The sequence below is a fragment of the Cricetulus griseus genome, chromosome 5 (genome assembly GCF_003668045.3).
Source record: "Cricetulus griseus strain 17A/GY chromosome 5, alternate assembly CriGri-PICRH-1.0, whole genome shotgun sequence".
NCBI classification, from domain to species: domain Eukaryota; kingdom Metazoa; phylum Chordata; class Mammalia; order Rodentia; family Cricetidae; genus Cricetulus; species Cricetulus griseus.
This window is the reverse complement of record NC_048598.1, coordinates 172,968,107-173,040,195: the sequence shown is the minus strand read 5'-3', so window position 1 is coordinate 173,040,195 and position 72,089 is coordinate 172,968,107. Positions and strand designations below refer to the sequence as shown.

At 47.6% G+C, this 72,089-nt stretch overlaps 1 protein-coding gene across 1 annotated transcript; it reads right to left on the bottom strand.

The window, feature by feature from the left end:
* Positions 1–31,429: 31,429 nt before the first annotated feature.
* On the bottom strand, positions 31,430–33,705 carry LOC100751046 (MLV-related proviral Env polyprotein-like). Its single transcript, XM_035445885.1, is given in 4 exon segments — positions 31,430–31,641; positions 32,696–33,397; positions 33,400–33,448; positions 33,451–33,705. Coding segments are annotated over 4 exon segments (1,218 nt in total).
* Between the last annotated feature and the right edge of the window lie 38,384 nt (positions 33,706–72,089).

The window sequence follows — 72,089 nt, the reverse complement described above, 5'->3', positions numbered from 1 at the left end:
TCTTTGATGTCACCTGAAGTGTCTTTCCTGTGGCTCTGTGAATTCTCCAATAGTGTATTACTTGTGGCTCTGTGATGTCACCTAAAGGGTCTCTCTGTGGCTTTGTGATGTCACATTAAGTGTCTCTTCTGGCTTTGTGATGTCACTTGAAGTGTCTACCCTTTCTTCCTTGAGATCACCAGAAGGGTCTCTTTGTGGCTCTGTCATGACGCCTGAAGGGTCTCTCTATGGATCGGTGATGTCACTTGACGGGTCTCTCTGTGGTTCTGTGATGTCACCTAAATAGAATCTCTGTGTCTCTGTGATGTCACCAGAAGCTCTCTCTGTGGTTCTGTGATGTCAGATGAAGGGTCTCTCTGTGTCTCTGTGATGTCCCCTGAAGGATGTCTCTGTGCCTCTGTGATGTCAACTGAAGGGTCTTTCCAGTGGCTGTGTGATGTCCCCTGAAATGTCTTTCCTGTGGCTTTGTGATGTCACATATAATTTCTTTCCTGGTGCTATGTGACATCACTTCAAGGGTCTATTATGCGCCTCTGTGATATTAAAAGAAGTGTCATTCCTGTGGCTCTGTGATGTCAGCAATATTGTCTTCTCTGTTGCTCTGTGATGACACCATAAGGGTCTCTCTGAGGCTCGGTGATGTCACCTGAAGGGTCTCTTTGTGATTCTGTGATATCACCTGAAGTGTCTCTCTGTGGCTCTCTGATGTCACCAGAATGGTCTCTCTGTGGATCGGTGATGTCACCTGAAGGGTCTCTCTGTTTTTCTGTGATGTCATCTGAAGGGCTTCTCTGTGGCTCTTTATGTCATCTGAAGTGTCTCTCTGTGGCGCTGTGATGTCAACTGAAGTGTCTCTCTATGGATCTGTGATGACACCTGAAATAACACTCTGTGGCTCAGTAATGTCACCTGAAAGGTCTCTCTGGTATTGTGATGTCACCTGAAGTGTATCTCTGTTGCTCTGTGAGGTCACCTGAAGTGTTTCATGTGGCTCTGTGATGTCAACTGGAGAGTCTCGCTGTGGTTCTGTGATGTCACCTGAAGATTTCTATGTGGATATGTGATGTCATTTCAAGGGTGACTCTGTGGTTCTGTGATGTAAATTGCAGGATCTCTCTGTGGCTCTGTGATGTCAACTGAAGGGTCTCTCTGTGGCTCTGTGATGTATCCTGAAGGGTCTCTCTGTGGCTCTTTGATGACAACTGAAATGTTACTCTATGGATCGGTGATGTAAACTGAAGTGTCTCCCTGTGGCTCTGTGATGTCACCTGAAGGGTCTCTCTGTGGTTCTGTGATGTCACCTGAAGGGTCTCTGTGGCTGTGTGATGTAAACTGAAGGGTCTCTCTGTGACACTGTGACTTCAACTGAAGGATCTCTCTGTGGCTCTGTGATATCAACTGATGGGTCATTCCTGTGCCTCTGTGATGTCACCAATAGTGTCTTTCCTGTGGCTCTGTGATGTCAGCTGAAGGGTCTCTCTGAGGCTCTGTGATGTCAACTGAACCTCTCTCTGTGGCTCTGTGATGTCAACTCAAGGGTCTCTCTGTGGCTCCGTGATGTCTCCAATAGTGTCTTTCTTGTGGCTTTGTGATGTCACATGAAGGGTATCTCTGTTGCTGTGTGATGTCACCTGAAGGGTCTCTCTCTGGCTTTGCGATGTCACCTTAAGGGATTCTCTCTTGCTCTGTGATGAAACATGAAGTGTTTCTCTGTGTCTCTGTGATGTCACATGAAATGTCTCATGTGGCTCTGAGATGTCACCTGAAGAGTCTTTCTTTGTCTCTGTGATGACAACTGAATGGTCTCTCCTTGGCTCTGTGATGTCACCGGAGTCTCATGTGGCTCTGTGATGTCACCTGAAGATTTCTATGTGGATTTGTGATGTCATCTCAAGGGTTACTCTTTGATTCTGTGATGTCAACTACAGGATCTCTGTGGCTCTGTGATGTCAACTGAAGGGTCTCGCTGTGGCTCTGTGATGTCACCAAGTTTTTTTCCTGTGTCTCTGTGATGTCAACTGAAGGATCTCTCTCTGCCTATGTGATTTCATCAGTAGTGTCTTTCCAGTGGCTCTGTGATATTACCAGAAATGTCATTCCAGTTGCTCTGTGATGTCACAAATTATGTCTTTTCTTTGGCTCTGTAGCATCACCTGAACGGTCTATCATGTGCCTCTGTGATATCACCAGAAGAGTCATTCTTGTAGCTCTGTGATGTCTCCTGAAGATTCTCTCCTGTGTCTCTGTGATGTCAACAGAAGTCACTTTCTATGGTTCTGTTATGTCACCTGAAGAGTCTTTTAGTGGCTTTGTGAAGTTACCTGAATGGTCTCTCTGTGTCTCTGTGATGACAAATGAATGGTCTCTCTGTGGCTCTGTGATGTCAGATGAAGGGTCTTTAGAGTGGCTCTTTGATGTAAACTGAAGTGTTTTCCAGTTGCTCTGTGATGTCACCAATATTTTCTTTCCTGTGGCTCTGTGACATCACATTAAGGGTCTATCATGCGCCTGTGTGATATCACCAGAAGTGTCATTCGGTGGCTCTGTGATGTCTCCTGAAGATACTTTCCTGTGGATCTGTGATGTCAACAGTAGGGTCTCTCTCTGGTTCTGTGATGTCACCTGAATAGACTCTTTCTGGCTTTGTGATGTCACCTTAATTGTCTCTCTGTGGCTCTATGATGTCGCCTGAAGGGTGTCTCTGTGGCTCTGTGATGTCACCTGAATGGTCACTCTGTGGCTCTGTGATGTCACCTGAATGGTCTCTCTGTGGCTCTGTGATGTCACATGATGTGTCTTTCCTGTGGCTCTGTGATGTCACCAATAGTGTCATTCCTGTGGCTCTATAATATCTCTTGAAGATTCTCTCCTGTGGCTCTGTGATGTCACCTGAGGGTCTCTCTCTGGTACTGTTATGTCACCTGAAGGTTCCACTTGGCTCTGAGATATCAACTGAAGTGTCTCTCTGTGGCTTGTGATGTCACCTGAAGGTTCTATATTTGTGTCTCTGATGTCACCAGAAGGGTCTGTTTGGTTCTGTGATGTCATCATAAACGGTCTCTCTGTGATTCTGTCACATAAAGGGTCTCTCTATGACTCTGTGATGTCACCTGAAGGATCTCTTGTGCCTCTGTGATGTCGACTGAATGGTCTTTTCAGTGGCTCTGTGATGTCACCTGAAGTGTCTTTCCTGTGGCTCTGTGATGTCACCAATAGTGTCTTCCTGTGGCTCTGTGATGTCACCAATAGAGTCTTCCTGTGGTTATTTGATATCAGCTGAAAGGTCTCTTTGGGGCTCTGTGATGTCACCTGAAGTGTCTTTCCTGTGGCTCTGTGATGTCACCAATAGTGTCTTCCTGTGGCTCTGTGATGTCACCAATAGAGTCTTCCTGGGGTTATTTGATATCAGCTGAAGGGTCTCTCTGTGGCTCTGTGATGTCACCTGAAGGGTCTCTTTGTTATTCTGTGATGTCACCTGAAGAGCCTCTCTGTGACTCTTGATGTCACCTGTAGGATCTCTCTGTGGCTCTGTAATGTCAACTGAAGTGTCTCTCTATGGATCGGTGATGTCACCTGAAATGTCTCTCTGTGGCTCTGTAATGTCACCTGAATAGTCTCTCTCTGGCATTGAGATGTCACCTGAATTGTGTCTCTGTTTCTCTGTGATGTCACCTGAAGTGTTTCATGTGGCTCTGTGATGTCACCTGGAGAGTTTCTCTGTGGTTCTGTGATGTCACCTGACGATTTCTATGTGGATATGTTATGTCATCTCAAGAGTGACTCTGTGGTTCTGTGATGTCAATTGCAGGATCTCTCTGTGGCTCTGTGTTGTCAACTGAAGGGTCTCTCTGTTTCTCTGTGATGTCAACTGAAGGGTCTCTCTATGGATCGGTGATGTCAAATGAAGGGTCTCCCGGTGGCTCTGTGATGTCACCTGAATGGTCTCTCTGTGGTTCTGTGATGCCCCATGAAGAGTCTCTGTGGCTGTGTGATGTCAACTCAAGGGTCTCTCTGTGACACTGTGACGTCAGCTGAAGGATCCCTCTGTGGCTCTGTGATATCAACTGATGAGTCTTTCCTGTGGCTTTGGTATGCCACCTGAAGTGTCTTTCCTGTGGCTCGGTGATGTCACCAATAGTGTCTTTCCTGTGGCTCTGTGATGTCAGCTGAAGGGTCTCTCTGGGGCTCTGTGATGTCAACTGAATCTCTCTCTGTGGCTCTGTGATGTCAGCTGAAGGTTCTCTCTGTGGCTCTCTGATGTCAGCTGAAGGATCTCAGTGTGCCTCTATGATGTCAACAGAAGGGTCTTTCCAGTGGCTCTGTGATGTCACCTGAAGTTCTTTCCTGTGGCTCTGTGATGTCACAAATATTGACTTTCATGTTGCTCTGTGACATCACCTTAGGGTCTATCATGTGCCTATGTGATATCAACAGAAGTGTCATTCCTGTGGCTCTGTGATGTCCCCAATTGTGTCATTCCTGTGGCTCTGTGATGTCACCGGAAGTGGCTCTCTGTGGCTCTGTGATATCACCAATAGTGTCTTTCCTGTGGCTCTGTGATGTCACATGAAGTGTGTCTCTGTGGTTCTGTGATGTCACCTGAAGCTCTCTCTGTGGCTCTGTGATGTCAACTCACGGGTCTCTCTTGGCTCTGTGATATGACCTGTAGGATCTCTCTGTGCCTCTGTGATGTCAACTGAAAGGTCTTTCCTGTGGCTCTGTGTTGTCACCTGAAGCGTCTTTCTTGGGACTCTGTGATGTCTCCAATAGTGTCTTTCTTGTGGCTTTGTGATCTCACAGGAAGGGGTTCTCTGTTGCTGTGTGATGTCACCTGAAGGGTCTCTCTCTGGCTATGTGATGTCACCTGAAGTGATTCTCTCTTGCTCTGTGATGTCACATGAAGTGTGTCTCTGTGTCTCTGTGATGTCACCTGAAATGTCTCATGCGGCTCTGTGATGTCACCTGAAGTGTCTTTCTGTGGCTCTCTGATGACACCAGAATGGTCTCTCTGTGGCTCTCTGATGTCAACTGGAGTGTCTCTCTGTGGCTCTGTGATGTCACCTGAAGATTTCTATGTGGATTTTTGATGTCACCTCAAGGGTTACTCCTTGGTTCTGTGATGTCAATTACAGGATCTCTCTGTGGCTCTGTGATGTCAACTGTAGGGTCTTGCTGTGGCTCTTTGATGTCACCAAGTTTTTTTCCTGTGACTCTGTGATGTCAACTGAAGGATCTCTCAATGTCAATGTGATGTCAACAGAAGTGTCTCTCCAGTGGCTCTGTGATATTACCTAAAATGTCATTCCTGTTGCTCTGTGATGTCACAAATTGTGTCTTTTCTTTGGCTCTGTGACATCACCTGAACGGTCTATCATGTGCCTCTGTGATATCACCAGAAGAGTCATTCCTGTAGCTCTGTGATGTCTCCTGAAGATTCTCTCCTGTGTCTCTTTGATGTCAATGGAAGTGTCTTTCTATGGTTCTGTTATGTCACCTGAAGTGTCTTTTAGTGGCTTTGTGAAGTTACCTGAATGGTCTCTCTGTGACTCTGTGATGACAAATGAATGGTCTCTCTGTGGCTCTGTGATGTCAGATGAAGGGTCTTTACAGTGGCTCTGTGATGTCAACTGAAGTGTCTTTCCTGTTGCTCTGTGATGTCACCAATATTTTCTTTCCTGTGGCTCTGTGACATCACATTAAGGGTCTATCATGCGCCTGTGTGATATCACCAGAAGTGTCATTCCTGTGGCTCTGTGATGTCTCTTGATGATACTCTCCTGTGGATCTGTGATGTCAAGAGAAGGGCCTCTCTCTGGTTCTGTGATGTCACATGAATTGTCTCTTACTGGCTTTGTTATGTCACCTTAATTGTCTCTCTGTGGCTCTGTGATGTTGCCTGAAGGGTGTCTCTGTGGCTCTGTGATGTCACCTGACGGGTCTCTCTGTGGCTCTGTGATGTCACCTCTAGGGACTCTATGTGGCTCTGTGATGTCACCTGATGTGTCTTTCCTGTGGCTCTGTGATGTCACCAATAGTGTCATTCCTGTGGCTCTATGATGTCTCCTGAAGATTCTCTCCTGTGGCTCTGTGATGTCACCTGAGGGTCTCTCTCTGGTACTGTTATGTCACCTGAAGGTTCCTCTTGGCTCTGAGATATTAACTGAAGTGTCTCTCTGTGGCTTGTGGTGTCACCTTAAGGGTCTTTCTCTGTGTCTCTGATGTCACCAGAAGGGTCTGTTTTGGTTCTGTGATATCAACATAAATGGTCTCTCTGTGACTCTGTATGTCACATGAAGGGTCTCTCTATGACTCTGTGATGTCACCTGAAGGGTCTCTCTGTGGCTCTCTGATGAAACCTGAAGTGTCTCTCTGTGGCTCTGTGATGTCAAGTGAAGAGTCTTTCCTGTGGCTCTGTGATGTCACCAATAGTGTCTTCCTGTTTCTCTGTGATGTCACCAATAGAGTCTTCCTGTGGTTATTTGATATCAGTTGAAGGGTCTCTTTGTGGCTCTCTGATGTCACCTGAAGCTCTCTCTGTGGCTCTGTGATGTCAACTCAAGTGTCTCTCTGTGGCTCTGTGATATCACCTGTAGGATCTCTCTGTGGCTCTGTGATGTCAACAGAAAGGTCTTTCCTGTGGCTCTTTGATGTCACCTGAAGTGTCTTTCCTGTGGCTCTGTGATGTCACAAATAATGTCTTTCATGTTGCTCTGTAACATCACCTGAGGGGTCTATCATGTGCCTTCGTGATATAAACAGAAGTGTCATTCCTGTGGCTCTGTGATGTCCCCAATAGTGTCATTCCTGTGGCTCTGTGATGTCACTGGAAGTGGCTCTCTGTGACTCTTTGATGTCACCTGAAGTGTCTCTCCGTTGCTCTGTGATGTCACATAAGTGTTTCTCTGTGGTTCTGTGATGTCACCTGAAGCTCTCTCTGTGGCTCTGTGATGTCAACTGAAGTGTCTCTCTGTTGCTCTGTGATATGACCTGTAGGATCTCTCTGTGCCTCTGTGATGTCAACTGAAGGGTCATTCCTGTGGCTCATTGATGTCACCTGAAGTGTCTTTCCTGTGGCTCTGTGATGTCTCCAATTGTGTCTTTCTTGTGGCTTTGTGATGTCACCTGAAGGGTCTCTCTGTTGCTGTGTGAGGTCACCTGAAGGGTCTATCTCTGGCTTTGTGATGTCACCTGAATGGATTCTCTCTTGCTCTGTGATGTCACATGAAGGGTGTCTCTGTGTCTCTGTGATGTCACCTGAAGTGTCTCATGTGGCTCTGTGATGTCACCTGAAGAGTCTTTCTGTGGCTCTGTTGTGACACCTGAATGGTCTCTCTGTGGCTCTCTGATGTCACCTGGAGTGTCTCTCTGTGGCTCTGTGATGTCACCTGAAGATTTCTATGTGGATTTGTGATGTCATCTCAAGGGTTACTCCTTGGTTCTGTGATGTCAACTACAGGATCTCTGTGGCTCTGTGATGTCAACTGAAGGGTCTCGCTGTGGCTCTGTGATGTCACCAAGTTTTTTTCCTGTGTCTCTGTGATGTCAACTGAAGGATCTCTCTCTGCCTATGTGATGTCAACAGAAGTGTCTTTCCAGTGGCTCTGTGATATTACCTCAAATATCATTCCTGTTGCTCTGTGATGTCACAAATTGTGTCTTTTCTTTGGCTCTGTGACATCACCTGAACGGTCTATCATGTGCCTCTGTGATATCACCAGAAGAGTCATTCCTGTAGCTCTGTGATGTCACCTGAAGATTCTCTCCTGTGTCTCTTTGATGTCAATGGAAGTGTCTTTCTATGGTTCTGTTATGTCACCTGAAGAGTCTCTTAGTGGCTTTGTGAAGTTACCTGAATGGTCTCTCTATGGCTCTGTGATGACAAATGAATGGTCTCTCTGTGGCTCTGTGATGTCAGATGAAGGGTCTTTACAGTGGCTCTGTGATGTCAACTGAAGTGTCTTTCCTGTTGCTCTGTGATGTCACCAATATTTTCTTTCCTGTGGCTCTGTGACATCACATTAAAGGTCTATCATGTGCCTGTGTGATATCACCAGAAGTATCATTCCTGTGGCTCATGATGACTCCTGAAAATACTCTCCTGTGGATCTGTGATGTCAACAGAAGGGTCTCTCTCTTGTTATGTGATGTCACCTGAAAAGTCTCTTACTGGCTTTGTGATATCACCTTAATTGTCTCTCTGTGGCTCTGTGATGTCGCCTGAGGGTGTCTCGGTGGCTCTGTGATGTCACCTGAATGGTCACTCTGTGGCTCTGTGATGTCAACTGAATGGTCTCTCTGTGGCTCTGTGATGTCACCTGATGTGTCTTTCCTGTGGTTCTGTGATGTCACCAATAGTGTCATTCCTGTGGCTCTATGATGTCTCCTGAAGATTCTCTCCTGTGGCTCTATGATGTCACCTGAGGGTCTCTCTCTGGTACTGTTATGTCACCTGAAGTTTCCTCTTGGCTCTGAGATATCAACTGAAGTGTCTCTTTGTGGCTTGTGGTGTCACCTGAAGGGTCTATCTCTGTGTCTCTGATGTCACCAGAAGGGTCTGTTTGGTTCTGTGATATCAACATAAAGGGTCTCTCTGTGACTCTGTATGTCACATGAAGGGTCTCTCTATGACTCTGTGATGTCACCTGAAGGATCTCTCTGTGCCTCTGTGATTTTGACTGGATGGTCTTTTCAGTGGCTCTGTGATGTCACCTGAAGTGTCTTTCCTGTGGCTATGTGATGTCACCAATAGTGTCTTCCTGTTTCTCTGTGATGGCACCAATAGAGTCTTCCTGTGGTTATTTGATATCAGCTGAAGGGTCTCTTTGTGGCTCTGTGCTGTCACCTGAAGCTCTCTCTTTGGCTCTGTGATGTCAACTCAAGTTTCTCTCTGTGGCTCTGTGATATCACCTGTAGGATCTCTCTGTGGCTCTGTGGTGTCAACAGAAAGTTCTTAACTGTGGCTCTTTGATTTCACCTGAAGTGTCTTTCCTGTAGCTCTGTGATGTCACCAATAGTGTCTTACTTGTGGCTCTATGATGTCAACTAAAGGGTCTCTCTGTGGCTTTGTGATGTCACATTACACATCTCTCTCTGGCTTTGTGATGTCACTTGAAGTGTCTATCCTTTCTTCTGTGAGATCACCAGAAGTGTCTCTTTGTGCCTCTCTCATGTCACCTGAAGTGTCTCTCTATGGAGCGGCGTTGTCACCTGAAGGGTCTCTATGTGGCTCTGTGATGTCACCTGAAGGGTCTCTAAGAATCTGTGAGGTCACATGAAGGGTCTCTCAGTGGTTCTGTGATGTCACATGAAGGGTCTCTGTGTGGCTCTGTGATGTCCCCTGAAGGATGTCTCTGTGCCTCTGTGATGTCAACTGAAGGGTCTTTCCAGTGGCTCTGTGATGTCACCTGAAGTGTCTTTCCTGTGGCTTTGTGATGTCACATATAGTTTCTTTCCTGGTGCTCTGTGACATCACCTCAAGGGTCTATTATGCGCCTCTGTGATATTAAAAGAAGTGTCATTCTTGTGGCTCTGTGATGTCACCAATACTGACTTTCCTGTTGCTCTGTGACAGCTGAAGTGTCTATCATGCACCTCTGTGATATCGACCGAAGTTTCATTCCTGTGGCTCTGTGATGTCAACAATAGTTTCTTTCCTGTGGCTGTGTGATGTCAACGGAAGGTCTCTCTATGGTTTGTGATGTCACCTAAATGGCCTCTCTGTGACTCTGTGATGTCACCTGAAGGATCTGTCTGTGCCTCTGTGATGTCAAATGAAGGATCTTTCCAGTGGCTCTGTGATGTAACCGGAAGTGTCTTTCCTATTGCTCTATGAAGTCACCAATAGTGTCTATCTTTGGGATCTGTGACATCACCTGAAGGGTCTATCATGCTCCCCTGTGATATCAAGAGATGTGTTATTCCTGAGGCTCAGTGAAGTTAACAGTAGTGACTTTTGCTTGTTCAGTGACGTCACCTGAAGGGTCTCTTAGTGGCTTTGTGATGTCTCCTGAATGGTCTCTCTGTGGCTCTGTGATGTCACCTGAAGGGTGTCTCTGTGGCTCTGTGATGTAACCTGAAGGGTCTCTCTGTGGCTCTGTTATGTCACCTGAAGGGTCTCTATGTGGCTCTGTGCTGTCATGTGAATAGTCTGTCCGTGTCTCTGTGATGTCACCTGAAGGGTCTCCCTGTGGCTCTGTGATGTCACCTGAAGGGTCTCTATGTGGCTCTGTGATGACACCTGCAACTCTACCTCTGGTTCTGTCATGTCAACTCAAGTATCTCTCTGTGGATCTGTGATGTCACCTGTAGGATCTCTCTGTTGCTCGTTGATGTCAACTGAAAGGTCTTTCCTGTGGTTCTGTGATGTCACCATTTTCTTTCCTGTGGCTTGTGATGTCATCTGAAGGCACTCTCTCTGATTCTATGATGTCACCTGAAGCATCTCTCTGTGGTTCTGTGATGTTACCTGAAGGGTCTCTCTGTTACTCTGTGATGTCACCTGAATGGTCTCTCTGTGGCTCTGTGATGTCACCTGAATGGTCTCTCTTTGAATCTGTGAAGTCAGCTGATGTGTCTCTGTGGCTCTGTGATGTCACCTGAAATGTCTCTCTGTGGCTCTGTGATGACACCTGAAGATTTCTCTGTTTGGTTCTGTGATATCAACATAAAGGGTCTCTCTGTGACTCTGTATGTCACTTGAAGGGTCGCTCTGTGGCTCAGTGATGTCAACTAAAGTATCTCTCTGTCCCTCTGTGATGTCAACTGAAGGGTCTTTCTAGTGGCTCTGTGAAGTCACCTGAAGTGTTGTTCCAGTTGCTTTGGATGTCACCAATATTGTCTTTCCTGTGGCTCTGTGACATCACCTGAATGGTCTATCATGCGGTTTTGTAATATCACCAGAAGGGTCGTTCCTGTGGCTCTATGATGTCTCCTGAAGATCCTCTCCTGTGGCTCTATGATGACACCAAAAGGATCTCTCTCTGGTTCTGTGATGTCACCTGAAGAGTCTCTTACAGGCTTTGTGATGTCAACTTAATGGACTCTCTGTGGCTCTGTGATGTCACCTGTAACATATGGCTGTGGCTCTGTGATGTCACCTGATTGGTCGCTCTGTGGCTCTGTTTTGTCACATGAAGTGTCTCTCTGTGGCTCTGTTATGTCACCTGAAGGGTCTCTATGTGGCTCTGTGCTGTCACCTGAATAGTCTGTCCGTGTATCTGTGATGTCACATGAAGGGACTCTCTGTGGTTCTGTGATGTCCCCTGAAGGGTCTCTTTGTGGCTCTGTGATGTCACCAGAAGGGTCTCTATGTGGCTCTGTGATGTCACCTGCAACTCTACCTGTGGTTCTGTCATGTCAACTCAAGTATCTCTCTGTGGATCTGTGATGTCACCTGTAGGATCTCTCTGTTGCTCGTTGATGTCACCTGAAATGTCTTTCCTGTGGCTCTGTGATTTCACCTGTAAGGTCTATCTTGTGGCTCTGTGATGTCAAAAAGTGTCATTCCTGTGGCTTTGTGTTGTCTCCTGAATATTATCGCCTGTGGCTCTGTAATGTCACTTGAGGGTCTCTCCCTGGTATTGTGATGTCACCAAAAGTGTCTACCTGTGGCTCTGAGATATCACCTGAATTGTCTCTCTATGGCTAGTGATGTCAACTGAATGGTCTCTCTGTGGAATTGTGATGTCACTAGAAGGGTCTCTTTGGCTCTGTGATGTCACCTGTTGGGTCTCTGTGGCTCTGTGATGTCAGCTGAAGGGTCTCTCTGTGTCTCTGTGATTTTACATGAAGGGTGTCTCTGTGGCTCTGTGATGTCACCTGAAGTGTCTCTTTTTGCTTCTGTGATGTCAACTCAAGGGTCTCTCTGTGGCTCTGTGATGTAAACTGAAGGATCTCACTGTGGCTATGTGATGCCAACTGAAGGGGCTTTCCAGTGGCTCTGTGATGTCACCTGAGTTGTCTTTCCTGTGGCTCTGTGATATCAACAATTTTGTCTTTCCTGTGGAACTGTGATATCATCTGAAGGGTCCATCTCTGGTTCTATGATGTCACCTGAAGGATGTGTCTGTGGCTCTGTGATGTCAACTGAAGGGTCTCTTTGTGGCTCTGTGGTGTCACTTGAAGGGCTGTTGTGGCTCTGTGATGGCACCAAGTGTCATTCCTGTGTCTCTGTGATGTCAACTGAAGGATCTCTCTGTGCCTATGTGATGTCAACTGAAGTGTCTTTCCAGTGTCTCTGTGATATTACCTGAAGTGTCTTTCCGGTTGCTCTGTGATGTCACCAATAGTGTCTTTCTTTTGGCTCTGTGACATCAACTGAAGGGTCTATCATGCGCCTTTCTGATATCTCCAGAAGTGTCATTCCTGTAGCTCTGTGATGTCTCCTGAAGATTCTCTCCTGTGGCTCTGTGATGTCAGCTGAATGGTGTCTCTCTTGCTTTGTGATGTAACCTGAAGGTGTCTCTGTGGCTCTGTGATGTCACCTGAAGAGTCTCTCTGTGGCAATGTGGCAATGTGATGACACCTGAAGGGTCTCTCTGTGGCTCTGTGATGTCAACTGAAGTGTCTCTCTATGGATCAGTGATGTCACCTGAAGGGTCTCTCTGTGGCTCTGTGATGTCACCTGAAGATCTATATGTGTATTTGTGATGTCATCTAAAGGGTGACTCTGTGGTTCTTTGATGTCAACTGAAGGGTCTCTGTGTGGCTCTGTGATGTGTCCAGAAGCGTCTCTCTATGGCTCTGTGATGTCAAGTGAGTGGTCTCTCTATGGATCCAGTATGTCACCTGTAGGGTCCTTGTGGCTCTGTGATATCAAATGAAGGGTCTCACTGCTGTTCCGTGATGTCACCTGAAGGGTCTCTGTGTGGCTCGGTGATGTCACCTGGAGAGTCTTTCTGTGACTCTGTGATGTCACCTGAAGATTTCTATATGGATTTGTAATGTCACCTCAAGGGCGACTCTGTGGTTCTGTGATGTCACCTAAAGGATGTCTCTGTGGCTCTGTGATGTCAACTGAAGGGTCTCTCTGTGGCTCTATGATATCAACTGTAGGATCTCTCCGTGGCTCTTGATGTCAACTGAAAGGTCTTTCTGTGGCTCTATGTTGTCACCTGATGTGTCTTTCCTGTCTCTGTGATGTCAACAATAGTGTCTTTCTTGGGGCTCTGTGATGTCACCAAAAGGATCTCTCTGTGGCTCTGTGATGTCAACTGAAGGGTCTCTATATGATTCGGTGATGTCAAATGTAGAGTCTCCCTGTGACTCTGTGATGTCACCTGAAGGGTCTCTCTGTGGATCTGTGATGTTAAATGAAGTGTCTCACTGCGGTTCTGATATGTCACCTGAAGGATCTCTCTGTGGCTCTGTGACATCAACTGAAGGGTCTCTTTGTGGCTCTGTGATGTAAACTAGAGGGTCTCTCTGTCGTACTGTGATGTCACCTGAAGGGTCTCTCTGTGGCTCTGTGATGTCAACTGAAGGGTCTCTCTGTGGCTCTGTGATGTCACCTTAAGAGTCTCTCTGTGGCTCTGTGATATCAACTATAGGATCACTCTGTGGATCTGTGATGTCAACTGAAAGGTCTTTCCTCTGGCTCTGCGATTTCACCTGAATTGTCCTTCCGGTGACTCTGTGATGTCACCAATAGTGTCTTTTTTGTGGCTCTGTGATGTCACCTAAAGGGTCTCTCAGTGGCTCTGTGATGTCACATTAAGCGTCTCTCTATGGCATTGTGATGTCACTTGAATTGTCTATCCTTGGTTCTGTGAGATCACCTGAAGGGTCTCTTTGTGGCTCTGTGATGTCACCTGAAGTGTCTCACTGTTGTTCTATGATGTCACATGAAGGGTGTCTCTGTGGCTCTGTGATGTCACCTGAAATATATCATGTGGCTCTTTGATGTCACCTGAAGTGTCTCTCTTTGGCTCTGTGATGTCACCTGGAGTCTCTCTGTGGCTTTGTGCTGTCACCTGAAGATTTCTATGTGGATTTGTGATGTCATCTCAAGGTTGACTCTGTGGTTCTGTGATGTCACCTGAAGGATCTCACTGTGGCTCTGTGATGTCAACTGACGGGTCTCTCTGTGGCTCTGTGATGTAACATGAAGTGTTTCTCTGTGGCACTGTGATGTAACTTGAAGGGGCTCTCTGTGGTTCTGTGATGTCACCGATAGTGTCTCTCTGTGGCTCTGTGATGTCACATGAAGTGCCTTTCCTGTGGCTCTGTGATGTCACCGGTAGGGTCTCTCTGTGGCTCTGTGATGTAACCTGAAGGGTCTCTCTGTGGCTCTGTGACATCACCTGAAGTGTCTATCTTGCGCCTCTGTGATATCAAGAGAAATGTCACTCCTGTGGCTCTGTGATGTCTCCTGAAGATTCTCTCCTGTGGCTCTGTGATGTCAACAAAAGGGTCTTTCGCTGGTTCTGTGATGTCATCGGAAGAGTCTCGTAGTGGCTTTGTGATGTCACCTAAAGGGTCTCTCTGTGGCTCTGTGATGTCAGCAGAAGCTCTCGCTGTGGTTCTGTGATGTCAACTCAAGGGTCTCTTTGTGGATCTGTGATATCACCTGTTGGATCTCTCTGTGGCTCTGTGATGTCAACTGAAAGGTCTTACCTGTGGCTCTGTGATGTCACCTGAAGTGTCTTTCCTGTGGCTCTGTGATGTCAACAATAGCGTATTTCTTGTGGCTCTGTGATGTCACCTGAACGGTCTCTCTGTGGCTCTGTGATGTCACCTGAAGGGTCTCACTCTTGCTTTGTGATGTCAACTAAAGGGTCTCTCTGTTGCTCTGTGATGTCATATGAAGGGTTTCACTGTGGCTCTGTGATTTCACCTAAATTGTCTCATGTGGCTCTGTGATGTCAAGTGAGAAGTCTCTCTGTGGCTCTGTGATGACACCTGAAGTGTATCTCTGTGGCTCTTTGATGTCAACTGAAGGGTCTCTCTATGGATCGGTGATGTCATCTGAAGGGTCTCTGTGTGGCTCTGTGATGTCACCTGAAGGTTCTCTCTCTGGCTTTGTGATGTCACCTAAAGGGTGTCTCTGTTGCCCTGTGATGTCACCTGAATTGTTTCATGTGGCTCTGTGATGTCAATGGAGATGCTCTCTGTATCTCTATGTGGATTTGTCATGTCATCTCAAGGGTGACTCTGTAATTCTGTGTTTTCAACAGCAGGATCTCTCTGTGGCTCTGTGATGTCACCTGAAGATTTCTATGTTGATTTGAGATGTAATCTCAAGATTGATTCTGTGGTTCTGTGATGTCACCTGAAGGATCTCACTGTGGCTCTGTGATGTCAACTGACGGGTCTCTCTGTGGCTCTGTGATGTAACATGAAGGGTCTTTCTGTGGCTCTGTGATGTCACCTGAATTGTCTCTCTGTGGTTCTCTGATTTCACCTAAAGTGTCTTTCTGTGGCTCTGTGATGTCATGTGAAGAGTCTTTCCTGTGGCTCTGTGATGTCACCAATAGTGTCTTTCTTGTGGCAATGTGATGTCACATGAAGGGACTCTCTGTGGCTCTGTGATGTCACCTGAAGGGTCTCTCTGTGGCTCTGTGACATCACCTGAAGGGTATATCATGTGCCTCTGTGATATCACCAGCAGTTTCATTCCTGTAGCTCTGTGATGTCTCCTGAAGGTTCTCTCCTGTGGCTCTGTGCTGTCAACAGAAGGGTCTTTCTCTGGTTCTGTGATGTCACCTGAAGAGTCTCTTAGTGGCTTTGTGATGTCTCCTGAAGTGTCTCTCTCTTAGCTCTGTGATGTCACCTGATGGATCTCTGTGCCTCTGTGATGTCAACTGCAGGTCTTTCCATTGGCTCTGTGATGTCACCTACAGTGTCTATCCTTTGGTTCTGTGACATCACTTGAAAGGTCTACCATGCGCCTCTGTGATATCCTGAGAAGTGTCATTCCTGTGGCTCTGTGATGTCTCCTGTAGATTCTCTCATGTGGCTCTGTGCATGCTAAACCCTTCAGGTGACTTCACAGAGATAAAGGAAAGACACTATTGGTGACATTACAGAGCCACAGGAAAGACACTTCACATGACTCACAGAGCCACAGGAAAGACCATTCAGGTGACATCACAGAGCCACAGAGAGACACTTCAGCTGACATCACAGAGCCACAGAGAGACCATTCAGGTGACATCATATAGCCACATAGAGACCATTCAGGTGACATCACAAAGCCACTAATAGATACTTCAGCTGACATCACAGAGCCACAGAGAGACGCATAAGGTTACATCACAGAGCAACAGAGAGACCCTACAAGTGACTTCACAGAGCCAAAAGAAAGACACTATTGGTGACATAACAGAGCCACAGGAAAGCCACTTCAGGTGTCATCACAAAGCAACAGAAAACCGTTTCAGGTGACATCACAGAGCCACAGAGAGACCCTTGAGTTGACATCACAGAGACACAGAGAGAGCTTTAGGTGACATAGAAGAACCACATATAGACCTTCAGATAACATCACAGAGCCACAGGAAAGACACTATTGGAGATATCACAGAGCCACAGTAATGACACTTCTGTTGATATCACAGAGGCACATGCTAGACCCTTCTTGTGATGTCAGGAAGCAACAGGAAAGACACTATTGGTGAATCACAGAGCCACAGGAAAGACATGTCAGTTGACATAACAGAGCCACTGGAAAGACCCTCCAGTTGACATCACAGAGCTATAGATTAACTCTTCAGGTGACATCACAGAACCACAGAGAGTCCCTTCATGTGACATCACAGAGCCACAGAGAGACCATTCATGTGACATCACAGAGCCACAGAGAGACCCTTCATGTGACATCACAGAGCCACAGAGAGACTCTTCAGGTGACATCACAGAGCCACAGAGAGACCAATCAGGTGACATACAAAGCCACTAAGAGACTATTCAGGAGACATCACAGAACCAGAGATAGACCCTTCTGTTTACATCACAGAGCCACAGGAGAGAATTTCAGGAGACATCACTGAGCCACAGGAATGACACTTCTCTTGATATCACAGAGGCACATGACATTCCCTTCATGTGATGTCACAGAGCCAAAGGATAGACACTATAAGTGACATCACAGAGCCACTGGAAAGACATGCTGTTGACATCAAGAGGCACAGAGAGATCCATCAGGTGATATCACAGACCTAAGAGAGAGACACATAAGGTGACATCACAGAGCCACAGAGAGACCACAAATGACATCACAGAGACACAGAGAGACACTTCAGGTGACATGACAGAGCCACAGAGAGACCTTTCAGTTGACATCACCGATCCACCAAGAGACCCTTCAGGTGACATCACAGAGCCACAGAGAGACCCTTCAGGTGACATCACAGAGGCACATGCTAGACCCTTCAGGTGACGTCACAGAGATAAAGGAAAGACACCATTGGTGACATTACAGAGCCACAGGAAAGACACTTCAGGTGACATCACAGAGCCACTGGAAAGACCCTTCAGTTGACATCACAGAGCCACAGAGAGACCCTCAGTTGACATCACAGATCCACAGAGAGACCCTTCAGGTGACATCACAGAGCCACAGGGAGACCCTTAAGGTGACATCATATAGCCACAGAGAGACCATTCAGTTGACATCACCGATCCACAGAGAGACCCTTTATGTGACATCACAGAGGAACAAAGACCCTTCAGGTGACATCACAGAGCCACAGAGAGACCCTTCAGATGACATCACAGACACACAGATAGACCCTTCAGTTGACATCACTAGCCACAGAGAGACACTTCATGTGATATCTCAGAGCCACAGAGAGAGCCTTTTGGTGACCTCACAGTACCAGAGAGTGACCATCAGGTGACATCACAGAGATACAGGGGAGAATCTTCAGGAGAAATTACAGAGCCACAGGAATGACACATGTTGACATCACAAAGCCACAAATAGACCTTTTATGTGATATCACAGAGCCACAACAAAGACACTATTGGTCACGTCACACAGACACAGGAAAGACATTACAAGTGACATCACAGAATCACAGGAAAGACATTTCAGTTGACATCACAGAGCCAAAGATGGATCCTACAGGTGACATTACAGAGCCACAGAGAGACCCTTGAGCTGACAAAACAGAGCCACAGAGAGACCCTTCAGGTGACATCACAGAGCCACAGAGAGACAATTGAGTTGACATCACAGAGACACAGAGAGAGCTTCAGGTGACCTTCACAGTGCCACAGAGAGACCCTTCAGGTGACATCACAGAGCCAAAGAGAGACCTTTAAGGTGACATCACAGAGCCTCCAGAAAGACACTATTCGTGACATAACAGAGCCACAGGAATGACACTTCTGATGATATCGTAGAGGCGCATGCTAGACACTTCATGTGATGTCACAGAACAACAGCTAAGACACTATTGGTGACATCACAGAGCCACAGGAAAGACACTTCAGGTGACATCACAGAGCCACTAGAAAGACCCTTTAGTTGCCATCACAGAGGCACAGAGAGATCCTTCAGGTGACATCAAGAGACACAGAGAGACCATTCAGGTGACATCACAGAGCAACAGGAACGACATTATTTGTGACATCACAGAGCAACAGAGAGACCCTTCAGGTGACATCACAGAGCCACAAGAAAGACACTATTGGTAACATCACAGAGCCACAGGAAAAACACTTCAGGTGACATCACAGAGCAACAGGAAAGACGTTTCAGGTGACAATACAGAGCCACAGAGAGGCCCCTCAGTTGACATCACAGAGCCACTGAGAGACAATACAGGAGACATCACAAAGCCACTAAGAGACACTTTAGATGACATTACAGAACCAGAGAAAGAACCTTCTTTTCACATCACAGAGCTAAAACAGAGAATCTCCATGAGACATCACAGAGCCACAGGAATGACAGTTCTGGTGGTATCATTGAGGTGCATTATAGACCCTTCAGGAGATGTCACAGAGCCAAAGGATAAACACTATTGGTGACATCACAGAGCAACAGGAAAGACACTTCAGGTTACATCACAGAGCCACTGGAAAGACCCTTCAGTTGACATCAAAGAGCACAGAGATATCTTTCAGGTGACATCACAGAGACATAGAGAGACACTTCTGGTGACATCACAGAGCCACAGAGAGACATTTCAGGTGACATCACAGAGCCACAGAGAGACTCTTCAGTTGACATCTCAGAACCACAGAGAGTCGCTTCAGGTGACATCATAGAACAAGAGAGAGACCCTACAGATGACATCACAGATGCCCAGGAAAGACACAATTGGTGACATCACAGAGCCACAAGAAAGACATTTCAGGTGACATCAAAGAGCCCCTGTCAAGATCCTTCATTTGACATCACAGAGCCACAGTGAGATCCTTCAGTTGACATCACAGAGCCACAGAGAGAACCTTGAGTTGACATCACAGAGCCACAGTATAGTAAGAAATTACCAATACGGAATCAGGTAGAAATATAAGGGTATTTAATAGGGAAAAGCCTTACTTACAGAGCAAACCAGCCAGCCGGTGGTAGTCTGTACAGCAAGAAGCAAAGAGAAAACGAAACCGAAAACGCAGTCCGCCTACTCACTCTGACCACGCCCTCAAAAGCCCTCAGGTACTCTTGTAGCCAGCCCCTAAGAAGGCGTGGCTATAGCTTCCCCTACACCACAGAGAGACACTTCAGGTGACATCACAGAGCCACAGAGGCACCCTTCATGTGACATCACAGAGCCGAAGAGAGACCCTTCAGATGATATCATAGAGCCACAGAGAGACCCTTCAGGTTACATCACAGAGCCACTGAGAGACCCTTCAGGTGATATCACAGAGCCACAGAGAGACCCTTAATTTGACATCACCAAGACACAAAGAGAGCTTCAGGTGACATCACAGAGCCACAGAGAGAGCTTCAGGTGACATCACTGATTCACAGAGAGACCCTTCAGGTGACATCACAGAGCCACAGAGAGAACCTTCAGGTGACATCACAGAGCCACAGGATTGACACTTCTGGTGATATCACAAAGGCGCATCATAGACCCTTCAGATGATGTCCCAGAGCAACAGGAAAGACACTTAAATTGATATCACAAGCCAATGGAAAGACCCTTTGTTGACATGATAGAACCACGTTGAGATCATTCAGTTGACATTACAGATCCAAAGAGCGATACTTCAGTTTACATCACACAGCCACAGAGAGACTCTTCAGCTGACATCACAGAGCCACAGAGAGACGCTTCAGGTGACATCACAGAGACACAGAGGCACTCTTCAGGTGACATCACAGAGCCATAGAAAGAGGCTTCAGTTGACATCATAGAACCAGAGAGAGACCCTTAAGATGACATCACAGAGCCACAGGAAAGACAACAATTGGTGACATCACAAAGCCACAGGAAAGACATTTAAGTGACATCACAGAGCCAATGGAATGACCCTTCAGTTGACATCACAGAGCCACAGTGAGATCATTCAGTTGACATCACAGAGCCACAGAGAGACACTTCAGGTCCCATCACAGAGCCACAGAGACACGATTGATGTGACATCACAGAGCCACAGAGAGTCCCATCAGGTGACATCAAGAACCACAGGAATGACACTATTGGTGACATCACAGAACCACAGGTAAGACACTTCAGGTGACATCACAGTGCCACGGGAAAGACACTATTGGTGACATCACAAAACCACAGGTAAGACACTTCAGGTGACATCACAGTGCCACGGGAAAGACACTATTGGTGACATCACAGAACCACAGGTAAGACACTTCAGGTGACATCACAGAGCCACAAGGAGACACTTCAGGTGACATCACAGAGCCACAGAAGACCTTCAGATGACATCACAGAGCTACAGAGAGACCATTCATTTGACATCACAGAGCCACAGAGAGACCATCAGGTGACATCAGAGAGCCACAGAGAGACCCTTCAGGTGATATCACAGACACACATATAGACCCTTCAGGTGATATCACAGAGCCACAGAGAGACACTTCAGGTGACATCACAGAGCAACTTATAGACGCTTCAGTTGATCACACAGAGCCACAGAGAGACAAATCAGTTGACATCTGTAACTTCACAAAGCCACTAAGAGACTCTTCAGGTGACATAACAGAACCATAGAAAGACACTTCCGTTGACATCACAGAGACACAGGAGAGAATCTTCAGGAGACATCACAGAGCTACAGGAATGACTCTTCTGGTGATATCACAGAGGCACATGATAGACCGTTCAGGTGATGTCACAGAGCCAAAGAAAAGACACAATTTGTGACATCACAGAGCAACAGGAATGACATTTGAGGTAATATCACAGAGCCACTGGAAAGACACTTCTGTTGACATCACATAGGCAGAGAGAGATCCTTCAGTTGACATCACAGAGACACAGGAAAAAAACTTGGTGACATCACAGAGCCACAGCGAGACCATTCAGTTGACATCACAGAACCAATGAGTAACCCTTGAGATGACATCACAAATCCACATAGAAATCTTCAGGTGACATCACAGAGCCACAGAGAGACTCCCCATTGACATGACAGAGCCACCTAGAGACAATTCAGGTGTCATCACAGAGCCACAGAAAGACTCTTCAGGTAACATCACAGAGCCACAGAGACACCCTTCATGTGACATCACGGAGCAAGAGAGAATCCCTTCATTTGACATCACAAAGCCAGAGAGAGACCCTTCAGGTGACATCACAGAACCACAGAGAGCCACTTCCGGTGACATCACAGAGCCACAGGAATGACACTATTGGGGACATCACAGAGCCACAAGAATGAAACTTCTGTTGTTATCACAGAGGCACATGATAGACCCTTCAGGCGATGTCACAGAGCAACTTGAAAGACAGTATTTGTGACATCACAGAGCAACAGGAATGACATTTGAGGTAATATCACAGAGCCACTGGAAAGACACTTCTGTTGACATCACATAGGCAGAGAGAGATCCTTCAGTTGACATCACAGAGACACAGGAAAAAAACTTGGTGACATCACAGAGCCACAGCGAGACCATTCAGTTGACATCACAGAACCAAAGAGTAACCCTTGAGATGACATCACAAATCTACATAGAAATCTTCAGGTGACATCACAGAGCCACAGAGAGACTCCCCATTGACATGACAGAGCCACATAGAGACAATTCAGGTGTCATCACAGAGCCACAGAAAGACTCTTCAGGTGACATCACAGAGCCACAGATACACCCTTCATGTGACATCACGGAGCAAGAGAGAATCCCTTCATGTGACATCACAAAGCCAGAGAGAGACCCTTCAGGTGACATCACAGAACCACAGAGAGCCACTTCCGGTGACATCACAGAGCCACAGGAATGACACTATTGGGGACATCACAGAGCCACAAGAATGAAACTTCTGTTGTTATCACAGAGGCACATGATAGACCCTTCAGGCGATGTCACAGAGCAACATGAAAGACAGTATTTGTGACATCACAGAGCCACAGGAAAGAACTTCAGGTGACATCACAGTTCCACTGGAAATACCCTTTTGTTGACATCATAGAGGCATAGAGAGATCCTTCAGCTGACATCACAGTGTCACAGAGAGACCCTTCATGTGACATCACAGAGCCACATAGATCCTTCAGACACAACACAGAGCCTGAGAGAGACCATTCAGGGGATATCACAGAGTCACATAGAGACCATTCAGGTGACATCACAAAGCAGCTAAGAGACCCTTCTGCTGAAATCACAGAGCCACAAGAGATGCTTAAGGTGACATCACAGAGCAACAGAGAGACCCTTCAGGTGACATTACAGAGCCACAAGAAAGACACTATTGGTGACATCACAGAGCCACAGGAAAGACAATTCAGGTGACATCACAGAGCAACAGGAACGACGTGTCAGGTGACATCATAAAGCCACAGAGAGATCCTACAGTTGATATCACAGAGCCACAGAGAGACCCTTGAGTTGACATCACAGAGCCACAGAGAGAGATTCAGTTGATATCACAGAGCCCCAGAGAGACCCTTCAGCTGACATCACAGAGCCACAGGAAAGACACTATTGGTGACATCACAGAGCCACAGGAAAGACAATTCAGGTGACATCACAGAGCAACAGGAAAGACATTTCAGGTGATATCACAAAGCCTAGAGAGATCCTACAGGGGATATCACAGAGCCACAGAGAGACACTTGAGTTGACATCACAGAGCCACAGAGAGAGATTGAGTTCCCATCACAAAGCCACAGAGAGACTCTTCAGCTGACATCACAGAGCCACAGGAAAGACACTATTGGTGATATCACAGAGCCACAGGAAAGTCCCATCCGTTGATATCACAGAGCCACAGAGAGATCCTTCAGCTGAAGTCAGTGTCACAGAGATCCTTCAGTTGACATCACACAGCCACAGAGATCCTTCAGGTGACATCAATGAGCCACAAGAGTGAATCTGTATGAGACATCACAGAGCCACAGGAATGACAATTTTGGTGATATCACAGAGGCACATGATAGACCCTTCTTTTGGTGTCACAGAGCCACAGGAAATACATTAATGTTGACATCACAGAGCAACAGGAAAGACTTTTCTGGTGACATCTCAGAGCCAGTGGAATGACCCTAGAGTTGACATCACAGAGGTACAGAGAGATGCTTAAGTTGACATCACAGATCCACAGAGATACCCTTCAGGAGACATCACAGAGACACAAAGAGACCATTCAGATAACTTCACAAAGCCACTAAGAGAGTCTTCAGGTGACATAACAGAACCATAGAAAGACACTTCGTTTGACATCACAGAGACACAGAACAGAATCTTCAAGAGACATCACAGAGCTACAGGAATGACTCTTCTGGTGATATCAGAGAGGCACATGATAGACCGTTCAGGTGATGTCACAGAGCCAAAGAAAAGACACAATTTGTGACATCACAGAGCAACAGGAATGACATTTGAGGTAATATCACAGAGCCACTGGAAAGACACTTCTGTTGACATCACATAGGCAGAGAGAGATCCTTCAGTTGACATCACAGAGACACAGGAAAGAAACTTGGTGACATCACAGAGCCACAGCGAGACCCTTCAGTTGACATCACAGAGCCACAGAGAGATCCTGCAGTTGACATCACAGAACCTAAGAATAACATTTGAGATGACATCAAAAATCCACATAGAAATCTTCAGGTGACATCATAGAGCCACAGAGAGAATCTCCAGGTAACATCACAGAGCCACAGAGAGACCATTCAGGTGTCATCACAGAGCCACAGAAAGACTCTTCAGGTGAGAACACAGAGCCACATGAGACACTTCAGTGATATCACAGAGACGCATAGACACATTCATATGACATCACAGAGCAACAGAGTTACCCTTCAGGTGACTACACAAAGCCATAGAGAGACCCTTCAGCTGACATCAGGGAGCCACAAGAAAGACACTATTGGAGACATCACAGAGCAACTGGAAAGACACTTCAGGTGACATCACAGAGCGACAGGAAAGACCTTTCAGTTGACATCACAGAGACACAGAGAGATCCTAAAGGTGATATCACAGAGCCACAGAGAGACCCTTCAGGTGACATCACAGAGCCACAGGAATGACACTATTGGGGACATCACAGAACCACAGGAATGACACTACTGTTGATATCACAGAGGCACATGATAGACCCTTCAGGTGATGTCACATAGCAACTTGAAAGACAGTATTTGTGACATCACAGAGCAACAGAGAGACCCTTCAGGTGACATGACAGAGCCACAGAGAGACCCTTCATGCGACATCACAGCGCCACAGAGAGACAATTCAGGTGACATCACAGAGCCACAGAGAGACCATTCATGTGAAATCACAGAGCCACAGAGAGTCCCTAAGGTGACATCACAGAGCCACAGAGAGATCCTACAGGTGATATCACAGAGCCACAGAGAGACACTTGAGTTGACATCACAGAGCCACAGAGAGAGCTTCAGGTGACATCACAGAGCCACAGAGAGACATTTCAGCTGATATCACATAACCACAGGAAGAATCTATTGTTGACATCACAGAGCCACAGGAAGACACTATTGGTGACATCACAGAGTCACTGGAGACACCCTTCAGGTGACATCACAGAGCCACTGAAAATACCATTCAGTCGACATCACAGAGGCACAGAGAGATCCTTCAGGTGAAGTCAGAGAGTCACAGAGAGGCCCTTCATGTGACATCACACAGCCACAGTAATGACACTATTGTTGACATCACAGAGCCACAGGAATGAAGCTTCTGTCGAATTCACAGAGGTAAATGATAGACACTTCAGGTGTCACAGAGCAACAGGAAAGACAGTATAGGTGACATCACAGAGCCACAGGAGAGACACTTCAGTTGAAATCACAGAGCCACTGGAAAGACCCTTCTGTTGACAATAAAGAGGCACAGAGCGATACTTCAGCTGACATCACAGTGTCACAGAGAGACCCTTCAGGTGACATCACAGAGCCACATAGAGACCATTCAGGTGACATCACAAAGCAACTAAGAGACCCTTCTACTGAAATCACAGAGCCACAGGAAAGACACTTAAGGTGACATCACAGAGGCACAGGAAAGACCCATCAGTTGATATCAGAAAGCCACAGAGAGATCCTTCAGCCGACATCACAGTGTCACAGAAAGACCCTACAGTTGACATCACAGAGCCACCGAGACCCTTCAGGTGACATCACAGAGCCACAGAGATACTTCAGTTGACATCACCAATTCACAGAGAGATCATTCAGGTGACATCAGACAGCCACAGAGAGACACTTCAGTTGACATCACAGAGCCACAGAGAGACCCTTCAGGTGACATCACCGAGCCTCAGAGAGACCCTTATGGTGTCATCACAGAGCAACAGAGAAGACAATATTGGTGACATCACAGAGCCACAGGAATGAAACTTCTTTTAATATCACAGATGCGCATAATAGACCCTTGAGGTGATGTCACAGAGCACCAGGAAAGAAACTATATGTGACATCACCAAGCCACAGGAAAGACACTTCTTGTGACATCACAGAGCCACTGGAAAGACCCTTCAGTTGACATCACAGAGGCACAGAGACATCCTTCAGGTGACATCACAGACACAGAGAGACCCTTCATGTGACATCACATAACCACTGAGACAGGATCTGGTGACATCACAGAGCCACAGAGAGACTCTTTAGGTGACATCACAGAGCCACAGAGAGACCCTTCAGGTGACATCACCGATCCATAGAGAGACCCTTCAGGTGACATGACAGAGCCACAAAGAGGCCCTTCTAGTGATCTCACAGAAGAAAGAATAGACACTTCAATTGACATCACAAAGCCAGAGAGAGACGCTTAATGTGACATCAAAAAGCCACAGAGAGACCCTTTATGTGACATCACAGAGCCACAAGTAAGACACTATTGGTGACATCACAGAGCCACAGGAAAGACACTTCAGGTGCCATCAAAGAGGCACAGGAAAGACCTTTCTGTTGACATCACAGAGACACAGAGAGATCCTACAGGTGATATCACAGAGCCACAGAGAGACAATTGAGTTGACATCACAGAGCCACAGAGAGAGCTTCAGGTTACATCACAGAGCCACAAAGAGAGAATTCAGCTGATATCAAATAAACACATGAAGACTCTATTGGTGACATCACAGAGCTACAGGAAGACACTATTGGTGACATCACAGAGCCACAGGAAAGACACTTCAGGTGACATCACAGAGCCACTGAAAAGACCATTCAGTCGACATCACAGAGGCACAGAGAGATCCTTCAGGTGACATCACACAGTCATAAAGAGACCCTTCATGTGACATACAGAGCCACAGAGAGACCCTTCAGGTGATATCACAGAACCAAACAGACCCTTCTGGTGACATCAGAGACACAGAGATAGACCCTTCAGGTGACATCACAAGCCACAGATAGACACTTCAGAGCCAAGAGGAACCTTCAGGTGACATAACAGTACCATAGAGGGACCCTCAGCTGACATCACAGATCCACAGGAGAGAATCTTCAGGAGACATCATAGAGCCACAGGAATGTCACTATTGGTGACATCACGGAGCCACAGGAAAGACACATCAGGTGATATCACAGAGCCACAGAGAGACCATTCAGGTGACATCACAAGGCCACAGAGTGACCATTCAGGTGACATCACAGAGCCACAGAGACTCCCGTCAGGCGACATCACAGAGCCACAGAGAGACAATTAAGGTGACATCACAAAGCCAGTAAGAGACTATTCAGGTGACATCACAGAACCAGAGAGAGACCATTCTGTTGACATCACAGATCCACAGGAGAGTATCTTCAGGAGACATCACAGAGCCACAGGAATGACACTTCTGGTGATATCACACAGGCGCATGATAGACCCTTAATGTGATGTCACATAACCACAGGAAATAAAATATTGGTGACATCACAGAGCAACAGGAAAGACACTTCAGTTGACATCACAGAGCCACTGTAAAGACCCTTCATCTGACATCACAGAGCCACAGAGTGACCATTCATATGTCATCACAGAGCCACAGAGAGACCATTCAGGTAACTTCACAAAGCCACTAAGTGACTCTTCAGGTGACATAACAGAACCATAGAAAGACACTTCAATTGCCATCACAGAGACATAGGAGAGAATCTTCAGGAGACATCACAGAGCTACAGGAATGACTCTTCTGGTGATATCACAGAGGCACATGATAGACCGTTAATGTGATGTCACAGAGCCAAAGAAAAGACACAATTTGTGACATCACAGAGCAACAGGAATGACATTTTAGGTAATATCACAGAGCCACTGGAAAGACACTTCTGTTGACATCACATAGGCAGAGAGAGATCCTTCAGTTGACATCACAGAGACACAGGAAAAAATCTAGGTGACATCACAGAGACACAGCGAGACCCTTAAGTTGACATCACAGAGCCACAGAGAGATCCTGTAGTTGACATCACAGAATCAAAGAGTAATCCTTGAGATGACATCACAAATCCACATAGAAATCTTCAGGTGACATCACAGAGCCACAGAGAGACTGTCCATTGACATGACAGAGCCACAGAGAGACCATTCAGGTGTCATCACTGATCCACAGAAAAACTCTTCAGGTGACATCACAGAGCCACTGGAAAGACCTTTCAGTTGACATGACAGAGCCACAGAGAGACCCTTCAGGTGACATCACAGAACCACAGAGGGACACTTCATGAGACATCACAGAGCCACAGAGAGATCCTCAGTTGACATCACAGAGACACAGACAGACCCTTCAGGTGACATCACAGAGCCACAGGGAGACCCATCAGGTGACATCACATAGCCACAGAGAGACCATTCAGTTGCCATCACCGATCCACAGAGAGACCCCTTAGTTGACATCACAGAGCCACAAAGAGAGCTTCAGGTGACATCACAGAACCACAGAGAGACCCTTCATGTGACATCACAGAGCCACAGGAAAGACACTATTTCTGACATCACTGAGCCAAAGGAAAGACGTTTCAGGTGACATCACAGAGCCACAGAGACCCTTCAGGTGACATCACAGACACACAGATAGACCCTTCAGGTGACATCACTAGCCACAGAGAGACACCACGTGACATCACAGAGGCACAGGAAAGATATTTCAGATGACATCACAGAGCCACACAGAGAACATTCAAGTGACATCACAGAGCTACAGAGAGACGCCTCAAATGACATCACAGAGCCATCTGAGAGACCATTCAGGTGACATCACAGAGCCACAGGAAGACACTATTGGTGACATCACAGAACCAAAGGAATAACACTTCTGTTGCTATCACAGAGGCACATGATAGACACTTCAGGTGATGTCACAGAGTAACAGGAAAGACACTATTGGTGACATCATAGAGCCTCAGGAAAGACCCTTCAGTTGACATCACAGAAGCACAGAGAGATCCTTCAGGTGACATCACAGTAACAGAAAGACATTCAGGTGAAATCACAGAAACAAAAAGATACCATTTAAGTAGGTGACTTCACAGAACCACAGAGAGACACTTCATGTGACATCACAGAGCCACAGAGAGACCTTTCAGGTGACATCATATAGCCACATAGAGACCATTCAGGCTTAGGGTTAGGGTTAGAAAGACTCTTCATGTGACATCACAGAGCCACAAGAGACATTTCCGGTGACATCACAGAGCCACAGAGACACTCTTCATGTGACATCACAGAGCAACAGAGAGACCCTTCAGGTGACATCACAGAGCCACAAAAGACATTCAGGTGACATAACAGGGCAATAGACAGACACTTCAATTGACATCACAGAGCCAGTGAGAGATCATTCCTGTGACATCACAGAACCACAGAGAGTCCGTTCAGGTAACATCATAGATCCAAAGAGAGATCCTTCAGTTGATATCACTGATCCACAGAGAGAATCTTCAGTTGACATCACAGAGCCACTGAGAGATTCTTCAGGTGACATCATAGAGCCACAGAGAGATCCTTCAGGTGACATCACAGAGCACCCGAGAAACTCTTCAGGTGACATCACAGAACCAGGTAGACACCATTCAGTTGACATCTCAGAGCCACAGAGAGATCCGTCAGTTGACATCACAGAGCCATAGAGAGATCCTTCGGGTAACATCACAGAGGCACAGAGAGAACTTCAGGTGACATCACAGAGCCACAGAGAGACATTCAGATGATATCACAGAGCCACAGAGAGACCCTTCTGGTGACATAACAGAGCTACAGAGAGACAATTCAGGTGATATCACAGAATCACAGAGGGACATACAGGTGACATCACAGAGACACAGAGAGAGAATTCAGGTGACATCACAAAGCCATTAAGAGACTCTTCAGGTGCCATCACAAAGTCACAGAAAGACCCTTCAGTTGATATCACAGAGCCACAGGAATGACAATTTTGGTGATATCACAGAGGCCCATGATAGACCCTTCCTTTGGTGTCACAGAGCCACAGGAAATACACTATTGGTAACATCACAGAGTAACATGAAAGACTTTTCAGGTGACATCTCAGAGCACCTGGAATGACTCTAGAGTTGACATCACAGAGGCACAGAGAGAACCTTCAGTTGACATCACAGAGCCACAGAGAGACCATTCAGATAACTTCACAAAGCCACTAAGAGACTCTTCAGGTGAACCATAGAAAGACACATTCGTTGACATCACAGAGACACAGGAGTGAATCTTCAGGAGACATCACAGAGCTACAGGATTGACTCTTCTGGTGTTATCACAGAGGCACATGATAGACCATTCAGGTGATGTCACAGAGCCAAAGAAAAGACACAATTTGTGACATCACAAAGCAACAGGAATGACATTTCAGGTAATATCACGGAGTCACCGGAAAGACACTTCAGTTGACATGACATAGGTAGAGAGAGCCACAGCAAAGACACTATTGGTGACATCACAAAGCCACAGGAATAACATTTCTGGTGATATCACAGAGGTGCATGCTAGACCCTTCAGGTGATGTCACAGAGCAACAGGAAAGACACTATTTGTGACATCAACGATCCACAGAGAGACACTTCAGTTGACATCACAGAGCCATAGACACACCCTTCATGTGACATCACAGAGCCACAGAGAGACAATTCAGGTGACATCACAGAGCCACAGATTGGCCCTTCAGGTGTTCTCACAGAGCCACAGAGAGACCCTTCATGTGACATTACAGAGCCACAGAGAAATCTTCAGGTGACATCAAACAGAAACAGAGTGGCTCTCCAGTTGACATCACAGAGCCACAGAGACCATTCAGGTATTGAAAGACCCCCGAAGAGGTACCTTCGTAAAAAGAGACCCGTACCCAGGAATCAGCGAGACCACGAACTTGGATGCAAACTGCAAGAGGCTTTATTGGAGACACGGGTACCCGGGGCGACTTAGCTTCTGTGAGGCCAAGCGCGCCGGGCCAAGGGAGACGGGTCCTTATATAGCAAAAAGCACAAGCGAGAAGCAGGGATTCTATTGGATAATTCAAATGAGGCGCAATACAGAGCTATTCCCATTGGTCAATGTAAATGAGGCGCTACTCAGGGTTATTCAAATGAGGCGAAGTATAGAGTCATTCAAATGAGGTGAAATACAGAGTCATTCAAATGAGGCAAAGTACAGAGTCATTTCTATTGGATGGTTCTAATGAGGCACAGAGCCATTCCAGACCATCATATTCTCAAGGTCTGGTGTCTGGTACAACAGACTCAATTCACCCCTCAGCGTCCAGATGGCTGACCTTGGGGGTGGAGACCTTGGGACGGAGTGTTCCTCATCGGGCGGGGGCGCGGGGGCAGGGCCCCAGGCCGGCTCACTTGGTGTTCGCTCTCATGCCGGCCCACCTGGTGCTCGCCCTCAGGCCTCCTCGATGGCTCCTTGCTCGGCCCCAGCCCCGGGGCACGGTGCCAGGCGGGTGGGCAAGGGGCATGGGGGCCCGCCGGGGTGGACCAGCTTTAGAGGGAACCGGCGGCCGGACATGCGGCGGCGGGGAAATTGCAGGCCGGCAGGGGTGGGGATTGGGGAGGCGCAGGAGGGAGACATCCGCCACTCGCCCTCATCAGCATTAGCTGCCGACCGGAGGAGGAGGCAAACTTAAGAGCTAAGGGGCAGGGGTCTTTCATTCCCCCATTTCTCTTGTAACTGAATGGAATCTTTCATTCAGAGGTCTCTGGATATTCTGGATCTATTTGCTTTAGCTGGTGGTATTGTTGAGTTAAGACTAAGGCCTGTATAACAGATAGTCGTTCTCTGATGAATTGAGTCATCTTGTTCAGAATGCAGGGACCAAATATAAGGACCAAAAATAGAATAATCAGAGGTCCCATGAGAGTGGATATAAGGGTAGTGAGCCAGGGGGACTTAGCGAACCATCCTTCGAACCATCCCTGTTGAGACTCAAATAGCTGTTGCCTCTGTTTAAGCCTTTCCCTAAGTTTGGCCATGCTGTCCCTAACTATTCCTGTATGATCTGCATAAAAACAGCATTCTTCCTTGAGGGCAGCGCATAGTCCTCCTTCCTGTAGAAATAATAAATCTAGCCCTCGTCTGTTCTGCAAGTCTACCTCAGAGAGTGATGTTAAGGATTTCTCGAGTGCACTGACTGACTCTTCTAGGACCTGGATATCTGTGTGCATGGTTGTTGTAGAAGCTTAAAATGATTAATTCCCTGTAAGGCAACTGTACTGGTCCCTATGCCAGCTGCTATGCCCCCCACTGTTATCCCTCCTAATAATAGGGCCACGGTAAAGGATATTGGCTCCCTCTTATATCGGGTTGATTTTCCTAGTACACTGTAAACATACTCAGGTTGGTGGTATGTGACTTTGGGCCAAAGTTCTATCAATATACAAAAGTCAATGGTGGTATTGAGGACAGTGGTAGAGACAAAGGGAGTCAAGCCAGTACTGCAAGCCCAATAAGTTCCATAAGGGGCAATAAGGTATCGGCTGTCTTGAGATAATGGCTCTACTTGGTTACATAATTGTTGATGTGATGGAGGAACCCTGCCTATGCATAGCCCCTTTCCTGAGACCTCAGATATTGTGAGCTTGTGTTGCATGGCTGCTCCACAACTGGTAGGTGCTGAGGTCTGGTTAGAGTAGTTGCCCAGTACTGCCACACCTTCATAATATGGAGGCCGGGAAACTAGGCATAACCAGCATTCCTGAGTCTTGTTGGGGTCTGAAAAATTTAAGGCCTGGTAAACTCCTTGGATTAATTGTAATAATCTATCTCCGGTACCTGGAGGGTCCCTGGTTATCTTGATGTTTAGGGCGTCTGGGGAGGGGGAGAAGATAACAGCACCTGGGGTAGGAGTGACAGCTTTAGGGACGGTAGGGGGTTCAGGGACTTGGAATTGGGTTGGGGCTCTTTGGTCCGCTATTACTGGGTTTGGCCCGACTGATTGTTGGCTTAGGGGAGTAATTTGTCTGTACAGGGAGAATAAGGTCACCGGATCTTTCCCTGCTCGGTGCAGCAGGAGTCCCCAGACTTTAGGACTATCCCAAGTAGTCCTTTTTCCAGCATCTGTGAACCTTAGGATGAGGGGGTTGCATTTTCCTCCGGGGGTGGCGCCTTGAATATTTCCCCCTTTGGTACTGTCATAACAGGGTCCACAGATTTTAAGACCACATTTCCGTGACCCTGTCTCTATGTACCCGGGGATTTCCCTCCTTTTGAGGGTAATGAAGTCCCAAGAGGAGAAGGGTTTCCAATAAGCATCTCCTGTGGTTTCACATCCCCAGCTTGCATAATATCCCTCCTGTGGCCCCCCGCATTTGTCGGTTGGTTTATGACCGGGGCAGACATAAAATCCTTTTTCCATGTTCTCATCCTTCCCCCAGGCTAATGGCATCCGTACCTGGGAATGGTTCCTGGTCCGAGGGATCCCAATCAGACCCCACTAGGTCACATAGGTCGACATAGAGAGGAGGGAACCCATCGTGTATAGTCCCTATATAAGTGCTGAGGTTGGCTATTTCCCCGGTCTCTAGGTTGGCTACTTTCCAGGTGATATTATAAACCCTGTGGGGGTTGGTTGCTAGATGGGGGGTAAACAGACAAACAATCAACAGGAGGGTGTACGAGAGAGTCTTATCTTCAAAGGATTTTGAGTGTGGTTCGCGGTCCATTCTGATGCAGTGGCTGAATCGGCGGGTCGGGCTGGTTTTACATGAGAGGCATGTATCCAAGCTGCAATGCCGTCTACTTTGAGTGCGGTGGGGGTAGTAAGCAAAACGATGTAGGAGGCAAACTTAAGAGCTAAGGGGCAGTGGTCTTTCAGTATCATCACAGAGCAACAGAGAGACATTTCAGGTGACATCCTAGAACCACAGAGAGACCCTTCAGGTGACATCACAGTGCCACAAGAGACCCTACAGGTGACATCAAAGAGCCACAGCAAAGACACTATTGGTGACATCACAAAGCCACAGGAATAACATTTCTGGTGATATCACAGAGGTGCATGCTAGACCCTTCAGGTGATGTCACAGAGCAACAGAAAAGACACTATTTGTGACATCACCGATCCACAGAGAGACTCTTCAGTTGACATCACAGAGCCACAGAGACACCCTTCATGTGACATCACAAAGCCACAGAGACCCTTCAGGTGACATCACAGAGCCACTGAGAGACACTTGAGGAGATCTCAAAGAGCCACAGAGTGACAACACAGGTGACATCACAGAGTCACAGAGAGATGCTTAAGGTGACATCACAGAGACACAGAGAGACACTTCAGGTGACATCACAGAGACACAGAGAGATGCTTAAAGTGACATCACATAAACACAGAGAGACCCTTCAGATAACATCACAAAGCCACTAGAGAATCTTCAGGTGACATCTCAGAACCAGAAAATGACCCTTCTATGACATCACAGAGACACGGGAGAGAATTTTCAGGAGACATCACAGAACCACAGGAGTGACAATTCTGGTGATATCACAAAGGCCATGATAGACCCTTCAGGTGATGTCACAGAGCCAAAGGAAAGACACTATTGATGACATCACAGAGAAATAGGAAGGCATGTCAGGTTACATCACAGAGCCACTGGAAAGTACCTTCAGTTGCCATCACCGATACACAGAAAGATCCTTTAGATGACATCACAGAAACACAGAGATACCATTCAGGTGACATCACAGAGCCACAGAGAGACCCTTCAGGTGATATACAAAGCCACAGAGAGACACTTCTGGTGACATCACAGAGCCACAGAGAGACACTTCAGGTGACCTTACAAAGCCACATGAGACCCTTTAAGTGACATAAGAGCCACAGAGGCACCCTTCATGTGACATCAGAGAGCCACAGAGACCCTTCAGGTGACATGACAGACCAACAGACAGACACTTCAGGTGACATCACAGAACCGCAGAGAGACAATTCAGGTGAAATCACAGAGCCACAGAGAGACCTTAAGATGACATCACAGAGCCACAGAGAGACCCTTCAGGGGACATCACAGTGCCACAAAGAGAACGTTCAGGTGACATCGAAGACCCACAACAAAGACAATATTGGTGAAATCACAGAGCCACAGGAATAAGATTTCTGGTGATATCACAGAGGTGCATGCTAGACCCTTCAGGGGATGTCACAGAGCAACAGGAAAGACACTATTCGTGACATCACTGATCCACGGAGAGACACTTCAGTTGACATCACAGAGCCACAGAGAAACTATTCAGGTGACATCACAGAGCCACAGAGAAACGCTTAAGGTGACATCACACAGCCACAGAGAGACCTTTCAGGTGACATCACAGACCCACAGAGAGATGTTTCAAGTGACATCACTGAACCAGAAAGAGACCCTTCAGATCACATCACAGAACCACAGGAAAGACACAATTGGTGACATCACAGAGCCACAGGAAAGACACTTCAGGTGACATCACAGAAAATTGGAAAGACACTTCAGTTGACATCACAGAGCCACAGTGAGATCTTTAGTTGACAACACAGAGGCACAGAAAGACACTTCAGATGACATCACAGAACCACAGAGAGACCCTTCAGGTGCCATCACAAGGCCACAGAGAGACCCTTCTGGTGACATTACAGAGCCACAGAGAAATCTTCAGGTGACATCAAACAGCAACACAGTGACTCTCCAGTGGACATCACAGACCACGGAGAGACCATTCAGGTATCATCACAGAACAACAGAGAGACACTTCAGGTGACATCACAGATCCACATGAGACACTTCAGGTGACATCACAGAGCCACAGAGTCACCCTTCATTTGACATCACACAGCCACAGAGACCCTTCAGGTGACATGACAAAGCCACAGACAGACACTTCAGGTGACATCACAGAACCACAGAGAGACGGTTAAGGTGAAATCACACAGGCACAGAGAGACAATTCAGGTGACATCACAGTGAAACAGAGAGACCCATTAGGTGACATCAAAGAGCCACAGCAAAGAAACTATTGGTGACATCACAGAGCCACAGGAATAACATTTCTGGTGATATCAAAGAGGTGCATAATAGACCCTTTAGGTGAGGTCACAGAGCAACAAGAAAGACAGTATTTGTTACATCACCAATCCACAGAGACACCTTCAGTTGACATCACAGAGCCACAGAGAGACCATTCAGGTGACATCACAGAGCCACAGAGAGACCCTTCAGGTGACATCATAGAGCCACAGAGAGACACATCAGGTGACATCACAGAGCCACAGAAAGACACTTCAAGTGACATCACAGATCAACAGAGAAACCCTTCAGGTGATATACAAAGCCACAGAGAGATACTTCTGGTGACATCACAGAGCCACATGAGACACTTTAGGTGACATCACAGAGCCACAGAGACCCTTCAGGTGACATGACAGAGCCACAGACAGACACTTCAGGTGACATCACAGGACCACAGAGAGACGCTTAAGGTGACATGACAGAGCCACAGACAGACACTTCAGGTGACATCACAGAGCCACAGAGAGACACTTCAGGTGACATCACTGAGCCACAGAATGACCCTTCAGGTGATCTCACAGAGCCACAAAGAGACCCTTCATGTGACTTTTCAGAGCCACAGAGAAAACTTCAGGTGACATCAAACAGAAACAGAGTGACTCTCCAGTTGACATCACAGAGCCACAGAGAGACCATTCAGGTATCATCACAGAGCAACAGAGAGACACTTCAGGTGACATCACAGAGCCACATGAGACACTTCAGGTGACATCACAGAGCCACAGTGCCCCTTCACGTGACATGACAGAGCCACAGACAGACACTTCTGGTGACATCATAGAACCACAGAGATGCTTAAGTTGAAATCACAGAGCCACAGAGAGACCCTCCAAGTGACATCACAGTGCCACAGAGAGACCCTAGAGGTGACATCAAAGAGCCACAGCAAAGACACTATTGGTTACATCACAAAGCCACAGGAATAACATTTCTGGTGATATCACAGAGGTGCATGCTAGACACTTCAGGTGATGTCACAGAGCAACAGGAAAGACACTATTTGTGACATCAATGATCCCCAGAGAGACCCTTCAGTTGATATCACAGAGCCACAGAGACTCCCTTCATGTGACATCACAGAGCCACAGAGACGCTTCAGGTGACATCACAGAACCACTGAGAGATACTTGAGAAGATCTCAAAGAGCCACAGAGTCACAGAGAGATGCTTAAGGTGACATCACAGAGCCACAGAGAGAAATTTCAGTTGATATCACAGAGCCACAGAGAGATGCTTAAAGTGACATCACATAACCAAAGAAAGACCCTTCAGATAACATCACAATGCCACTAAGAGACTCTTCAGGTGACATCTCAGAACCAGAATATGACTCTTCTTTTGACATCCACAGAGACACGGGAGAGAATTTTCAGGAGACATCACAGAACCACAGGAGTGACACTTCTGGTGATATCACAGAGGCACATGATAGACCCTTCAGGTGATGTCACAGAGCCAAAGGAAAGACACTATTGATGACATCACATAGAATTAGGAAAGAAAGTTCAGGTTACATCACAGAGCCACTGGAAAATACCTTCATTTGCCATCACCGATACACAGAGAGATCCTTTAGATGACATCACAGAGCAACAGAGAGAACCTTCAGGTGTTTTCACAGATCCACTGAGGGAGACTTCATGTGACATCATAGAGCCACAGAGAGTCACATCATGTGACATCACAGAGCCACAGAGAGACCCTTCAGGTGATCTAAAAGAGCCTCTGAGAGACAATTCATGTGACATCACAGAGCCATAGAGAGATGCTTAATGTGACACCAGACAGCCACAGAGAGACACTTCAGGTGACATCACAGAGCCACAGAGATGCTTCAAGTGACATCACAGAACCAGAAAGAGACCCTTCAGATACATCACAGAGCCACAGGAGAGACACAATTGGTGACATGACAGAGCCACAGAGAGACACTTCAAGTGACATCACAGATCAACAGAGAGACCGTTCAGGTGATAAACAAAGCCACAGAGAGATACTTCTGGTGACATCACAGAGCCACAGAGAGACGCTTTATGTGAAATCAAAGAGCCACAGAGAGACCCTTCAGATGACATCACAAAGCCACATGAGACACTTTAGGTGACATCACAGAGCCACAGAGGCGCCCTTCATGTGACATCACAGAGCCACAGAGAACCTTCAGGTGACATGACAGAGCCACAGACAGACATATCAGGTGACATCAAGGAACCACATAGAGACGCTTAAGGTGACATCACAGAGACACAAAGAGACACTTCAGGTGACATCACAGAGCCACAGACACACCCTTCATGTGACATCACAGAGACACAGAGAGACACTACAGGTGACATCACAGGACCACCGAGAGACCATTCAGGTGACATCACAGAGCCACAGAGAGACCCTTCATTTGACATTACAGAGCCACAGAGAAATCTTCAGGTGACATCAAACAGAAACAGAGTGGCTCTCCAGTTGACATCACAGAGCCACAGAGTCCATTCAGGTATCATCACACAGCAACAGAGAGACACTTCAGGTGACATCACAGAGCCACATGAGACACTTCAGGTGAAATAACAGAGCCACAGTGACCCTTCACGTGACATGACAGAGCCACAGAAAGACACTTCAGTTGACATCATAGAACAACAGAGATGCTTAAGGTGAAATCACAGAGCCACAGAGAGACCCTTCAGGTGACTTCACAGTGCCACAGAGAGACCCTAGAGGTGACATCAAAGAGCCACAGCAAAGACACTATTGGTGACATCACAAAGCCACAGGAATAACATTTCTGGTGATATCACAGAGGTGCATGCTAGACCCTTCAGGTGATGTCACAGAGCAACAGGAAGCACACTACTAGTGACATCACCGATCCACAGAGAGACCTTTCGACCTTTCAGTTGACATCACAGAGCCACAGAGACACCCTTCATGTGACATCACAGTGCCACAGAGACTTTTCAGGTGACATCACAGAGCCACTGTGAGACAATTGAGGAGATCTCAAAGAGCCACAGAGTGACAACACAGGTGACATCACAGAGTCACAGAGAGATGCTTAACGTAACATCACAGAGCCACAGAGAGACACTTCAGGTGACATCACAGAGACACAGAGAGATGCTTAAAGTGACATCACATAAACACAGAGAGACCCTTCAGATAACATCACAAAGCCACTATGAGACTCTTCAGTTGACATCTCAGAACCAGAAAATGACCCTTCTTTTGACATCACAGAGACATGGGAGAGAATTTTCAGGAGACATCACATAACCACAGGAGTGACACTTCTGGTGATATCACAGAGGCCATGATAGACCCTTCAGGTGATGTCACAGAGCCAAAGGAAAGACACTATTGATGACATCATAGAGAAATAGGAAGGCGTTTCAGGTTACATCACAGAGCCACTGGAAAGTACCTTCAGTTGCCATCACCGATACACAGAGAGATCCTTTAGATGACATCAAAGAAACACAGAGATACCATTCAGGTGACATCACAGAGCCACAGAGAGATCCTTCAGGTGACATCACAGAGCCACAGAGAGACCCTTCAGGTGATATACAATGCCACAGAAAGACACTTCTGGTTGACATCAGAGAGCCACAGAGAGATGATTCAGGTGACATCAAGAGCCACAGGGAGAACTTCAGGTGATATACAAAGCCACAGAGAGACACGTCTGGTGACATCACAGAGCCACAGAAAGACACTTCAGGTGACCTCACAAAGCCACATGAGACCCTTTAAGTGATGTAAGAGCCACAGAGGCGCCCTTCATGTGACATCACAGAGCCACAGAGCCCCTTCAGGTGACATGACAGAGCCACAGACAGACACTTCAGGTGACATCCCAGAACCGCAGAGAGACAATACAGGTGAAATCACAGAGCCACAGTGAGGCCTTAAGATGACAACACAGAGCCACAGAGAGATCCTTAGGTTGACATCACAGAGCCACAGAGAGACCCTTCAGGTGACATCACAGAACCACAGCGAGACAGATCAGAATACATCACAGAGCCACAGAGAGACCCTTCAGTTAACATCACCGATCCACAGGGAGAAGCTACATGTGACATCACAGATCCAACAGAGAGACAATTCAGGTTATGTCACAGAGCCACAGAGAGACCATTCAGGTATCATCACAGAGCAACAGAGAGACACTTCAGGTGATGTCACAGAGCCACATGATACACTTCAGGTGACATCACAGAGCCACAGTGACCCTTCACTTAACATGACAGAGCGACAGACAGACACTTCAAGTGACTTCATAGAACCACAGAGATGCTTAACGTGAAATCACAGAGCAACAGAGAGACCCTTCAGGTGACATCCTAGAACCACAGAGATGCTTAATGTGAAATCACAGAGCCACAGAGAGACCCTTCAGGTGACATCACAGTGCCACAGAGAGACCCTACAGTTGACATCAAAGAGCCACAACAAAGACACTATTGGTGACATCACAAGGCCACAGGAATAACATTTCTGGTGATATCACAAAGGTGCATGATAGACCCTTCAGGTGATGTCACAAAGCAACAGGAAAGACACTATTTGTGACATCTCCGATCGACAGAGAGACTCTTCAGTTGACATCACAGAGCCACAGAGACACCCTTCATGTGATATCACAGAGCCACAGAGACCCTTCAGGTGACATCACAGAGCCACTGAGAGACACTTGAGGAGATCTCAAAGAGCCACAGAGTGACAACACAGGTGACATCACAGAGTCACAGAGTAATGTCTAAGGTGACATCACAGAGCCACAGAGAGACACTTCAGGTGGCATCACAGAACCAAAGAGAGACGCTTAAAGTGACATCACATAACCAGAGAGAGACCCTTCAGATAACATCACAATGCCACTAAGAGACTCTTCAGGTGACATCTCAGAACCAGAAAATGACCCTTCTTTTGACATCACAGAGACACGGGAGAGAATTTTCAGGAGACATCACAGAACCACAGGAGTGACACTCCTGGTGATATCACAGAGGCACATGATAGACCCTTCAGGTGATGTCACAGAGCCAAAGGAAGACACTATTGATGACATCACAGAGAAATAGGAAAGACACTTCAGGTAACATCACAGAACCACTGGAAAGTACCTTCATTTGCCATCACCGATACACAGAGAGATCCTTTATATGACATCACAGAGCCACAGAGAGACCATTCAGGAGACATCACAGAGTCACAGAGAGATCCTTCATGTGACATCACAGAGCCACAGAGAGAACCTTCAGGTGATATACAAAGCCACAGAGAGACACTTCTGGTGATATCACAGAGCCACTGAAAGACTCTCTAGTTGACATCACAAAGCCACATGAATAACATTTCTGGTGATATCACAGAGGTGCGTGATAGACCCTTCAGGTAATCTCACAGAGCCTCAGAGAGACAATTCATGTGACATCACAGAGCCACAGAGAGATGCTTAGGTTGACATCAGACAGCCACAGAGAGACACTTCAGGTGACATCACAGAGCCACAGGGATGCTTCAAGTGACATCACAGAACCAGAAAGAGACCCTTCAGATGACATCACAGAGCCACAGGAAAGACACAATTGTTGATATCACAGAGCCACAGAGAGACCTTCAGGTGACATCACAGAACCACAGAGAGACACTTCATGTGACATTACAGAGCCACAGTGAAATCTTCAGGTGACATCAAACAGAAACAGAGTGACTCTCCAGTTGATATCACAGAGCCACATGAGACACTTCAGGTGACATCACAGAGCCACAGTGACCCTTCACGTGACATGTCAGAGCCACAGACAGACACTTCAGGGGACATCATAGAACCACAGAGATGCTTAAGGTGAAATCATAGAGCCACAGAGAGACCCTTCAGGTGACATCATAGAACCACAGAGATGCTTAAGGTGAAATCACAGAGCCACAGGGCGACCCTTCAGGTGACATAACAGTGCCACAGAGGTACCGTACAGGTGACATCAAAGAGCCACAGCAAAGACACTATTGATGACATCACAAAGGCACAGCCATAACATTTCTGGTGATATCACAGACGTTCAGGATAGACCCTTCAGGTGATGTCACAGAGCAACAGGATAGACACTATTTGTGACATCACTGATCCACAGAGAAACCCTTCAGTTGATATCACAGAGCCACAGAGACACCCTTCATGTGACATCACAGAGCCACAGAGACACCCTTCATGTGACATCACAGAGCCCCTGAGAGACACTTGAGATCTCAAAGAGCCACAGAGTGACAACATCGGTGACATCACAAAGTCACAGAGAGATGTTTAACGTGACATCACAGAGACACAGACAGACACTTCTGGTGACATCACAGAGACACAGAGGGATGCTTAAAATGACATCACATAAACACAGAGAGACCCTTCAGATAACATCACAAAGCCACTAAGAGACTCTTCAGGTGTTATCTCAGAACCAGAAAGTGACCCTTCTTTTGACATTACAGAGACACGTGAGAGAATTTTCAGGAGACATCACAGAACCGCAGGAGTGACACTTCTGGTGATATCACAAGGCACATGATAGACCCTTCAGGTGATGTCACAGAGCCAAAGGAAAGACACTATTGATGACATCACAGAGAAATAGGAAAGACACTTGAAGATACATCACGGAGACACTGGAAAGTACCTTCAGTTGCCATCACCGATACACAGAGAGATCCTTTAGATGACATCACAGAGCCACAGAGATACCATTCAGGTGACATCACAGAGCCACAGAGAGATGCTTCAAGTGATATACAAAGCCACAGAGAGACACTTCTGGTGAAATCACAGAGACACAGAGAGACACTTAAGGTGACATCACAAAGCCACATGAGACCCTTTAAGTGACATAAGAGCCACAGAGGCACCCTTCATGTGACATAACAGAGCCACAGAGACCCATCAGGTGACATGACAGAGCCACAGACAGACACTTCAGGTGACATCACAGAACCACAGAGAGACAATTCAGGTGAAATCACAGACCCACAGAGAGACCTTAAGATGACAACAAAGAGCCACAGAGAGATCCTTAAGTTGACATCACAGAGCCACAGAGAGACCCATCAGGTGACATCACAGAACCACAGCAAGACCCGTTAGAATACATCACAGAGCCACAGAGAGACCCTTCAGTTGACATCACCGATCCACAGAGAGAACCTTCAGGTGACATCACAGATCCAATAAAGACCCTTCAGCTGACATCAAAGAGCCACAGAGAGACTATTCAGGTGATGTCACAGAGCCACCTAGAGACTCTCCAGGTGACATCACCCAGCCACAGAGAGAGCCTTCAGGTGTTATCACAGATCAACTGAGGGAGACTTCATGTGCCATCACAGATCCACAAAGACACCCTTCATGTGACATCACAGAGCCACAGAGGGACACATCAGGTGACATCACAAAGCCACAGAGAGACCTTCAGGTGATCTCACAGAGCCTCAGAGAGACAATTCATGTGACATCACAGAGCCACAGAAAGATGCTTAAGATGACAACAGACAGCCACAGAGAGACACTTCAGGTGACATCACATGGCCACTGTAAAGACCCTTCAGTTGACATCACAGTTGGACAGAGAGATCCTTCAGTTGAAATCAATGAGCCACAGAAAGACTGTTCAGGTGATATCACAGAGCCACAGAGAGACCCTTCAGGTGACATCACAGAGCCACAGAGAGACCCTTCAGGTGACGTCTCAGAGCCACAGAGAGACACATTATGTGACATCACAGAGCCACAGAGACACACTTAGATGACATCACAGAGCCACAGAGAGAAGCTTAAGGTGACATTACAGAGCCACTGAGATCCTTTAGGTGACATTACAGAGCCACAGAGAGACCATTGAGGTGACATCACAGAGCCAAAATGTGACCCATCATGTGATATCACAGAGCCACAGATAAACACTTAAGGTGGTATCACATAGCCACAGAGAGACACTTCAGGTGACATCACAGAGCCACATAGAGACACTTCAGGTGACATCACAGAGCCACAGAGAGATCCTTCAGATGACAAAACAGAACCACAGAGAGAACTTTCATGTGACATCTCAGAGCCACAGAGAGACCTTTCAGGTGACATCACAGAGCCACAGAGAGACCCTCAGGTGACATTACAGAGCTACAGAGAGACACTTATGTCACATCACCGAGCCACAGAGAGACCCTTAGATGACATCACAGATCCACAGAAGGACACTTCAGGTGATATCACAGAGCCACAGAGAGTCCTTTCTGGTGACCTCACAATGCCACAGAGAGGAAAATACGCGACATCAAAGAGCCACAGAGACACTTCAGGTGACATCACAGAGCCACAGTGAGGCCCTTCTGAGGACACCACAAATCCATAGAGAGATTTTTCCCATAAAATAAGAGAGCCACAGAGAGACCCTTAGATCACATTACAGAGCCACCAAGAGACCTTTATGGGGACGCCAAAGTGCCACAGAGAGACACTTTATGTGACTTCACAGTGCCACCGAGAGACACTTAGGTGACATCACAGAGCCACAGGGATAAGCTTAAGGTGACATCACAGAGCCACAGAGAGACCATTGAGGTGACATCACAGAGCCAAAATGAGACCCATCATGTGATATCACAGAGCCACAGATAAACACTTAAGGTGGCATCACATAGCCACAGAGAGACAATTCAGGTGACATCACAGAGACACAGTGAGACCCTACAGGTGACATCACAGAACCACAGCGAGACCCTTCAGGTGACATCAAAGAGCCACAGAGAGATTCTTCAGGTGACATCACAGAGCCAATGAAAGACCATTCAGGTGACATCACAGAGCCACAGAGAGACACTTGAGGTGTCATCACAGAGCCACAGAGGGATCCTTCATGTGAAATCACGGACCCACAGAGAGACCCTTCAGGTGACATCACAGAGCCACACAGAGACCTTTCAGTTCACATCACAGATCCAGAAAGAATCCCATCTGGTGACATCACAGCACCACAGAGAGACCCTTAGGTGACATCACAGAGCCACAGAAAGAACCTTCTGGGTCATCACAGACCACAGAGTGACCTTTCAGAAAGACATCACAAATCCACAGAGAGACCCTTAGTTGACATCACAGATCCACAGACAGATACTCAGGTGACATCACAGAGCCACAGTGAGACCCTTCAGGTAACATCAAGAGCCAAAGACATACCCTTAAGTGACATCACAGAACCACAGTGACCCTTCAGGTGACATGACTAAGCCACAGAGAGACACTTCAGGTGACATCAGAGCGCCACAGAGAGACCTTTCAGGTGATATCACAGAGCCACACTAGAGACCCTTCAGGTGACATCACCAAGCCACAGATAGAACTTTCAGGTGACATCACAGAGACACAGAGACCCTTGAGGTGTCATCACAGAGCCACAGAGAGACCCTTCATGTGAAATCACATAGCCACAGAGAGACACTTCAGGTGACATCACAGAGCAAGACAAGACCCTTCATGTGAAATCACAGAGACACAGAGATACTCTTCAGGTGACCTCAAAGATCCACAGAGAGACCTTTCTTGTGATATCACAGAGCCACAGAGAGACCCTTCAGGTGACATCACAGAGCTACAGAGAGATCCTTCAGGTGACAACACAGAGCCACAGATAGACCCTTCAGGTGGCATCACATAGCCACAGAGAGACAATTCAGGTGACATCACAGAGCCAGAGTAAGACCCTTTAGGTGAAATCACAGAGACACAGAATCCCTTCTGTTGAGTTCACAGCGCCACAGAGAGGAACATATGCGACATCAAAGACCACCAGAGAGACTTCAAGTGACATCTCAGAGCCACATAGAGACAAAAGGGGACATCACAGAGTCACAGACAGAACCTTCTGGACAGTCCAAACCACAGAGAGGCCCTTCTGAGGACATCACAAATCCACAGAGAGACTCTTCAAGTGACATCACAGAGCCACAGAGAGACCCTACAGGTGACATCACAGAACCACAGAGAGACCCTTCAGGTGACATCAAAGAGCCACAGAGAGACCTTTCAGTTGCCATCACAGAGCCACAAAGACCATTCAGGTGACATCACAGAGCCACAGAGAAATCCTCAGGTGACATCACAGAGCCACAGAGACCATTCAGGTGACATCATGAGACACAGAGAGACCTTTCAGGTTACATCACAGAGCCACAGTGAGAACCTTCTGAGGACATCACAGAATTACAGAGAGACACTTATGTCACATCACCGAGCCACAGAGAGACCCTTAGATGACATCACAGATCCACAGAGGGACCTTTCAGGTGACATCACAGAGCCACAGAGAGTCCATCCTGGTGACCTCACAATGCCACAGAGAGGAAAATAGGCAACATCAAAGAGCCACAGAGACACTTCAGGTGACATCACAGAGCCACACAGAATCCTTTCTGTTGAAATCACAGAGCCACTTATTGACCCTTAAGGTGACATCACAGAGCCATAGAGAGACCTTTCAGGTTACATCACAGAGCCACAGAGAGACCCTCAGGTGACATCCCAGAGCTACAGAGAGACACTTATGACACATCACAGAGGCACAGAGAGACCCTTAGATGACATCACAGATCCACAGAAGGACCTTTCAGGTGACATCACAGAGCCACAGAGAGTCCTTTCTGGTGACCTCACAAAGCCACCGAGAGGAAAATACACGACATCAAAGAGGCACAGAGACACTTCAGGTGACATCACTGAGCCACAGAGAGGCACTTCTGAGGACACCAGAAATCCACAGAGAGATCTTTCAGGTGTAATAAGAGAGCCACATAGAGACCCTTAGACGATATCACAGAGCCACCGAGAGATCTTTATGTTGACGCCACAGTGCCACAGAGAGACACTTTATGTGACAACAGAGAGTCACCGAGAGACACTTACGTGACATCACAGAGCCACAGGGGAAGCATAAGGTGATATGACAGAGCCACAGAGACCCTTCAGTTGACATCACCGAGCCACAGAGAGGCCATTCTGAGGACATCACAAATCTACACCGAGAACTTCAGGTGACATTACAGTGCCACAGAGATACCATTAGGTGACATCACAGAGCCACAGAGACCCTTCAGTTGACATCACAGAGCCACAGAGAGACACTTCAGGTGTCATCACAGAGCCACAGAGAGACACTTCAGGTGACATCACAGAGCCAGACAAGACCCTTCATGTGAAATCACAGAGACACAGGGACACTCTTCAGGTGACCTCACAGATCCACAGAGAGACACTTATATGACATCACAGAGCCACAGAGAGACATTTCTTTTGATATCACTGAGCCACAGAGAGACATTTCAGGTGACATCACAGAGCCACAGAGAGATCCTTCAAGTGATATCACAGAGCCACAGATAGAACTTTCAGGTGGCATCACATAGCCACAGAGAGACAATTCAGGTAACACCACAGAGCCAGAGTAAGACCCTTCAGGTGACATCACAGAGACACAGAGAGACCCTTCAGGTGACATCACATTGCCACAGAGAGTACCTATGGTGACATCACAGCGCCACAAAGAGGAACTTAAGTGACATCAAAGAACCACAGAGACACTTCAGGTGACATCACCGAGCCATAGAGAGGCCATTCTGAGGACATCACAAATCTACACCGAGAACTTCAGGTGACATTACAGTGCCACAGAGATACCATTAGGTGACATCACAGAGCCACAGAGACCCTTCAGTTGACATCACAGAGCCACAGAGAGACACTTCAGGTGTCATCACAGAGCCACAGAGAGACACTTCAGGTGACATCACAGAGCCAAAATGAGACCCTTCAGGTGATATCACAGAACCAAGATAGACCGTTCAGGTGATATCACAGAGCCACAGAGAGAACCTTCAGGTGACATCACAGAGCCAAAATGAGACCATTCAGGTGACATCACAGAGACAAAGAAACCCTTGAGGTGACATCACAGAGCCACAGAGAGACCCTACAGGTGACATCACAGAACAAGCGAGAGACCCTTCAGGTGACATCAAAGAGATACAGAGACCCTTGAGGTGACATCACAGAGCCACAGAGAGACCCTTCAGGTGACATCACATAGCCAAAGAGAGACACTTCAGGTGACATCACAGAGCCACAGAGAGGCACTTCTGAGGACACCAGAAATCCACAGAGAGATCTTTCAGGTGAATAAGAGAGCCACATAGAGACCCTTAGATGACATCACAGAGCCACAGAGAGATCCTTCAAGTGACATCACAGAGCAACAAAGAGAAACTTATGTGACATCAAAGACCCACAGAGACACTTCAGGTTTCATCTCAGAGGCACATAGAGACACTAGGGGACATCACAGAGCCACAGAGAGATCCTTCAGGTGACATCACAGAACCACAGTGAGGCCCTTATGAGGACATCACAAATCCACAGAGACACTCTTAGATGACATCACAGAGCCACAGAGAGATCCTTCAGGCGACATCACAGAACCACAGAGAGACCCTTCAGGTGATATCACAGAGCCACAGATAGACACTTCAGGTGACATCACAGAGCCACAGAGACCCTTCAGTTGACATCACAGAGCCACAGAGAGACACTTCAGGTGTCATCACAGAGCCACAGAGAGACACTTCAGGTGACATCACAGAGCCAAAATGAGACCCTTCAGGTGATATCACAGAACCAAGATAGACCGTTCAGGTGATATCACAGAGCCACAGAGAGAACCTTCAGGTGACATCACAGAGCCAAAATGAGACCATTCAGGTGACATCACAGAGACAAAGAAACCCTTGAGGTGACATCACAGAGCCACAGAGAGACCCTACAGGTGACATCACAGAACAAGCGAGAGACCCTTCAGGTGACATCAAAGAGATACAGAGACCCTTGAGGTGACATCACAGAGCCACAGAGAGACCCTTCAGGTGACATCACATAGCCAAAGAGAGACACTTCAGGTGACATCACAGAGCCACAGAGAGGCACTTCTGAGGACACCAGAAATCCACAGAGAGATCTTTCAGGTGTAATAAGAGAGCCACATAGAGACCCTTAGATGACATCACAGAGCCACAGAGAGATCCTTCAAGTGACATCACAGAGCAACAAAGAGAAACTTATGTGACAAAGACCCACAGAGACACTTCAGGTTTCATCTCAGAGGCACATAGAGACACTAGGGGACATCACAGAGCCACAGAGAGATCCTTCAGGTGACATCACAGAACCACAGTGAGGCCCTTATGAGGACATCACAAATCCACAGAGACACTCTTAGATGACATCACAGAGCCACAGAGAGATCCTTCAGGCGACATCACAGAGCCACAGAGAGACACTTCAGGTGACATCACAGAGCCACCATTCAGGTGACATCACAGAGACAAAGAAACCCTTGAGGTGACATCACAGAGCCACAGAGAGACCCTACAGGTGACATCACAGAACAAGCGAGAGACCCTTCAGGTGACATCAAAGAGATACAGAGACCCTTGAGGTGACATCACAGAGCCACAGAGAGACCTTCAGGTGACATCACAGAGCCACAGAGAGACACTTCAGGTGACATCACAGAGCCACCATTCAGGTGACATCACAGAGACAAGAGAAACTTCATCACAGAGCCACAGAGAGACCCTACAGGTGACATCACAGAACAAGCGAGAGACCCTTCAGGTGACATCAAAGAGATACAGAGACCCTTGAGGTGACATCACAGAGCCACAGAGAGACCCTTCAGGTGACATCACATAGCCACAGAGAGACACTTCAGGTGACATCACAGAGCCAAAATGAGACCCTTCAGGTGATATCACAGAACCAGATAGAGACCCTTCAGATGACATCACAGAGCCACAGAGAGATCACAGAGCCACAGAGAGACCTTCAGGTGACATCACAGAACCACAGAGAGACACTTCATGTGACAGAGCCACAGAGAGACATCAGAAACAGAGAGACACACAGAGCCACAGAGACACTTCAGGTGACATCACAGAGCCACAGTGACCCTTCAGAGGAGCCACTTCAGGTCATAGAGAGCCAGAGCCACAGAGAGACCCTTCAGGTGACATCACAGAACCACAGAGACCACAGAGCTTCAGGTGACATCACACAGAGCCACAGACATTTCAGGTGACATCACACACACAGAGAGAGGTGACATCACAGAGCCACAGAGAGACACTTCTTGTCAGACAGCCACAGAGAGATTCAGTGACATCACAGAGCCACAGAGACACTTCAGTCATCACAGATAGAGAGACAGGTGACATCACAGAGCCACAGAGACCCAGAGACATCACAGAGTGATTCAGGTGACATCACAGAGCCACCACATAGACCACACAGAGCTTCAGGTGACATCACAGAGCCACAGGTGACATCACAGAGACCCCTCATCACAGAGCCACAGAGAGACCCTGACATCAGATGACATCACAGAGCCACAGAGAGGCACTTCTGAGGACACCAGAAATCCACAGAGAGATCTTTCAGGTGTAATAAGAGAGCCACATAGAGACCCTTAGATGACATCACAGAGCCACAGAGAGATCCTTCAAGTGACATCACAGAGCAACAAAGAGAAACTTATGTGACATCAAAGACCCACAGAGACACTTCAGGTTTCATCTCAGAGGCACATAGAGACACTAGGGGACATCACAGAGCCACAGAGAGATCCTTCAGGTGACATCACAGAACCACAGTGAGGCCCTTATGAGGACAGAGACACTGACATCACAGAGCCACAGACCTTCAGGCGACATCACAGAGCCACAGAGAGACACTTCAGGTGACATCACAGAGCCAAAATGAGACCATTCAGGTGACATCACAGAGACAAAGAAACCCTTGAGGTGACATCACAGAGCCACAGAGAGACCCTACAGGTGACATCACAGAACAAGCGAGAGACCCTTCAGGTGACATCAAAGAGATACAGAGACCCTTGAGGTGACATCACAGAGCCACAGAGAGACCCTTCAGGTGACATCACATAGCCAAAGAGAGACACTTCAGGTGACATCACAGAGCCACAGAGAGGCACTTCTGAGGACACCAGAAATCCACAGAGAGATCTTTCAGGTGTAATAAGAGAGCCACATAGAGACCCTTAGATGACATCACAGAGCCACAGAGAGATCCTTCAAGTGACATCACAGAGCAACAAAGAGAAACTTATGTGACATCAAAGACCCACAGAGACACTTCAGGTTTCATCTCAGAGGCACATAGAGACACTAGGGGACATCACAGAGCCACAGAGAGATCCTTCAGGTGACATCACAGAACCACAGTGAGGCCCTTATGAGGACATCACAAATCCACAGAGACACTCTTAGATGACATCACAGAGCCACAGAGAGATCCTTCAGGCGACATCACAGAACCACAGAGAGACCCTTCAGGTGATATCACAGAGCCACAGATAGACACTTCAGGTGACATCACAGAGCCAATGATAGACCCTTCAGGTGACATCACAGAGACACAGAGACCCTTGAGGTGCCATCACAGAGCCACAGAGAGACCCTTCAGGTGACATCACATAGCCAGAGAGAGACACTTCAGGTGACATCACAGAGCCAGACAAGACCCTTCATGTGAAATCACAGAGACACAGAGGCACTCTTCAGGTGACCTCACAGAGCCACAGACAGACCTTTCTTGTGATATCACAGAGCCACAGAGAGACACTTCAGGTGTCATCACAGAGCCACAGAGAGACACTTCAGGTGACATCACAGAGCCAATGAGACCCTTCAGGTGATATCACAGAACTAGACCGTTCAGGTGACACAGAGCCACAGAGAGAACCTTCAGGTGACATCACAGAGCCACCACAGGTGACATCACAGAGACAAAGAAACCCTTGAGGTGACATCACAGAGCCACAGAGAGACCCTACAGGTGACATCACAGAACAAGCGAGAGACCCTTCAGGTGACATCAAAGAGATACAGAGACCCTTGAGGTGACATCACAGAGCCACAGAGAGACCCTTCAGGTGACATCACATAGCCAAAGAGAGACACTTCAGGTGACATCACAGAGCCACAGAGAGGCACTTCTGAGGACACCAGAAATCCACAGAGAGATCTTTCAGGTGTAATAAGAGAGCCACATAGAGACCCTTAGATGACATCACAGAGCCACAGAGAGATCCTTCAAGTGACATCACAGAGCAACAAAGAGAAACTTATGTGACATCAAAGACCCACAGAGACACTTCAGGTTTCATCTCAGAGGCACATAGAGACACTAGGGGACATCACAGAGCCACAGAGAGATCCTTCAGGTGACATCACAGAACCACAGTGAGGCCCTTATGAGGACATCACAAATCCACAGAGACACTCTTAGATGACATCACAGAGCCACAGAGAGATCCTTCAGGCGACATCACAGAGCCACAGAGAGACACTTCAGGTGACATCACAGAGCCAAAATGAGACCATTCAGGTGACATCACAGAGACAAAGAAACCCTTGAGGTGACATCACAGAGCCACAGAGAGACCCTACAGGTGACATCACAGAACAAGCGAGAGACCCTTCAGGTGACATCAAAGAGATACAGAGACCCTTGAGGTGACATCACAGAGCCACAGAGAGACCCTTCAGGTGACATCACATAGCCAAAGAGAGACACTTCAGGTGACATCACAGAGCCACAGAGAGGCACTTCTGAGGACACCAGAAATCCACAGAGAGATCTTTCAGGTGTAATAAGAGAGCCACATAGAGACCCTTAGATGACATCACAGAGCCACAGAGAGATCCTTCAAGTGACATCACAGAGCAACAAAGAGAAACTTATGTGACATCAAAGACCCACAGAGACACTTCAGGTTTCATCTCAGAGGCACATAGAGACACTAGGGGACATCACAGAGCCACAGAGAGATCCTTCAGGTGACATCACAGAACCACAGTGAGGCCCTTATGAGGACATCACAAATCCACAGAGACACTCTTAGATGACATCACAGAGCCACAGAGAGATCCTTCAGGCGACATCACAGAACCACAGAGAGACCCTTCAGGTGATATCACAGAGCCACAGATAGACACTTCAGGTGACATCACAGAGCCAATGATAGACCCTTCAGGTGACATCACAGAGACACAGAGACCCTTGAGGTGCCATCACAGAGCCACAGAGAGACCCTTCAGGTGACATCACATAGCCACAGAGAGACACTTCAGGTGACATCACAGAGCCAGACAAGACCCTTCATGTGAAATCACAGAGACACAGAGGCACTCTTCAGGTGACCTCACAGAGCCACAGACAGACCTTTCTTGTGATATCACAGAGCCACAGAGAGACATTTCAGGTGACATCACAGAGACACAGAGAGATCCTTCAAGTGACATCACAGAGCCACGGATAGACCCTTCAGATGGCATCACATAGCCACAGAGAGACCCTTCAGGTGACACCACAGAGGCAGATTAAGACCCTTCAGGTGACATCACAGAGACACAGAGAGACCCTTAAAGTGACATCACAGTGCCACAGAGAGTACCTTCTGGTGACATCACAGTGCCACCAAGAGGAACTTATGTAACATCAAAGACCCACAGAGACACTTCTGGTGACATCTCAGAGCCACATAGAGACACTAGGGGACATCACAGAGCCACAGAGAGATCCTTCAGGTGACATCACAGAACCACAGTGAGGCCCTTCTGAGGACATCACAAATCCACAGAGAGACTCTTAGATGACATCACAGAGCCAATGATAGACCCTTCAGGTGACATCACAGAGCCACAGATATACCCTTCAGGTGACATCAGAGAGACACAGAGACCCTTGAGGTGACATCAAAGAGCCACAGAGACACCTTTCAGGTGACATCACAGAGCCAGACAAGACCCTTCATGTGAAATCACAGAGACAAAGAGACACACTTCAGGTGACCTCACAGATCCACAGAGAGACCCTTAGATGACATGACAGAGCCACAGAGAGACCTTTCTTGTGATATCACAGAGCCACAGAGAGACATTTCTGGTGACATCACAGAGCCACAGAGAGATCCTTCAAGTGACATCACAGAGCCACAGATAGACCCTTCAGGTGGCATCACATAGCCACAGAGAGACAATTCAGGTGACACCACAGAGCCAGAGTAAGACCCTTCAGGTGACATCACAGAGACACAGAGAGACCCTTCAGGTGACATCACAGTGCCACAGTGAGTACCTTCTGGTGACATCACAGCGCCACAAAGAGGAACTTATGTGACATCAAAGACCCACAGAGACACTTCAGGTTTCATCTCAGAGCCACATAGAGACACTAGGGGACATCACAGAGCCACAGAGATATCCTTCAGGTGACATCACAGATCCAATGAAAGACCCTTCAGGTGACATCACAGAGCCACAGAGAGACCTTACAGGTGACATCACAGAGCCACAGAGACCATTCAGGTGACATCACAGATCCAATGAAAGACCTTTCAGGTGACATCAAAGAGCCACAGAGAGATCCTTCAGGTGACATCACAGAGCCAATGATAGACCCTTCAGGAGACATCACAGAGCCACATAGAGACCTTTCATGTGACATCACAGAGCAACAGAGACCATTCAGGTGACATCACAGAGCCACAGAGAAACCCTCAGGTAACATCACAGAGCCACAGAGACCATTCAGGTGACATCATGAGCCACAGAGAGACACTTCAGGTGACATAAAAGAGCCACAGAGAATCCCTTCTGTTGTAATCACAGAGCCACTTTTAGACCGGTCAGGTGACATCACAGAGCCACAGAGAGACCTTTCCGGTGACATCACAGAGCGACAGAGACACCCTCAGGTGACATCACAGAGACACAGAAACCCTTGAGGTGACATCACAGAGCCACAGAGAGAACCTTCAGGTGACATCATAGAGCCACAGATCGACCCTGCAGGTGACATCACAGAGACACAGAGACCCTTGAGTTGACATCACAGATCCACAGAGAGTCCCTTCAGGTGACATCACAGAGTCACAGATAGACCCTTCAGGTGACATAACAGACACACAGAGACCCTTGAGGTGACATCACAGAGCCACAGAGAGACACTTCAGGTGACATCACAGAGCCAGACAAGACCCTTCATGTAAAATCACAGAGACACAGAGACACTCTTCAGGTGACCTCACAGATCCACAGAGAGACCCTAAGATGACATCACAGAGACTAGAGAGACCTTTCTTGTGATATCACAGAGCCACAGAGAGACATTTCTGGTGACATCACAGAGCCACAGAGAGATCCTTCAAGTGACATCACAGAGCCACAGATAGACCCTTCAGGTTTCATCACATAGCCACAGAAAGACAATTCAGGTGACAGCACAGAGCCAGAGTAAGACCCTTCAGGTGACATCACAGAGACACAGAGAGACCCTTCAGGTGACATCACATTGCCACAGAGAGTACCTTCTGGTGACATCACAGCGCCACAAAGAGGAACTTATGTGACATCAAAGACCCACAGAGACATTTCAGGTTTCATCTCAGAGGCACATAGAGACACTAGGAGATATCACAGAGCCACAGAGAGATCCTTCAGGTGACATCACAGAACCACAGTGAGGCCCTTCTGAGGACATCACAAATCCACAGAGAGACTCTTAGATGACATCACAGAGCCACAGAGAGATCCTTCAGGCGATATCACAGAACCACAGAGAGACCCTTCAGGTGACATCACAGAGCCACAGAGAGACCCTTCAGGTGACATCACAGAGCCACAGAGAGACCTTTCAGGTGACAATCCAGAGCGACAGAGACACCCTCAGGTGACATCACAGAGACACAGAAACTCTTGAGGTGACATCACAGAGCCACAGAGAGAACCTTCAGGTGACATCATAGATCCACAGATAGACCCTGCAGGTGACATCACAGAGACACAGAGACCCTTGAGTTGACATCACACATCCACAGAGAGTCCCTTCAGGTGACCACACAGAGCCACAATTAGACCCTTCAGGTGACATCACAGAGACACAGAGACCATTGAGGTGACATCACAGATCCACAGAGAGTCCCTTCAGGTGACATCACAGAGTCACAGATAGACCCTTCAGGTGACATCACAGAGACACAGAGACCCTTGAGGTGACATCACAGAGCCACAGAGAGACACTTCAGGTGACATCACAGAGCCAGACAAGACCCTTCATGTAAAATCACAGAGACACAGAGACACTCTTCAGGTGACCTCACAGATCCACAGAGACCCTTAGATGACATCACAGAGCCTCGAGAGACCTTTCTTGTGATATCACAGAGCCACAGAGAGATCCTTCAAGTGACATCACAGAGCCACAGATAGACCCTTCAGGTTTCATCACATAGCCACCGAGAGACAATTCAGGTGACACCACAGAGCCAGAGTAAGACCCTTAAAGTGACATCACAGAGACACAGAGAGACCATTCAGGTGACATCACAGTGCCACAGAGAGTACCTTCTGGTGACATCACGGCGCCACAAAGAGGAACTTATGTGACATCAAAGACCCACAGAGACACTTCAGGTTTCATCTCAGAGGCACATAGAGACACTAGGGGATATCACAGAGCCACAGAGAGATCCTTCAGGCAATATCACAGAACCACAGAGAGACCCTTCAGGTGACATCACAGAGCCAATGATAGACCCTTCAGGTGACATCACAGAGCCAATGATAGACCCTTCAGGTGACATCACTGAGCCACAGATATACCCTTCAGGTGACATCACAGAGACACAGAGTCACTTGATGTGACACCACATAGCCACAGAGAGATACTTCAGGTGACATCACAGAGCCAGACACGACCCTTCATGTGAAATCAAAGAGACACAGAGACACTCTTCAGGGGACCTCACAGTTCAACAGAGAGACCCTTAGATGACATCACAGAGCCACAGAGAGACCTTTCTTGTGATATCACAGAGCCACAGAAAGACATTTCAGGTGACATCACAGAGCCACAGAGAGATCCTTCAAGTGACTTCACAGAGCCACAGAGAGATCCTTCATGTGACATCACAGAGCCACAGAGAGACCCTTCAGGTGATATACAAAGCCACAGAGAGACACTTCATGTGACATCACCGAGCCACAGAGAGACTCTCCTGGTGACATCACAGAGCCACAGAGAAAACCTTCTAGTGTTATCACAGATCCACTGAGGGTGACTTCATGTGACATCACAGAGCCACAAACATACACTTCAGTTGACATCACAGAGCCACAGAGGCGCCCTTCATGTGACATCACAGAGCCACAGAGAGACCCTTCAGGTGATCTCACAGAGCCTCAGAGAGACAATTCATGTGACATCACAGAGCCACAGAGAGTACCTTCTGGTGACATCACAGTGCCACCAAGAGGAACTTATGTAACATCAAAGACCCACAGAGACACTTCAGGTGACATCTCAGAGCCACATAGAGAAACTAGGGGACATCACAGAGCCACAGAGAGATCCTTCAAGTGACATCACAGAGCCACAAAGAGAAACTTATGTGACATCAAAGACCCACAGAGACACTTCAGGTTTCATCTCAGAGGCACATAGAGACACTAGGGCACATCACAGAGCCACAGAGAGATCCTTCAGGTGACATCACAGAACCACAGTGAGGCCCTTCTGAGGACATCACAAATCCACAGAGAGACTCTTAGATGACATCACAGAGCCAATGATAGACCCTTCAGGTGACATCACAGAACCACAGAGAGACCCTTCAGGTGACATCACAGAGCCACAGAGAGACCTTTCAGGTGACATCACAGAGCCAGACAAGACCCTTCATGTGAAATCACAGAGACACAGAGACACTCTTCAGGTGACCTCACAGATCCACAGAGAGACCCTTAGATGACATGACAGAGCCACAGAGAGACCTTTCTTGTGATATCACAGAGCCACAGAGAGACATTTCTGGTGACATCACAGAGCCACAGAGAGATCCTTCAAGTGACATCACAGAGCCACAGATAGACCCTTCAGGTGGCATCACATAGCCACAGAGAGACAATTCCGGTGACAGCACAGAGCCAGAGTAAGACCCTTCAGGTGACATCACAGAGACACAGAGAGACCCTTCAGGTGACATCACAGTGCCACAGTGAGTACCTTCTGGTGACATCACAGCGCCACAAAGTGGAACTTATGTGACATCAAAGACCAACAGAGACACTTCAGGTTTCATTTCAAAGCCACATAGAGACACTAGGGTACATCACAGAGCCACAGAGATATCATTCAGGTGACATCACAGATCCAATGATAGACCCTTCAGGTGACATCACAGAGCCACAGAGAGACCTTACAGGTGACATCACAGAGCCACAGAGACCATTCAGGTGACATCACAGAGCCACAGAGAAACCCTCAGGTGACATCACAGAGCCACAGAGACCATTCAGGTGACATCATGAGCCACAGAGAGACCCTTCACGTGACATCACAGAACCACAGAGAGTCCCTTCAGGTGATATCAAAGAGCCACAGCGAGATCCTTCAAGTGACATCACAGAGCCAATGATAGACCCTTCAGGTGACATCACAGAGCCACATAGAGACATTTCAGGTGACATCACAGAGCCACAGAGACCATTCAGGTGACATCACAGAGCCACAGATAAACCCTCAGGTAACATCACAGAGCCACAGAGACCATTCAGGTGACATCACAGAGCGACAGAGACACCCTCAGGTGACATCACAGAGACACAGAAACCCTTGAGGTGACATCACAGATCCACTTTTAGACCCTTCAGGTGACATCACAGAGCCACAGAGAGACCTTTCACGTGGCATCACAGAGCGACAGAGACACCCTCAGGTGACATCACAGAGACACAGAAACCCTTGAGGTGACATCACAGAGCCACAGAGAGAACCTTCAGGTGACATCATAGAGCCACAGATAGACCCTGCAGGTGACATCACAGAGACACAGAGACCCTTGAGTTGACATCACAGATCCACAGAGAGTCCCTTCAGGTGACCACACAGAGCCACAGTTAGACCCTTCAGGTGACATCACAGAGACATAGAGACCATTGAGGTGACATCACAGATCCACAGAGAGTCCCTTCAGGTGACATCACATAGTCACAGATAGACCCTTCAGGTGACATCACAGAGACACAGAGACCCTTGAGGTGACATCACAGAGCCACAGAGAGACACTTCAGGTGACATCACAGAGCCAGACAAGACCCTTCATGTAAAATCACAGAGACACAGAGACACTCTTCAGGTGACCTCACAGATCCACAGAGAGACCCTTAGATGACATCACAGAGCCTAGAGAGACCTTTCTTGTGATATCACAGAGCCACAGAGAGACATTTGAGGTGACATCACAGAGCCACAGCAAAGACACTATTGATGACATCACAAAGGCACAGCCATAACATTTCTGGTGATATCACAGAGGTTCATGATAGACCCTTCAGGTGATGTCACAGCGCAACAGGAAAGACACTATTTATGACATCACCGATCCACAGAGAAACCCTTTAGTTGACATCACAGAGCCACAGAGACACCCTTCATGTGACATCACAGAGCCACAGAGACACTTCAGGTGACATCACAGAGCCCCTGAGAGACACTTGAAATCTCAGAGCCACAGAGTGACAACATCGGTGACATCACAAAGTCACAGAGAGATGCTTAACGTGACATCACAGAGCCACAGACAGACACTTCAGGTGACATCACAGAGACACAGAGAGATGCTTAAAATGATATCACATAAACACAGAGAGACACTTCAGATAACATCACAAAGCCACTAAGAGACTCTTCAGGTGACATCTCAGAACCAGAAAATGACCCTTCTTTTGACATTACAGAGACACACGAGAGAATTTTCAGGAGATAACACAAAACCACAGGAGTGACACTTCTGGTGATATCACAGAGGCACATGATAGACCCTTCAGGTGATGTCACAGAGCCAAAGGAAAGAAACTATTGATGACATCACAGAGAAATAGGAAAGACACTTGAAGTTACATCACGGAGACACTGGAAAGTACCTTCAGTTGCAATCACCGATACACAGAGAGATCCTTTAGATGACATCACAGAACCACAGTGAGGCCCTTATGAGGACATCACAAATCCACAGAGACACTCTTAGATGACATCACAGAGCCACAGAGAGATCCTTCAGGCGACATCACAGAGCCACAGAGAGACACTTCAGGTGACATCACAGAGCCAAAATGAGACCATTCAGGTGACATCACAGAGACAAAGAAACCCTTGAGGTGACATCACAGAGCCACAGAGAGACCCTACAGGTGACATCACAGAACAAGCGAGAGACCCTTCAGGTGACATCAAAGAGATACAGAGACCCTTGAGGTGACATCACAGAGCCACAGAGAGACCCTTCAGGTGACATCACATAGCCAAAGAGAGACACTTCAGGTGACATCACAGAGCCACAGAGAGGCACTTCTGAGGACACCAGAAATCCACAGAGAGATCTTTCAGGTGTAATAAGAGAGCCACATAGAGACCCTTAGATGACATCACAGAGCCACAGAGAGATCCTTCAAGTGACATCACAGAGCAACAAAGAGAAACTTATGTGACTCAAAGACCCACAGAGACACTTCAGGTTTCATCTCAGAGGCACATAGAGACACTAGGGGACATCACAGAGCCACAGAGAGATCCTTCAGGTGACATCACAGAACCACAGTGAGGCCCTTATGAGGACATCACAAATCCACAGAGACACTCTTAGATGACATCACAGAGCCACAGAGAGATCCTTCAGGCGACATCACAGAACCACAGAGAGACCCTTCAGGTGATATCACAGAGCCACAGATAGACACTTCAGGTGACATCACAGAGCCAATGATAGACCCTTCAGGTGACATCACAGAGACACAGAGACCCTTGAGGTGCCATCACAGAGCCACAGAGAGACCCTTCAGGTGACATCACATAGCCACAGAGAGACACTTCAGGTGACATCACAGAGCCAGACAAGACCCTTCATGTGAAATCACAGAGACACAGAGGCACTCTTCAGGTGACCTCACAGAGCCACAGACAGACCTTTCTTGTGATATCACAGAGCCACAGAGAGACATTTCAGGTGACATCACAGAGACACAGAGAGATCCTTCAAGTGACATCACAGAGCCACGGATAGACCCTTCAGATGGCATCACATAGCCACAGAGAGACCCTTCAGGTGACACCACAGAGGCAGATTAAGACCCTTCAGGTGACATCACAGAGACACAGAGAGACCCTTAAAGTGACATCACAGTGCCACAGAGAGTACCTTCTGGTGACATCACAGTGCCACCAAGAGGAACTTATGTAACATCAAAGACCCACAGAGACACTTCTGGTGACATCTCAGAGCCACATAGAGACACTAGGGGACATCACAGAGCCACAGAGAGATCCTTCAGGTGACATCACAGAACCACAGTGAGGCCCTTCTGAGGACATCACAAATCCACAGAGAGACTCTTAGATGACATCACAGAGCCAATGATAGACCCTTCAGGTGACATCACAGAGCCACAGATATACCCTTCAGGTGACATCAGAGAGACACAGAGACCCTTGAGGTGACATCAAAGAGCCACAGAGACACCTTTCAGGTGACATCACAGAGCCAGACAAGACCCTTCATGTGAAATCACAGAGACAAAGAGACACACTTCAGGTGACCTCACAGATCCACAGAGAGACCCTTAGATGACATGACAGAGCCACAGAGAGACCTTTCTTGTGATATCACAGAGCCACAGAGAGACATTTCTGGTGACATCACAGAGCCACAGAGAGATCCTTCAAGTGACATCACAGAGCCACAGATAGACCCTTCAGGTGGCATCACATAGCCACAGAGAGACAATTCAGGTGACACCACAGAGCCAGAGTAAGACCCTTCAGGTGACATCACAGAGACACAGAGAGACCCTTGAGGTGACATCACAGTGCCACAGTGAGTACCTTCTGGTGACATCACAGCGCCACAAAGAGGAACTTATGTGACATCAAAGACCCACAGAGACACTTCAGGTTTCATCTCAGAGCCACATAGAGACACTAGGGGACATCACAGAGCCACAGAGATATCCTTCAGGTGACATCACAGATCCAATGAAAGACCCTTCAGGTGACATCACAGAGCCACAGAGAGACCTTACAGGTGACATCACAGAGCCACAGAGACCATTCAGGTGACATCACAGATCCAATGAAAGACCCTTCAGGTGACATCAAAGAGCCACAGAGAGATCCTTCAGGTGACATCACAGAGCCAATGATAGACCCTTCAGGAGACATCACAGAGCCACATAGAGACCTTTCATGTGACATCACAGAGCAACAGAGACCATTCAGGTGACATCACAGAGCCACAGAGAAACCCTCAGGTAACATCACAGAGCCACAGAGACCATTCAGGTGACATCATGAGCCACAGAGAGACACTTCAGGTGACATAAAAGAGCCACAGAGAATCCCTTCTGTTGTAATCACAGAGCCACTTTTAGACCGGTCAGGTGACATCACAGAGCCACAGAGAGACCTTTCCGGTGACATCACAGAGCGACAGAGACACCCTCAGGTGACATCACAGAGACACAGAAACCCTTGAGGTGACATCACAGAGCCACAGAGAGAACCTTCAGTTGACATCATAGAGCCACAGATCGACCCTGCAGGTGACATCACAGAGACACAGAGACCCTTGAGTTGACATCACAGATCCACAGAGAGTCCCTTCAGGTGACATCACAGAGTCACAGATAGACCCTTCAGGTGACATAACAGAGACACAGAGACCCTTGAGGTGACATCACAGAGCCACAGAGAGACACTTCAGGTGACATCACAGAGCCAGACAAGACCCTTCATGTAAAATCACAGAGACACAGAGACACTCTTCAGGTGACCTCACAGATCCACAGAGAGACCCTAAGATGACATCACAGAGACTAGAGAGACCTTTCTTGTGATATCACAGAGCCACAGAGAGACATTTCTGGTGACATCACAGAGCCACAGAGAGATCCTTCAAGTGACATCACAGAGCCACAGATAGACCCTTCAGGTTTCATCACATAGCCACAGAAAGACAATTCAGGTGACAGCACAGAGCCAGAGTAAGACCCTTCAGGTGACATCACAGAGACACAGAGAGACCCTTCAGGTGACATCACATTGCCACAGAGAGTACCTTCTGGTGACATCACAGCGCCACAAAGAGGAACTTATGTGACATCAAAGACCCACAGAGACATTTCAGGTTTCATCTCAGAGGCACATAGAGACACTAGGAGATATCACAGAGCCACAGAGAGATCCTTCAGGTGACATCACAGAACCACAGTGAGGCCCTTCTGAGGACATCACAAATCCACAGAGAGACTCTTAGATGACATCACAGAGCCACAGAGAGATCCTTCAGGCGATATCACAGAACCACAGAGAGACCCTTCAGGTGACATCACAGAGCCACAGAGAGACCCTTCAGGTGACATCACAGAGCCACAGAGAGACCTTTCAGGTGACAATCCAGAGCGACAGAGACACCCTCAGGTGACATCACAGAGACACAGAAACTCTTGAGGTGACATCACAGAGCCACAGAGAGAACCTTCAGGTGACATCATAGATCCACAGATAGACCCTGCAGGTGACATCACAGAGACACAGAGACCCTTGAGTTGACATCACACATCCACAGAGAGTCCCTTCAGGTGACCACACAGAGCCACAATTAGACCCTTCAGGTGACATCAAAGAGACACAGAGACCATTGAGGTGACATCACAGATCCACAGAGAGTCCCTTCAGGTGACATCACAGAGTCACAGATAGACCCTTCAGGTGACATCACAGAGACACAGAGACCCTTGAGGTGACATCACAGAGCCACAGAGAGACACTTCAGGTGACATCACAGAGCCAGACAAGACCCTTCATGTAAAATCACAGAGACACAGAGACACTCTTCAGGTGACCTCACAGATCCACAGAGACCCTTAGATGACATCACAGAGCCTCGAGAGACCTTTCTTGTGATATCACAGAGCCACAGAGAGATCCTTCAAGTGACATCACAGAGCCACAGATAGACCCTTCAGGTTTCATCACATAGCCACCGAGAGACAATTCAGGTGACACCACAGAGCCAGAGTAAGACCCTTAAAGTGACATCACAGAGACACAGAGAGACCATTCAGGTGACATCACAGTGCCACAGAGAGTACCTTCTGGTGTCATCACGGCGCCACAAAGAGGAACTTATGTGACATCAAAGACCCACAGAGACACTTCAGGTTTCATCTCAGAGGCACATAGAGACACTAGGGGATATCACAGAGCCACAGAGAGATCCTTCAGGCAATATCACAGAACCACAGAGAGACCCTTCAGGTGACATCACAGAGCCAATGATAGACCCTTCAGGTGACATCACAGAGCCAATGATAGACCCTTCAGGTGACATCACTGAGCCACAGATATACCCTTCAGGTGACATCACAGAGACACAGAGTCACTTGATGTGACACCACATAGCCACAGAGAGATACTTCAGGTGACATCACAGAGCCAGACACGACCCTTCATGTGAAATCAAAGAGACACAGAGACACTCTTCAGGGGACCTCACAGTTCAACAGAGAGACCCTTAGATGACATCACAGAGCCACAGAGAGACCTTTCTTGTGATATCACAGAGCCACAGAAAGACATTTCAGGTGACATCACAGAGCCACAGAGAGATCCTTCAAGTGACTTCACAGAGCCACAGAGAGATCCTTCATGTGACATCACAGAGCCACAGAGAGACCCTTCAGGTGATATACAAAGCCACAGAGAGACACTTCATGTGACATCACCGAGCCACAGAGAGACTCTCCTGGTGACATCACAGAGCCACAGAGAAAACCTTCTAGTGTTATCACAGATCCACTGAGGGTGACTTCATGTGACATCACAGAGCCACAAACATACACTTCAGTTGACATCACAGAGCCACAGAGGCGCCCTTCATGTGACATCACAGAGCCACAGAGAGACCCTTCAGGTGATCTCACAGAGCCTCAGAGAGACAATTCATGTGACATCACAGAGCCACAGAGAGTACCTTCTGGTGACATCACAGTGCCACCAAGAGGAACTTATGTAACATCAAAGACCCACAGAGACACTTCAGGTGACATCTCAGAGCCACATAGAGAAACTAGGGGACATCACAGAGCCACAGAGAGATCCTTCAAGTGACATCACAGAGCCACAAAGAGAAACTTATGTGACATCAAAGACCCACAGAGACACTTCAGGTTTCATCTCCGAGGCACATAGAGACACTAGGGCACATCACAGAGCCAAAGAGAGATCCTTCAGGTGACATCACAGAACCACAGTGAGGCCCTTCTGAGGACATCACAAATCCACAGAGAGACTCTTAGATGACATCACAGAGCCAATGATAGACCCTTCAGGTGACATCACAGAACCACAGAGAGACCCTTCAGGTGACATCACAGAGCCACAGAGAGACCTTTCAGGTGACATCACAGAGCCAGACCACAGAGAGATCCTTCAGGTGACATCACAGAACCACAGTGAGGCCCTTCTGAGGACATCACAAATCCACAGAGAGACTCTTAGATGACATCACAGAGCCAATGATAGACCCTTCAGGTGACATCACAGAGCCACAGATATACCCTTCAGGTGACATCAGAGAGACACAGAGACCCTTGAGGTGACATCAAAGAGCCACAGAGAGACCCTTCAGGGGACATCACAGAGCCACAGAGACACCTTTCAGGTGACATCACAGAGCCAGACAAGACCCTTCATGTGAAATCACAGAGACACAGAGACACACTTCAGGTGACCTCACAGATCCACAGAGAGACCCTTAGATGACATGACAGAGCCACAGAGAGACCTTTCTTGTGATATCACAGAGCCACAGATAGACCCTTCAGGTGGCATCACATAGCCACAGAGAGACAATTCAGGTGACACCACAGAGCCAGAGTAAGACCCTTTAGGTGACATCACAGAGACACAGAGAGACCCTTCAGGTGACATCACAGTGCCACAGTGAGTACCTTCTGGTGACATCACAGTGCCACAAAGAGGAACTTATGTGACATCAAAGACCCACAGAGACACTTCAGGTTTCATCTCAGAGCCACATAGAGACACTAGGGGACATCACAGAGCCACAGAGGTATCCTTCAGGTGACATCACAGATCCAATGAAAGACCCTTCAGGTGACATCACAGAGCCACAGAGAGACCTTACAGGTGACATCACAGAGCCACAGAGACCATTCAGGTGACATCACAGATCCAATGAAAGACCCTTCAGGTGACATCAAAGAGCCACAGAGAGATCCTTCAGGTGACATCACAGAGCCAATGATAGACCCTTCAGGAGACATCACAGAGCCACATAGAGACCTTTCATGTGACTTCACAGAGCAACAGAGACCATTCAGGTGACATCACAGAGCCACAGAGAAACCCTCAGGTAACATCACAGAGCCACAGAGACTATTCAGGTGACATCATGAGCCACAGAGAGACACTTCAGGTGACATAAAAGAGCCACAGAGAATCCCTTCTGTTGTAATCACAGAGCCACTTTTAGAACGGTCAGGTGACATCACAGAGCCACAGAGAGACCTTTCCGGTGACATCACAGAGCGACAGAGTCACCCTCAGGTGACATCACAGAGACACAGAAACCCTTGAGGTGACATCACAGAGCCACAGAGAGAACCTTCAGTTGACATCATAGAGCCACAGATCGACCCTGCAGGTGACATCACAGAGACACAGAGACCCTTGAGTTGACATCACAGATCCACAGAGAGTCCCTTCAGGTGACATCACAGAGCCACAGTTAGACCCTTCAGGTGACATCACAGAGACACAGAGACCATTGAGGTGACATCACAGATCCACAGAGAGTCCCTTCAGGTGACATCACAGAGTCACAGATAGACCCTTCAGGTGACATAACAGAGACACAGAGACCCTTGAGGTGACATCACAGAGCCACAGAGAGACACTTCAGGTGACATCACAGAGCCAGACAAGACCCTTCATGTAAAATCACAGAGACACAGAGACACTCTTCAGGTGACCTCACAGATCCACAGAGAGACCCTAAGATGACATCACAGAGACTAGAGAGACCTTTCTTGTGATATCACAGAGCCACAGAGAGACATTTCTGGTGACATCACAGAGCCACAGAGAGATCCTTCAAGTGACATCACAGAGCCACAGATAGACCCTTCAGGTTTCATCACATAGCCACAGAAAGACAATTCAGGTGACAGCACAGAGCCAGAGTAAGACCCTTCAGGTGACATCACAGAGACACAGAGAGACCCTTCAGGTGACATCACATTGCCACAGAGAGTACCTTCTGGTGACATCACAGCGCCACAAAGAGGAACTTATGTGACATCAAAGACCCACAGAGACATTTCAGGTTTCATCTCAGAGGCACATAGAGACACTAGGAGATATCACAGAGCCACAGAGAGATCCTTCAGGTGACATCACAGAACCACAGTGAGGCCCTTCTGAGGACATCACAAATCCACAGAGAGACTCTTAGATGACATCACAGAGCCACAGAGAGATCCTTCAGGCGATATCACAGAACCACAGAGAGACCCTTCAGGTGACATCACAGAGCCAATGATAGACCCTTCAGGTGACATCACAGAGCCACAGAGAGACCTTTCAGGTGACATCACAGAGCGACAGAGACACCCTCAGGTGACATCACAGAGACACAGAAACTCTTGAGGTGACATCACAGAGCCACAGAGAGAACCTTCAGGTGACATCATAGATTCACAGATAGACCCTGCAGGTGACATCACAGAGACACAGAGACCCTTGAGTTGACATCACACATCCACAGAGAGTCCCTTCAGGTGACCACACAGAGCCACAATTAGACCCTTCAGGTGACATCACAGAGACACAGAGACCATTGAGGTGACATCACAGATCCACAGAGAGTCCCTTCAGGTGACATCACATAGTCACAGATAGACCCTTCAGGTGACATCACAGAGACACAGAGACCCTTGAGGTGACATCACAGAGCCACAGAGAGACACTTCAGGTGACATCACAGAGCCAGACAAGACCCTTCATGTAAAATCACAGAGACACAGAGACACTCTTCAGGTGACCTCACAGATCCACAGAGACCCTTAGATGACATCACAGAGCCTCGAGAGACCTTTCTTGTGATATCACAGAGCCACAGAGAGACATTTCAGGTGACATCACAGAGCCACAGAGAGATCCTTCAAGTGACATCACAGAGCCACAGATAGACCCTTCAGGTTTCATCACATAGCCACAGAGAGACAATTCAGGTGACACCACAGAGCCAGAGTAAGACCCTTAAAGTGACATCACAGAGACACAGAGAGACCATTCAGGTGACATCACAGTGCCACAGAGAGTACCTTCTGGTGTCATCACGGCGCCACAAAGAGGAACTTATGTGACATCAAAGACCCACAGAGACACTTCAGGTTTCATCTCAGAGGCACATAGAGACACTAGGGGATATCACAGAGCCACAGAGAGATCCTTCAGGCAATATCACAGAACCACAGAGAGACCCTTCAGGTGACATCACAGAGCCAATGATAGACCCTTCAGGTGACATCACAGAGCCAATGATAGACCCTTCAGGTGACATCACAGAGCCAATGATAGACCCTTCAGGTGACATCACAGAGCCAATGATAGACCCTTCAGGTGACATCACAGAGCCAATGATAGACCCTTCAGGTGACATCACAGAGCCAATGATAGACCCTTCAGGTGACATCACAGAGCCAATGATAGACCCTTCAGGTGACATCACAGAGCCAATGATAGACCCTTCAGGTGACATCACAGAGCCAATGATAGACCCTTCAGGTGACATCACAGAGCCAATGATAGACCCTTCAGGTGACATCACAGAGCCAATGATAGACCCTTCAGGTGACATCACAGAGCCAATGATAGACCCTTCAGGTGACATCACAGAGCCAATGATAGACCCTTCAGGTGACATCACAGAGCCAATGATAGACCCTTCAGGTGACATCACAGAGCCAATGATAGACCCTTCAGGTGACATCACAGAGCCACAGATATACCCTTCAGGTGACATCACAGAGACACAGAGACACTTGATGTGACACCACATAGCCACAGAGAGATACTTCAGGTGACATCACAGAGCCAGACACGACCCTTCATGTGAAATCACAGAGACACAGAGACACTCTTCAGGTGACCTCACAGATCCACAGAAAGACCCTTAGATGACATCACAGAGCCACAGAGAGACCTTTCTTGTGATATCACAGTCCACTCAAGAAACTTACTCACACATCAAAGACCCACCCAGAGAACACTTCAGGCTGACATCTTCAGAGCCACATAGAACAACATACGCCGGACATCACAGAGCCACAGACCGAGATCTTTCAAGTCGACATCACAGGGAGCCACAAAGATCGAAATTATGCTGACATCAACAGAGGACCGCACACGAGACACTTTCAGGTTCGATCTTCCTTCAGGCCATAGAGCACAGCTTACCGCGCACATCACAGAGCGCCACACAGAGACGACGTCCTTGCACGTAGCGTAGACATCACGCAGAACCACAGTTTGAGGCCCTTCTGAGGACATCACAACATCCAACACGCGACGGAGACCCTTCAGGTGACATCACAGAGACACAGAGACCCTTGAGGTGACATCAGAGAGCCACAGAGAGACTCTTCAGGTGACATCACATAGCCACAGACAGACACTTCAGGTGACATCACAGAGCCAGAAAAGACCCTTCATGTGAAATCACAGAGACACAGAGACACTCTTCAGGTGACCTCACAGATCCACAGAGAGACCCTTAGATGACATGACAGAGCCACAGAGAGACCTTTCTTGTGATATCACAGAGCCACAGAGAGACATTTCTGGTGACATCACAGAGCCACAGAGAGATCCTTCAAGTGACATCACAGAGCCACAGATAGACCCTTCAGGTGGCATCACATAGCCACAGAGAGACAATTCCGGTGACAGCACAGTGCCACAGTGAGTACCTTCTGGTGACATCACAGCGCCACAAAGTGGAACTTATGTGACATCAAAGACCAACAGAGACACTTCAGGTTTCATTTCAAAGCCACATAGAGACACTAGGGTACATCACAGAGCCACAGAGATATCATTCAGGTGACATCACAGATCCAATGATAGACCCTTCAGGTGACATCACAGAGCCACAGAGAGACCTTACAGGTGACATCACAGAGCCACAGAGACCATTCAGGTGACATCACAGAGCCACAGAGAAACCCTCAGGTGACATCACAGAGCCACAGAGACCATTCAGGTGACATCATGAGCCACAGAGAGACCCTTCACGTGACATCACAGAACCACAGAGAGTCCCTTCAGGTGATATCAAAGAGCCACAGAGGTCCTTCAAGTGACATCACAGAGCCAATGATAGACCCTTCAGGTGACATCACAGAGCCACATAGAGACATTTCAGGTGACATCACAGAGCCACAGAGACCATTCAGGTGACATCACAGAGCCACAGATGAACCCTCAGGTAACATCACAGAGCCACAGAGACCATTCAGGTGACATCACAGAGCGACAGAGACACCCTCAGGTGACATCACAGAGACACAGAAACCCTTGAGGTGACATCACAGATCCACTTTTAGACCCTTCAGGTGACATCACAGAGCCACAGAGAGACCTTTCACGTGGCATCACAGAGCGACAGAGACACCCTCAGGTGACATCACAGAGACACAGAAACCCTTGAGGTGACATCACAGAGCCACAGAGAGAACCTTCAGTTGACATCATAGAGCCACAGATCGACCCTGCAGGTGACATCACAGAGACACAGAGACCCTTGAGTTGACATCACAGATCCACAGAGAGTCCCTTCAGGTGACATCACAGAGCCACAGTTAGACCCTTCAGGTGACATCACAGAGACACAGAGACCATTGAGGTGACATCACAGATCCACAGAGAGTCCCTTCAGGTGACATCACATAGTCACAGATAGACCCTTCAGGTGACATCACAGAGACACAGAGACCCTTGAGGTGACATCACAGAGCCACAGAGAGACCTTTCAGGTGACATCACAGAGCCAGACAAGACCCTTCATGTAAAATCACAGAGACACAGAGACACTCTTCAGGTGACCTCACAGATCCACAGAGAGACCCTTAGATGACATCACAGAGCCTAGAGAGACCTTTCTTGTGATATCACAGAGCCACAGAGAGACATTTGAGGTGACATCACAGAGCCACAGCAAAGACACTATTGATGACATCACAAAGGCACAGCCATAACATTTCTGGTGATATCACAGAGGTTCATGATAGACCCTTCAGGTGATGTCACAGCGCAACAGGAAAGACACTATTTATGACATCACCGATCCACAGAGAAACCCTTTAGTTGACATCACAGAGCCACAGAGACACCCTTCATGTGACATCACAGAGCCACAGAGACACTTCAGGTGACATCACAGAGCCCCTGAGAGACACTTGAAATCTCAGAGCCACAGAGTGACAACATCGGTGACATCACAAAATCACAGAGAGATGCTTAACGTGACATCACAGAGCCACAGACAGACACTTCAGGTGACATCACAGAGACACAGAGAGATGCTTAAAATGATATCACATAAACACAGAGAGACACTTCAGATAACATCACAAAGCCACTAAGAGACTCTTCAGGTGACATCTCAGAACCAGAAAATGACCCTTCTTTTGACATTACAGAGACACACGAGAGAATTTTCAGGAGATAACACAAAACCACAGGAGTGACACTTCTGGTG